Source organism: Lycium barbarum, chromosome 2 (genome assembly GCF_019175385.1).
Source record: "Lycium barbarum isolate Lr01 chromosome 2, ASM1917538v2, whole genome shotgun sequence".
NCBI classification, from domain to species: Eukaryota; Viridiplantae; Streptophyta; class Magnoliopsida; order Solanales; family Solanaceae; genus Lycium; species Lycium barbarum.
In genome coordinates this window covers 15925005-15997093 of record NC_083338.1, presented here as the reverse complement: position 1 = coordinate 15997093, position 72089 = coordinate 15925005, and the positions used below count along the sequence as shown (strand labels likewise).

General features: G+C 32.7%; 4 protein-coding genes, 2 long non-coding RNA genes and 1 other non-coding gene across 11 annotated transcripts; 3 read left to right on the top strand and 4 right to left on the bottom strand.

Moving 5' to 3' along the window:
* Positions 1-12596: 12596 nt before the first annotated feature.
* LOC132626263 (uncharacterized) lies at positions 12597-15987 on the top strand. 3 transcript variants are annotated; one of them, XR_009577222.1, is made up of 3 exons: positions 12597-12953; positions 14449-14627; positions 15257-15987. It is a non-coding gene; the product is annotated as an uncharacterized LOC132626263 (long non-coding RNA). The 3 variants fall into 3 exon arrangements; XR_009577221.1 differs by having other exon boundaries at positions 15239-15987; XR_009577220.1 differs by having other exon boundaries at positions 14449-15987.
* Positions 15988-16239: 252 nt separating this feature from the next.
* On the bottom strand, positions 16240-18870 carry LOC132628391 (receptor-like protein EIX2). Its single transcript, XM_060344174.1, has one exon. The coding sequence runs from the start codon at positions 18868-18870 to the stop codon at positions 16240-16242; it is 2631 nt and encodes an 876-aa protein (XP_060200157.1).
* Positions 18871-33522: 14652 nt separating this feature from the next.
* On the top strand, positions 33523-39323 carry LOC132626260 (UDP-D-apiose/UDP-D-xylose synthase 1-like). Of its 2 annotated transcripts, XM_060341068.1 has the most exons (9): positions 33525-33966; positions 35319-35411; positions 35593-35700; positions 37783-37897; positions 37979-38112; positions 38233-38334; positions 38418-38510; positions 38628-38763; positions 38849-39323. In XM_060341068.1, exons 1-9 carry the CDS (start codon positions 33694-33696, stop codon positions 38959-38961), a joined length of 1167 nt encoding a protein of 388 aa, XP_060197051.1. In that variant the 5' UTR covers positions 33525-33693; the 3' UTR covers positions 38962-39323. The 2 variants fall into 2 exon arrangements, with proteins under 2 accessions (XP_060197052.1, XP_060197051.1); XM_060341069.1 differs by lacking the exon at positions 35319-35411 and having other exon boundaries at positions 33523-33966.
* On the bottom strand, positions 38935-41469 carry LOC132626261 (uncharacterized). The gene is made up of 2 exons (XR_009577219.1): positions 41157-41469; positions 38935-40516 (listed from the first exon to the last, which is right to left on the bottom strand). It is a non-coding gene; the product is annotated as an uncharacterized LOC132626261 (long non-coding RNA).
* A 1580-nt stretch (positions 41470-43049) lies between these two features.
* Positions 43050-43132, bottom strand: TRNAL-UAA (transfer RNA leucine (anticodon UAA)). Its single transcript has one exon. It is a non-coding gene; the product is annotated as a tRNA-Leu (tRNA).
* A 1987-nt stretch (positions 43133-45119) lies between these two features.
* Positions 45120-45687, top strand: LOC132629358 (splicing factor U2af small subunit A). The gene has a single exon (XM_060345032.1). It carries the CDS (start codon positions 45243-45245, stop codon positions 45525-45527), a length of 285 nt encoding a protein of 94 aa, XP_060201015.1. The 5' UTR covers positions 45120-45242; the 3' UTR covers positions 45528-45687.
* A 2879-nt stretch (positions 45688-48566) lies between these two features.
* LOC132626259 (uncharacterized protein At4g22758-like) lies at positions 48567-51735 on the bottom strand. Of its 2 annotated transcripts, none has more exons than XM_060341066.1 (4): positions 51571-51735; positions 50605-50916; positions 49754-49895; positions 48567-49080 (listed from the first exon to the last, which is right to left on the bottom strand). In XM_060341066.1, the coding sequence occupies exons 2-4, from the start codon at positions 50875-50877 to the stop codon at positions 48917-48919; spliced, it is 579 nt and encodes a 192-aa protein (XP_060197049.1). In that variant the 5' UTR covers positions 50878-50916; positions 51571-51735; the 3' UTR covers positions 48567-48916. The 2 variants fall into 2 exon arrangements, with proteins under 2 accessions (XP_060197049.1, XP_060197050.1); XM_060341067.1 differs by lacking the exon at positions 51571-51735 and adding an exon at positions 51000-51153.
* Positions 51736-72089: the final 20354 nt, after the last annotated feature.

Sequence of the window (72089 nt, the reverse complement as noted above, 5' to 3'; positions counted from 1 at the left end):
ATAGATGGTTTGTGTGTTGGTTCGCCCACTAGGAGTTAGTGTGGGTGCCAGTCATGGCGAGTTGGGCCGTGACATCACGGCCACTTCATTTTTATAAATTTATTTTCTCTCACTAATTGCCTTCTTATACTTCATCATTCTCCACCTTGAGTTCGAACGAAATTTGTAATGGTGGTAATATTTGATGGTGGGTTTGGTGATGGGTGTTGAATTTGTGGTGATCCTTTGCAATTTTGGATGGTGGTGAATTTAGTTATGGGTGTTGAATGTATTGCTGGTTTGTGCTGCTTTTTTCGAAGGTGTGGCTACAAAAAATGCAGCAAACTGTTGCTGGTTTTTTTTTCCAGAATACCGACGGAGTTCGTCCGTTTTTTGAAATTATAGTTGTGGATGTTGAATTTATGGTGGTTGTTTGCAATTTTTTATGGCGGTAATGGTTGTGGTGTGATTCCAGGGGTGGATTTGGTTGTGGGTGGTGAAATCTATTGTTTTTTTTTAATGGTGGAGATGTGGGTTTGGTGATGATGGCGGCAAGGGTGGTGGTCTAATGGTGAGTTTAGTGGTGTATAGTGAAGTAGAAGCAATTGTGGTCACATGAACTTTTTTTTGAAATCTGACATAGTATTTAATGTGGAAATGACATGACAATAATATGACGCTAGTAAAACACCTCTCATCACGTGACCCGGGGGGGAGGTGGGGGGTTGGTTTTAGGGTAGTTGTCAGTTCAACTCAAAATAAAGACAAGGAATATTAGGTTGCCCGATTAGTTTGAGTGTATATTCAACTTATCCGGACAAATTTAGGGTGTATTTGATGTTTTCTCCCTTGAGAGGTCCTTTAATCAACTAATGGGTAAAATTATTTTGTGGTCTTGCACAAACAGTGATAGCTATTTTGTCAATTATCTCTTCGTTTTTTGTGTATGTGTTGGGTTTTGTGGGTGTGTGTGCGGGGGGGTGTTTAATTTGGTGCGGTAATCGCTTTGGACCTGATTAATTCAAATTCGTATCTCAATATCTCATTTTTTGGGGTACAATGCTCCTTACCAAATGCAAGTCTATTTTCAGGGCTCGAATACGAAACATTTTTTAAGGAAGATAGAGTACTTACCACCCCATCATAATCTTTTGTGACTATCTTGTCCATTATCAATTGGATTAATGTTCGTGCCAAAGCAATCTTACATTATCCCAAACATATAAAACACTTGTTATTGGAGAGATACCACGCAATTGTACAAAGCAATAGTTATATTTTATGCGTCGTGGATTCAAGGCAGAGCTCGACCACAAAAGGTTCAAGATGGTTTCTGATATTAGCCATTACATGTATTTTTCAAGTCATTAATTTTGGTTAAGATTTTACATTGTTTTATAAAATAGGTTCGTGACACCAATTTTATCAATAGACATGATCTGGAATAGAATATCTTAGAGCTAGTATCAAGCTGAACTTTTCTACTATATACAAACATGAGTTTCTATATAGTTTGGTCGTCAGTCACTCATTTAAAAAAATATATATTTTTTAACTATATAGAAGAGCCGGTTGGCTCACTTTTTTGTCGTCAGTCCATTAAAAAAAAGAGTGGGCCCCATATTGAACACAAACCAATATTAAAAAAAAAAGTGGAACCCACCATCTCCAAAGTCACGGGAAAAAAAAGTGGACTCCATATTAACAAAATCAAGCAATTTAAAAAAAAAAGTGAATCCCATATTAAAAAAACAAAAAATGTCAAAAAAAAAGTGCATCCCATATTAAAAAATCAAACAATATTCATGTAATTTAAAAGTATCTCATTAAATCAATAATGATGGATTCATTGCCACATGCGTATCAACCCAATAGTGGGAGCAAATGAAATTATTATACAGCAAAAAACATAGACCCCATATTATTGCTTTTCTTCAAAAGGTTAAGTAGCCAACCATACAATTTTCTTTCTTTTTTTATATTAGCCTGAGATTTAATATAGATATTGAACTGTTGTATTTGCTATTCCGCCATGTTATTTATTTGTTATGTTTACTAAAATAAATATACTTAAAATACTTATATTTTACTACTATATAGAAGAGCCGGTTTATAAGCAAGATCATCGTCCGTCCTTTGGCCCTACTTTTTTATTTAAGGGCAAAAACATTATTTGTGGTCCCACCCACTTTTTTATTTAAGGGCAAAAAAATCCTTTGTGGTCTACCCACTTTTTTATTTAAGGGCAAAAAAATGAAATTTTATACTTTATAGTACCAACTCTTCTAAAAAGTAGATAGAAATACTTTATTATATTTCTATTTTTCTACTATATAGAAGCATCGGTTTACCCATGCTTCGTCGTCAGTCACTCTTAAAAAAAATAAGGTGGAGCTCATACTAAAAACACCAAGCAATATTTAAAAAAAAAAAAAAAAAATGGACCCCACCCTCTCCAAACTCATAAAAAAAGTGGACCCCACCCTCTCCAAACTCATGAAAAAAAAAGTAAACCCCATATTAAAAAAAAGCAATGTCAAAAAAAAAAACGTGCATCCTGTATATTAAAAAATCAAACAATATTCATGTAATTCCCAAAGTATCCCCATTAAGTCAATAATAGTGGATTCGTTGTCACATGCGTATCAACCCATTAGTGGGAGCAAATGAAATTATTGCACAGCAAAAAATATGGACCCCATATTATTGTTTTTATTCAAAAGGTTAAGTAGCCAAATACATACAATTTCCTTTTTTTTTCTTATATTAGCCGGATATCTAATCTAGATATTTAACTGTTGTAATTGTTATTCCGCCATGTCATTTATTTTCTATGTTTACTAAAATAAATATACTTAAAATATTTATATTTTAAAATAAGATAGAATTTAATTACTTTTTCATTTTTATTCTTACTCTAATAAATGTGAAAAAAGATTAATATCAAATGAAGATCAAATAATGAATAAGATAAATTAATCAAATTATAATTTTAATTGACGTTTCCTTAAAAAAACCATGCAAAAGACAACATGACAAGTAAAATGAGAATTAAAAAACAGTATTTCTTCGTTTAAATAGAAAACCAATTTCTACTTTATTTAGTTTTAAACATGTAAAATTAATTTAATAATTAGAATTAGAATTATTCAAATCAAAATTTGATAAAAAAATAATAAGTATTTTACACCTTTAAATTAATCGAATTAAAATTTAAAGTATCAACTGATGCTTCAATATTGCTATTGTTTTATCTCAAAGAGAAAAAAATAGTTTCCTTTTAAACAAGTCTTCTCTTTTAAAAATTATTAATAAATTTTTTTCCGACTTTGTATTCATAGCAAACACGAATATAATAAATTTTTAGATACGAAGCACAAACTATAATGTTATATTAATCGTGTTTTAAACATAGTGTGTGTGTATATATATATATATATATATATATATATATATATCATTCAAACACAACTACATACACATAGATATACTATAATCCAAAGTGTTGGGCCCGAGACCATCTAGTACTATATAAAAACATGAGTTTCTATATAGTTTGGTCGTAAGTCACTCATTTAAAAAAAAAAAAAAGGTGGGCCTCACTCTTCTATAATAGTATAGTAGAAGAAAATTTAAAAAAAAAAACTTAAGGTGGGACCTAATCTTCTATAATAGTAGAAATGAAAAAAAAAAAAAAAACTAAATTTAAGGTGGGGCTAATAACGTCCAAATTTACTCCTCAAAGAGAAAGTGTACACGGTCGTATGCAATGTAATTTACCCAACTATGAGTCGGGGTCGATCCCACGGGAAACAATATACTAGGCAATTTAAACAAGTAAGGAATTATCACCAATTAAGCTAAGTCAAACACTTTTTCAATATTTGGTTTTTGATTAAAAAACTAACAAAGATAAAACTAACCTAGAAAGTGAGTAAAATGATCAATGACCACAAGTTTAGATACAGAGGAAATTACACTTAAGTAACGATCCAATGTATTTCACAATTTTACAACTAAGAACGGGTTTATGTTAATAGATAATGATTTCTAAAATCTCGTTGAAAGTCTTCCAACCAAATCAATGAATTTCACTCTAAGCTTTTCCAAGCCTTAGAGTGTAATATTAGGCACAATCAATTTAACCTCAAGTAGCTATCCTCTTCCGAGCTCAAGTTATTAGATGGGTTGAATGACCCAAATTCTTGCTATTAACTCTTTTCCTAACCTCTACTTTCTTTTCCAAGCAAAGTATGGGTATTTAGGCACAAATAATGTTGTACACCATTAAATGACATTAAAGCTTGAATAGTTAATAGAGAAACAATAAACCCACTTCATTAGAAATAACAATCATTCAATACATAAGCATAACAAGAGGTTTCATCCAACTTTGCAAATAAATATTTTCATAAACAAGATTAAAGTTATGGAATAAAATTCTACACACTTAGATATACAATACAAAACAAGGAATTGAAGAAATGAAGTAAAGATTTAAGAAATGCTCAATCAAATCTTCAAATCTTCAACCCCAATGTGTGGTATAGGAACCTAGTCTCCAAAACTTGTAAAAAACTGCCAAAGATGAGTTTTACAAACCCTAGCATTCTATTTATAGATGTGCCAAAACGGGAATAAAATCTGGACAAAAATACCCTACGTGCACAACATGCTACTCGCATCTTGTGTCGCATGTGCAACATGCCAGTCGCATGTTGCACCAAACTGTAGCATGTTGTGCAAATATCTCTGTCAGCACATGCTGCAGCGAGTGCTACTCACAGGCACAACATGCTGCAGCAAGTGCTACTCGCAGGTGCTGCATGCACAACATGCTGCAGCAAGTGCTGCTCGCATGCATAACATGCTGCAGCAAGTGCTGCTAGCATGTGCTACCAGAAAGTGCTGCTTGTTCTATTTTTGCTCTATTTTGCGCCATTTTGCTCCGTTTTTCTCCATTATGCTCTCCGGATATCTTATCCTACAAAACAATATAAATACACAAAAAGTAACACCAAAAGTGCTTGAAGAGTAACAAAAGCTTAAGAAATTAGCATCGAATATCCCGTAATTTCACGGCACATCAACACCCCCAACTTAAAGTCTTTGCTTGTCCTCAAGCAAATCAAAACCAAAATCTCAATGAGGATCCACTTTAAGCACAAAAACATGACTTTGATTGGTACAAATAATTAGGCTACAAGCATATGAAACTTCAATCAAATAACTCCCTCATTTCAAAATACAATTTCAAGAATGCAATGGAGTTTCAAAACAATCAAGCGACAACACTCAAGCCTCAATAAGTGACTCAAAACCACTAGCTTACTAGATATGCTCATTTGACTCAACTTTGAATTTTTCAACATCACCAATCTATCGTAATGCATATGCCCTCACAAGAAACAAAGTCCCAAAATCACTATATTCACAACAACAACAACAACAACAACAACAACAACACAAGGGACATATACACAAAGTCACTCACACTCAATAGAGAAATTCTAGTGCTAACAAATATCACACCATAAGCTTGCCCTTATTTTCAATCATCACTAACTCAAGAATATTCGGTTGGAGATCACATAGGGACTTTTTAAGCTTGTAATGTAGGATTAGGGAAGGGTAGGATAAGTATTTGGGATACAAGTGACTACGCGCTCCTTGAACACTACACAAAACCTTTTGTCCACTTTTCTCTTCATTTTAAAACACCACTCCTTCCTTTGCATACTAGTTTCCCCAATTATTCCAATTTCTTTTTGTGCAACCATTTTCTTGATTTCTAAATTTTTTTTTTCACAAAGAAACATTTTTTTGCACAAAAAGTTTGCAACCTTTTTGAATTTTTCAAAAAAAAAAATCATTTCTTTTGACTTTTCTACAACATCAATCTTCACCACTTCTCAAGCAACATTAACACCCCCAACTTAGGTTGTTGGCCTCAAATTCACAATTTCATGTTCATAGAGGGAAAGGTTCAAAAGATAGACTTTTCATCAAAAAGGTAAGGCTTGTAATGTGGAAATCAAAGAAAAGATCATAGGCTCAAATGAGTTACTAGTGATATTATTTATGCAATGGTAGGCTAGAGAGGCTTTTTCAAAAATCACAAAGATAACGCAAGGTCATCTCTCCAACCAACATAATAAAAATTAGCATTGAAAGACTAACCGGGCAAGTTTTAGATGATAAAAGTAAGCACAAGAATTATTCAACAAACACTCACCACACATGGCTTATGAACTAGTCAAGATGGATCAATTTTACTTCTTAAGCAAGAACAAATAGAGTAATATCTCATCATCCCAAGTAAAACTCATCTAGTAGGTAAAGAGTCACAAAATGAGCCAAAATATTGTCACAAAGATCATTCCTTCTATGCATCTTGCTTCTCTTTTCATTTAAAATTCTACTTGGAGAGGTATGCTCAATTAAACGCTTCACATGCAAGAGACTAACTCTATTAGTACCAAACAAGCCAAGGGTTTCTATAATTTTTCCTCAAAGGATCACCTACACCTAAACTACAAGACTACTTAAAGAACCTAAGAAAGAAAATAAACTAATAAAAGTGACTAATCCACAACATGTCAAAAGAACGAAATTTTAAAAATTTGAGCAAGTTTCAAAATATAATGTGCTACCATATGCCACCCCAAACTACAAACATTGCAGTGTCCTCGCTGCACATAGTCAAAACAGAATATAAAACAGTTTGAGGGCAAATAAGATTTCTTTTTTGGCACGACCTGCGAACAGTACTTGCAACTCGCAGGTATGACATGCGATTCGCAGGTGATGTCACCTAATTTATTTATTTTTTACTTACTGTCAGCACCTGCGACTCACAGGCATGACCTGCGAATCGCAGGTGATGTCACCTGATATTTTTTTGGGGCAACTGAAACTATATTTCAGCAGCACCTACTGGTTTGTGGCTGCTCTGAAAACCCGACCTGCTCAAAACAATTCCAAAAATTCTAAAACTTTGCAGATTAGTCAAAAACAATAAAATAAACTATTCAAAAAAAATAAAATTTCAAAAATGAGTTAAAATTTTGAAAACAATGGGTTGCCTCCCACCAATCGCTTAAGTTAACGTCGCGGCACGACGGTTACCTTTACCACTTTTCCTTCCATTTGGAGGATATGAATTTTCGCCCTAACTTTGAATCAAGATTATGATGACGCTCATGGGGCGGTGGTAGAAAAGCAAAGAGGTCAACTCTCGGATGTCGCATTTTGCACTTCTTAGCCCGTAAGTGAGGCATGCCATTTTGTCTTCTTGGCATAGCAAACTTCAAAATGAAAACGCTTTGATCTTCATCTCCAAAATTCTCCATAGGCTTGGTTGGTTCAACTTCCATATCATTCACCAAGCACAACATTGAAAAATGAACGCGCTCAAATTCCAAATTTGCATGAATTTTGACATCCTCACCCAAAAATGAACTAGAGTCTTCAAAAATTATTTTATGAACTTTTTTATGCAACTCTAGTATCATTTCTTCAACTTCGGCATCATTCACTAGGTCCAACGCGCTCAAATTCCAAATTTGCATAAATTTTGACATACTCACCCAAAAATGAACTAGAGTCTTCAAAAATTATTTTATGAACTTTTTTATGCAACTCTAGTATCATTTCTTCAACTTCGGCATCATTCACTATTTTTGGGTTGGTAGGCTGGCAATTTACCATTACCTCATGAAGATCAATCTTGACCTCTTCTTCATTGGAAATCAACTCAAAACTACAATCCATGGCCCTTTGATATTGAGCATCACATGTCTCAATCTTTGCATTCAATTCGGCCTCCAATTTTTGGATAGTAATTTCAAGTAACTCCACTTCTTGACTTTGCTCAACATGCATTTTTAGAAATTTTTCCATCATCCGTGAAATGCCTTCACGGTGATCCCCATAGGCTTCAAGTTGTTGAGCTTGATTCATTAGCCAATCTTGGCTCAAAATTTCCATCTTGTCAAGTTTTTCTTCATTGTGAGAGTCGTGCAACTCTTGTAAAAATCCATCCATGGTGAGATATACTTTTTGGATAGTTTCATCATCTCCATGTTGAACTTCTTCCCACAATTTGGTCAAGACTTGCCCATAGTTTTTATTCCTCCCCATTATGCTTTTCAAAATTTCTTCAACTTCTTATTTTTGAGAATTGGAGATTTCTTCATCAATATTTTGCTCTTCTTCAAGTTGAACCACTTCCTCACTTTCACAACTTTCGTTGTGGTCACAAGAATTGTCGGGCTCATCTTTCAAATATGAAATTTCTTCTTCAACTAATTCATTTTGAATAGTAGACACTTCCATGACAATTGAGGAATTGGCATCCTCAAATGAATCATTCATTCTTTTCATAGCTTCTCCATTTTCTAAAATGGATTGTTGGACGAGCTTTCGCTCTTCCTCCATTTTAGCTTCTCGATCTAAGTATGTTTGGAGCATTGCCATGATGCCTTCAAATCCGGCACTTTGTCCTTCACTTGCCATGTCATTGTCCTTGTCAAACTCAAAAGCACAACTAGCATTTTCGTTAGAACAACTTGGGGGAGGGGAAGCAAAATAATTGGGACAATCAGCCCAATGTCCACCTTGACCACCACATATATTACAAATATTCCCATCATAGGATTGAGACGGTGCACACATCTCTCTCTCGGGAGCATTTTGCCAAAAGTGAGGTCCTCCACAATATGGACATGGGTCATCAACATATGGATTGCAACCATCAAACCCATTTTCACAAACACATTTTCACAAATATTCACAAGTTTGGACCAAAGCAAGTAAACTAAAATCCCAAACTAACCCAAATACGCCAAATTGTTCCCCGGCAACGGCGCCAAAATTGATAATGTCCAAATTCACTCCTCAAAGAGAAAGTGTACACGGTCTTATGCAATATAATTTACCCAATTATGAGTCGGGGTCGATCCCACAGGAAACAATATACTAGGCGATTTAAACAAGTAAGGAATTATCACCAACTAAGCTAAGCCAAACACTTTTTCAATATTTGGTTTTTGATTAAAAAACTAACAAAGATAAAACTAACCTAGAAAGCTAGTAAAATGATCAATGGCCACAAGTTTGGATACAAAGGAAATTACACTCAAGTAACGATCCAATGTATTTCACGATTTTACAACTAAGAACGGGTTTACGTTAATAGATAATGATTTCTAGAATCTCATTGAAAGTCTCCCAACCAAATCAATGAATTTCACTCTAAGCTTTTCCAAGCCTTAGAGTGTGATATTAGGCACAATCAATTTAACCTCAAGTAGTTATCCTTTTCCGAGCTCAAGTTATTAGATGGGTTGAATGACCCAAATTCTTGCTATTAACTCTTTTCCTAACCTCTACTTTCTTTTCCAAGCAAAGTATGGGTATTTAGGCACAAATAATGTTGTACACCATTAAATGACATTAAATCTTGAAGAGTTAATAGAGAAACAATAAACCCACTTCATTAGAAATAACAATCATTCAATACATAAGCATAACAAGAGGTTTCATCCAACTTTGCAAATGAATATTTTCATAAACAAGATTAAAGTTATGGAATAAAATTCTACACACTTAGATATACAATACAAAGCAAGGAATTGAAGAAATGAAGTAAAGATTTATGAAATGCTCAACCAAATCTTCAAATCTTCAACCCCAATGTGTGGTATAGGAACCTAGTCTCCAAAACTTGTAAAAAACTGCCAAAGATGAGTTTTACAAACCTTAGCATTCTATTTATAGAAGTGCCAAAACGGGAACAAAATCTGGACAAAAATACCCTGCGTGCACAACATGCTACTCGCATCTTGTGTCACATGTGCAACATGCCAGTCGCATGTTGCACCAAACAGTAGCATGTGGTGCAAATATCTCTGTCAGCACATGCTGCAGCAAGTGCTACTCGCAGGTGTTGCATGCACAACATGCTGCAGCAAGTGTTGCTCGCATGGACAACATGCTGCAGCAAGTGTTGCTAGCATGTGCTACCAGAAAGTGCTGCTTGTTCCATTTTTGCTCTATCTTGCGCCATTTTGCTCTGTTTTGCTCCATTATGCTCTCCGGACATCTTATCCTACAAAACAACATAAATACATAAAAGGTAACACCAAAAGTGCTTGAAGAGTAACAAAAGCTTAAGAAATTAGCCTCGAATATCCCATAATTTCAAGGTACATCAGGGGCCCACTCTTCTATAATAGTAGAGATTAAAAATTTAATCTAAGGTGGGATCCGTGTAAAGAATTAGGAGACAATTGCCCAAAGAAAAAGTGGGGTCCACGTGAAGAATTAGGCGACAATTGCTGGGGAAAAAATTAAGGTTGGGTCCACGTGAAAAAAAAGGAGACAATTGTAACAAAAAAAAAAAGATATTTAAATAATGATAATAAGTTCAGAAAATGATAAAGGTACGCTTAGAGAAAATGTAAAGAATAGAAGTTCGGGAAAAAAGAAATAACGATTTAAATTGAACACAAAAACTGCTAAAGAAGTCGTAAAACTAAAAGGTTTAAAACTTATACTTTTGGATATAAGTTTAGACACATACGTCTCACACCAATATGAGGAATAACATCAAGAAGACAAAATATAAACTTTATAAGAAAAAAAAATTTAAAAATTAAGGTGGGGCCCAATCTTTTATAATAATAGAAATGAAAAAAAAACAATTTTAAGGTGGGGCCTACTCTTCTATAATTGTAGAGATTAAAAACAATTAAAGTGGCGTCCGCGTACAATTGAAAAAAAATTAAGGTGGGTCCACGTGAAGAATTAGGAGACAATTGCTAGAAAAAAAATTAAGGTGGGTTCCATGTGAAGAAGGAGGAGACAATTGCAACAAAAAAAAAAGATATTTAAATAATGATAATAAGTTCAGAAAATGGTAAAAGTGCACTTAGAGAATATGTAAAGAAGAGAAGTTTGAGAAAAAAGAAATAACGATTTAAATTGAACACAAAAACTGCTAAAGAAGTCATAAAACCAAAAGATTTAAAACTTGTACCTTTGGGTATAAGTTTAGACACATACGTCTCACACCAATAATGAGGAATAACATCAAGAAGACGAAATATAAACGGTCTTTATTTTTACTATATTAGAAGCATGAGTTGGGGGTGGTTTCGTCGTCCACCTCCAACTCATGTAAAAAAAAAAAAAGATTGGACCCCACCACCTCCAAACAAAAAAAAAGTGAATCCCATATTAAAAAAATAAGCAATATATATTAAAAAAAAAAGTAGACCCCATATTAAAACAACAAGCAATATAAAAAAAAAAACATGCAACCCATATTAAAAAATCAAACAGTATTCATGTAATTTCCAAAGTATCCTCATTAAGTCAATAATGGTGGATTCATTGCATGTGCATATCAACCCATTAGTGGGAGCAAATGAAATTATAGTATAGCAAAAAATGTGGACTCCATATTATTGCTTTTCTTCAAAAGGTTAAGTAGCTAGACCATACAATTTCTTTTCTTTTCTTATATTAGCCTCAGATATAATCTAGATATTTAACTGTTGCATTTGTTATTCTGTCATGTCATTTATTTGTTAGGTTTACTAAAATAAATATACTTAAAATATTTATATTTTAAAATAAGGTAGAATTTAATTACTAATTCATTTTTATTCCTACTCTATGAAAAGTGATTAATATCGTAAAAGAAAAAATAATATTAAATGGAGATCAAATAATAAATAAGGTAAATTAGTCAAATTCTAATTCTAATTGATGTTTTCTTAAAAAACGTGCAAAAGACAACATGACAAGTAAAATGAGCTAAACCAAGAATATTCACCAAAAATTAAAAAATAGTAGTTCTTCGTTTAAATAGAAAATTAAATTTCTATTATGTTTCATTTTAAACCTGTAAAATTAATTTAATAATTTGAATTAGAATTATCCAAATCAAAATTTGATAAAAAAAAATAACAAGTATTGAATCTACATACATTAACAATAGAATATTTTACACCTTTAAATTAATCTAATTAAAATTCAAAATATCAACTGATGCTTAAATATTGCTATTGTTTTGTCTCAAAGAGGGGAAAATAGTTTCCTTTTAAACAAGTCTTCTCTTTTAAAAAGTATTAATAAATTAACACTAATATAATAAAGTTTTGGATACGAAGCACAAATTATAATGTTATATTAATCGTGTATTAAACATAATGTGTGTGTGTGCGCGCAAAAAAACAGTGCAAACTTATATATATTGATAAAAACAATGCAAATTTATCTGTACATATATCTGTGCATAAAAACAATGCAAATTTATATATGTTTATTAACAATATAAAATATACTCCCTCTGTTTTAATTTATGTGAACCTATTTCCTTTTTAGTCGTTGCCAAAATGAATGACCTCTTTCATAATTTGGAAACAAATTCACTTTATTTACAACCACATAAATATTCAAGATTTATTTTGAACCACAAATTTTAAAAATCTTCATTTTTTCTTAAATATCGTGCCTAATTAAATAAATTCACATAAATTAAAATGAACGGAGTATATATTATCACTAGTCTTCTTCTCTGTAGAAGAAGCACGGGTGACGAGGCAGGATGGCTGTCTTAACGGCATCAAAGTAATTTCAACGTGTGCTGCTAGACAATAAATTAAAATTGATGGCAGTTTCGTCATTTTATAATAAATCTAGAATAGACTCAAACACTGACTGAAGAGACACAAACCCATCCCTTCCAATACTTCCGGCAAATGCTCAGTTGTTTTCATCCTTTCAAACAAGTTCAGTTATACTCCTCTTCTTTCATTTATTTGCTTTTTCAAGCTCTCTTCAGAAAATTTCCCAATTTGATGGGCGAATCTAATGGTTGTCGAAAAACATGCTCCCAAGCAGATGCCTCGATTTTCGTTTCGTTTGCAGAGAAACGATTTACCTCAGAAATTGAGCAAGTCTGGGTGAGTATTACGACTGTTTACCTGGTTTCTCTTTCATTTTGTTTCCCTATTTTTGTTTAACAGTTGTGGACGTCTTCTCTAACCCAATTCATAAAGCGCACGTTTATTTGAATGTAATATTAGCTTTGAGTGCTCATGTTTCTTATACTGCTGCGGCAACATAGCAAATTTGAAGGTCAAACATAATTACTTGTATTGCTGTTTATGCAACTTCAATGCACAAGTTGTTAAGGTTCACCTGACATGAATTTGGATCAAGGGATATTTAGTTATTGATTCGTTAAGAGGAAAAAACATAAAAAGTTTTTAGATAAAAGGAAAATAGTAGTACTCCTGTTGGTTTTCAGTGAGGTTTACTGATAAATGTATGTAGCTATACCCTGCGACGAGTTCGTATTCGAGGAGATCCTTTGGTTCGTCTCCCGATCTGGATCGGGTAACAGGAACTGTTTGTTTAACATTGTGGATTTTCAGAAATCTTGCCATGCAATTTACAGGAATAATGTAGAGAGTTTTGGTGAATCTCGGCCGTTACTTGGTGGATCTACTGAAAAATTAGTGTGTGAAAAGATTAGAAAATTTGTGATCTTGCAAAAGGAGATGGCGAAAAGAAGGACTTCGAGGACTTAGTCATCCCGAGTTGTTTTGGTGACGGACGCCAGATTGTGAAGAGTGTCTGTTATTCTTTTCTGAACTTCACATTGTATTCTCTTAAATTTTCAGAAAAAAGTTTGTAAAAATACTCAGTAATTAACATACTACTCCTCGTGAAATGAAAGATTTTTATTTCTTATCTTTTAGTGATGGAAACTAATAAATGAGATTTGGCTTTTGATTTGATGATCACGAGCTTCAGAGAGAAAAATGGAAAATAGCTTCAATATTCTTAAGTTTGCCATTTCTCTAGATGTAAATGTATCACACGTCCTACGCTAGCTAATACAAAGAATTTGAATGTCATTTTTGACTCACCTTATGTATATTGATTAAATCTCTGTAATGTATCCAAAGGGAGTCCTATTAAAACTCTGAATTTCTTACTTTATTCTTTAATGCATAGAGATTTGGAAGGTAAAAAGGTTGTGTTGTTTTCGACATTTGAAGATATTTTTTGGAAATGTTTTTGGAGAAAATTTCTGAAAAACCATTTTTGTTTGGATGATTGTTATTTCAAAAGTAATTCTGAAAAACTAACCGTGTTTGACTGGATGTTTATGAGAAAGCAGAAGAACAAAAATGCGACCTATCATTTTAATGAACTTCCAATCAAACCCTTCATATGAAGAGAAACTTTACTTGATCGTGTGATTATGCATAATCTCTCATTAGTTTTAGTCTCCCATGCCACACTGGTGCAATTTTTGGCATGGAACTTGAATTAGCATCCTTTACTTACCTACTGCATCAGATTTTCTTTAAGCATAATGTGTTCCAAATCGGTGTTCCCTTTCCGCTATTCCATTAAAATATTGTTGCCGCTGATATATTTATGTAGGAAAAGAGACAGCAAATCAAGCTGCAGATAATTTGAATGAAGTTCTCAATTATTTGGATCTAAGGAGAAAAGAGAGCTCCAATAGAGGCTAATAGGTTGAAGGCATTGCTAAGAGCTGTTTCTCTACTGCTTTAATCAAGTCTACTTGATTGTTTCTACATAAAGCCCGATAAAGATTGGTAAGTTGTTATTATAGCGTATCTTACTTTTCTGTAGCAGATTTTTCTGGATTTGCTTATGCATGAGACCATTTGAGCAATTTCTATGTAGATTGATGAAAATATTTTCATGCGAAAAACTCAACTTTTATATATATTGACCAATAGAAACATCTAATCGCATGAGTCTATCTTTGTATCTTTTTCAATTTTGTTGGAACAGTTGACTTCATTTCTTTGTAATAACTATTTTTGTATAATCTATTGAACAGTAACGAGAGGATGGTCATGTATCGTTTGTCAGATTAAGAATCTGTCCATTTTTGCCTACTTATGTTGCTTCTGTTGGAATAATACTTAACTGTCCTAATACTTGGTTGAATTTGAACTAAAAGTACAAATTGTCGAGTTCAAGTGCTCTTCATGATGCTTAGATTCGTAGTTCCAATGTATTTCTTAGGACTACTTAACAAGTAACATAAGAGGTGCAAACTTGAATTATCCGAAGCTAAATGTTGGTCTCCTTCAAGTTGTCATGTCCATCGATCTCATGTCATCCCCTCCATTCCTTTAATATATTATCTGCATTTCATGTTTATTTCATCTTGTAGTAGAAAAATTGGTAAATGCAGAGACACTTTTTTCGATAGGTGGACACTACTCTGGAATTAGTTGAAGCCTAGATGAACTGTCTACTAATTGTGAAATGAATTCTGAGCTCTGGTAAGTGCTCTGCAGTTGAGTTGATGTGGTGTCACTTTGTTTTGTTGATAATCTGCTAAAGTTAGATATTTACTAATGCCTTTTGCTTTTCAGACAAAGTGTCCTTATGCATTACTTTACTTTTTTCAGATTGTAAAATTCAATAGGAAACTCAAGAAGTGTTACTACAAAGTGAATCTACATCCTTTGTGTTAGTTTCAAGTATTGTATTGAACATTATACTTATCGCGGACTTTTTCAATGACAATGATTAGATTTTCTAAATATTTAAAGTATGTGGTATCATTGTTTGTATTATAGACGTTCTTACTTTTCAGATGTGACGTTTTTGTTTTGTTTTTCATTATGTTCAGATAAATATAGCCTGCTGAAGCTGGCGCTCTAGATCTTTCCTCCCTAGCCACTTCTGCATAGAGGAGGATAATATAATTCTTCACTCCAACCCTGGAAGGCAGGGAGCTCACCAAGTAAGTTAGGCTCAACCGTTAATCTGTACCAGGAATACTAGAACAAATGCTATTTGAATTTTATTGGCCTTATTTAATATTTTTTTTGTAGTTTAGTAACTAAACCGACTCATTTTTCGTGTTGCACGGGCTTGCCACCGTCTAGTAATCTTATCAACATTCATTATTTATAAAGTATGCATCCAATAGTATTTAACTTTTATCATCAATACATGTATCTCTATTTTGACCAATAGTTATATGTCTCGCAACAGTGTAATTGAAAGAAGAAAATTAGAACTAAGAAAGAAACAACTTCTTTTGATCATCTTAAGAAACATTAATGTGAGGAAGTTAAAGACATAGACGTGTACATCTTTAAATACAAAATGAAACAGCATAATTGTAAAAAAAAGTCGTCCATTATTTATTGAAGAGAAGTGTGAGAATACACACTCATTTTTTCAACATATCGGGGCCTTTGCAAGCAACATTTCCCAGCTACGGTCTAAGAAACGAAAATAAGCATGTCTCCATGATCTCTTGAAAAGCAATGAACCACATACACCCCAAAAGCTTAGTGCAAATCCTATTGCCATTGAAATGTAGAACCAATCCACTTCATCTTCATCACTCTCATCTTCATCATACTCAACATTAGGAACTGTACCACCTAAATTGCAGTTTACTAAGAGTGGAAGCCCACAGAGTTTGTTTCCTTGAAAACTCGTGGGATCAAAGCTTTGAAGTTGAGTGCTCAATGGTATCATACCTGATAAATTGTTATCACATAGATTCAAGTAGCTCAAAGTGAACAAACTCGAAAAGCTTTGTGGGATTTGACCATAAAGTTGGTTTTCTGAAAGATCAATAGATTCCAATACTTTCATGTCACCAATGTTATTTGGAATTCTACCAGTTAGATTATTTTTTGAAATATTAAATGATCTTAATCCTGCAAGACGTGTTAGACTTTCAGGAATATCTCCAGAAAGATTATTGCTAGACATATCCATACTTGTAAACAACCGCAAAATGGTGTCATACTGGTAAATGTTGCCTTTAGTCGTCACCCTTGCACTCTCTCTCAGAACTCTAAATTCTAAAGAATAATATAACTTGTAATCATCTAATATCGGTTTTTCTTTGATCATTGCACTGAAATTGCTAATACACCTTGGTATGATTCCAATAAATGTATTGTTTGCGAGGTCTAAGATCTGAAGATCTTTGAGGTGACAAAGTTCTTGAGGCAATTCACCATCGAATTTATTGGACCGAAGGATAAGGATTATCAATGCCGGAAACCTCATTCCCAACCAAGATGGTAATTCCCCAACAAACTCATTCTCAGCCAAATCTATTTTAAGCAATTTTGTGCAGTTTCCCAAGGATGAAGGAAATGGACCAGTAAGTCTATTTCTTCGTAAGTCCAGCGATTGCAAATTACTCAAAACCTCCATGGATCTTGGTATGCCTCCAATCAAGTTATTGTCCCTCAGAACTAAAACTTTCAACTCTGGCCAATTCATCCAACAATCAGGAATTTCTTCTGACAAATCATTCTCCCCAAGATTTAAATAATCCAAATTGTATGATCCATCCTTTGATTCACACAAAAAGTTAGATAAACCTTTTGAAAAAGAATTGTTCGAGAGTTCTAGCTCAGTTACACTGGTTGAAATCAGCGGTAGTGGTCCACTAAAATTGTTGGAACCCAAGTACAATTGCTCAACTGACCAAGAAGGTGTTGAGGTGATTGGAAGCTCACCAACAAATTGGTTGTGAGAAAGATTGAGAGATTGAGTTTGAGAAGACAAGTTCCAAAACCAAGTTGGAACCTCACCTTGTATTCCACCATCTGATATGTCAACTTGCGTTATCATCTTCTGAGTTCGGAGCCACATGGGAAATAGAGGGCCTATATTCCAGCCGCCTATTGCAATGTACGTGGCTTGAAAAGGTGGAATCCAATTTTCACTCACTTTTAAAGTTAGATTATTTCCATATGCAACGAAGTGCTTTAGTTGTGTTAGTTCAGAGAAATGACTTTCTGTTACAACACCTTCCAGCCTATTGTTATAGATGTAAAAGTGTACTAGCATTGAAAGTTGGCCAAGACTTTTAGGAAGAGTTCCGGTGAGTTTATTGTTTTTTAGTCTCAAAAAACCCAAAGAAGAAGTATTTCTCGTTTCCGCTGAAAAGAAATTACTCCTACCGTTGAATAATTCAGATACTTCTCCATCAAATAGATTATCTGAGAGTTCAACATATTCTAATTTCCATAACTTTCCAATTACATTTGGTAACTTTCCAAGAAGCATATTATCAGAAAGATCGAGAGATTTAAGGTTTGTTATGTTTCCGATCTTACTCGATATTGCACCTTTAATACTACTATTGGCTAGCGCAAGATATTCAAGATTACTTAGATCAAACAACCATCTGGGCAAAAGACAATTGAAAGAGTTGTGAGAAGCCCTGAAGGATGTGAGAGAAGTCAAGTTAACTGGACCGTCAGGAAACGGGCCAGTAAAATTACTACTACTCAAATCAAGAGAAACGAGACTGGCGAGGTTGAAAACCCATTTGGGAACAGGAGAACTAAAGTTGTTCCGGGAAAGATCGAGAGTTTCAAGTGAAGAAAAATTGTGATGAAGTAGAGGTGTTATATGATGAAGACCACAATTGACTAAACGAAGATCAACCAGAGAAGGAAGCATGTTAATAACCTGTAGCCATTGAGTAGCGTTGCTAAGATCCACACTGTCCATATCCAGGTTCTCAAGATTCAAAAGACTTGGCAGCCACTCAAGGCTATTGATCCTTAGATATCTCGATTCTTCCGAATCACCAATTATCTGTAGCTCAATCACATGACGAGTTAGATTGTTGCACACGACCCCTTCCCATTCGCAACAATCTATTCCAGCAACCCAAGAAGAGGGAAGATCCGAGGGATCATCTACTTCTTTCTTCAAGCTCTCCAATGCTAGTTGCTCAGTTTCTCTGCAAATGCCTACACAAACAACAAACTTGGTGTTTGTCAAAATAAAAAACAAGAGAACACATAGTGTTATTGCTAACACTTTCATGGTGTGCAATATTTTAGACTAGGAATTGAAAAGTATGTGTGTCAAGTAGCTGCTTGTCTTATATTTTTGCTAGGCCAGGCAATATGTATATATAGATATTAAGAACTGTATAATAGTTGAAGATTAATGCTTAATTTTAGAAAGATGATAAATGGAGATGTTGACTGCTTGACTCGAACACTTGTTAATTTTGAAGTTTTTCTTTTCTTTTTAATTAAATATATTACAATTGACGGACTTTTTCTTGATTGATGTACAATGTTTTAGACTAGGAATTGAAAAGATGTGTGTCAAGTAGCTGCTTGTCTTACATTGTTTCTAGGCCAGGCAATATTTATATATAGATATTAAGAACTGTATGAAGATTAATGCTTAGTTTTAGAAATATATGCATGTAGACGTTGACTGCTTTACTCGAAGACGTTGATTAAGTCGAGAGGACTTTGGCAAGTCTCCTCCACAACTTTATCTAGTGTCCACATTGATAAAGTTGTCCTCATAAACTTGGCACTGTAGAGATGGCAATGGGGCGGGGCGGGTGCGGTGCGGGTTTGGTCTAAAACCGCAAAGACTTCAACCCGCCCCGCGTAGCATTTTTTCTATTTTCAACCCGCTCCGCCCCGCCCCGCACAGCAAATATATATATATATATATAATATATATATTCATTTTATTGTTTAGCTTAAACAGACTAGCTTAACGTTTCAGTTTTTCTAAAAATGGAGAGTTTAGTAATTACTATTTCTTACTCAAGAAGTTTACAGTACTTTTCTCTCTCTGTTTTTTCAATTCTCTTTTTTATAATCACTACACGAGCATATCTAAAAGTATGAAAATAAAAAATAAAATAAAAATAAAAAGAAACAGGTGCACATATTTTATCTGTATCTGAAAATTTATATTTCATCTTCTGTTTTCATTTCCTATTAGATTAGCCACGTATCTTTTGAACTGATTCAAATATGAAAGAGTTGTGGGCATGTGGCGTTAAAATAAGTTTAAGAAGAAAAAAGAAAAACTGAAACAAAATAAAATGAGTTGCAACTGAAAAATAGGAGCAGAAAGATCACAAATAGAAAGAATAAGAGGAAGGATTGCTATGTACAATGAAATTTATAAAACTGGAGAGGAAACTCGCATGATTATTATAAAATTTGAAAGAGAACCTGCAACCCGCCCCGCATTAGATTTTCAAAAAGTTGTTTCAACCCGCCCCACACCCGCACCGCACCCACACAAAGCCAAACCCGCCCCGCCCCGCATAACGTCAAACCCGCCCCGCCCCGCAACTGTCCCCCCTGCCATCCCTACTTGGCCGTAGTTGAAACACGGTCCCAACAGAGGCGGATTCAGAATTTAAAGTTTATGAGTCTTTATGCAATTTTTAATTTAATATATACTCCCTCCGTCCCAAATTATACGAGGGTGTTACTATTTGAGAGTCAAATAACTATTTTTTTTACTACAATTTTCGCCCATTTTTTCATATATTGTGAGTTAGTACTAATTAAGCAGACTTAGTAGTACTTTTCATCTTGTTTTCAAAAATGTAAATTTAATAATTATATTACACGGGCAAATGTACCATGTAGTGTCTTTGGTTGGAGAGATAAGCAAAGTAGATTCTCTTCGTTTGTCTAAGTTTCCATGTCTTTGTAAGTTATCCGTTTTATTTATATACTAGACGGAGGGTTTCCATGTCTTTGTAAGTTATTTTACTTATATACTAGACAGAGGACGTGTGTGAAGTAATGTCTATTAGTCTCGGGAGAAGTGTATGCAGAATTAATTAATGTATTTATTAGTTGGTAGTCCAATATCTAAATTCTTCATGTACATATGAGAGTTTAGCCGGTTTCAGCTAATATCAAATCAGTAACATTGCTTGTATTATATACACACATCTGGATAAAAGTCTCTATTCATTGATATTGTGTAAGCAAGTGTTACATTCTTTACATCACACATTAGAAAATAATTTACAAGCTAGACTATTTACATAGTAGAAACGGCGGTGAGCCTCCTCCTGAGCAGCTTTTGACAAAGATACATGTACGATTAAGAAGTGATGATCGATTGTTGGTGCCTATGTCTCAAAAAATTAGAGTCAAACCTCTGACACGATAGATTCACAACCTAATGATGATGACTTAAAATAACAGAGAAGGAACCATTAGCTACATTTTAATTTGTAATAAATAAAATTTGGGCTAATGTTAAATAGCATTTTATGAGGTTGGTTAAGATTCATAAATTCTTTGCTTTAAGATGTCAAATTGATTAGTTTTCTCAAAAAGAAAAAAAGTGCTTAAAATGACAACTTTAGCTCTTATTTTCTTTATGATTATTAATCAGCAGAGGCTCGTTACCTCATTAATATTGATAAGGTAGGAACTAGCCCTTCTTGCTTGTATCTATCCGTTGGGGATTTTTTATTGTTAATAGCAAAAAAAAAAAAAAAAAACAGCCAAGGCGCAGTCTTTCTACGAAGTTTCTTTCCCATCCATCCCTCTCATAACTTCATTTAGCTGTCATACTCATCCTTCAATTCAATTTGGTCAAAGAACTTTAGTGCCCACGTGCAATTGGTTCGTTACAATCCACTTAAATTTTGACTATGAATAGTAGTTAGAATGAAAATTGTGTTCGTTATTTGACTAGTTATACCTTGGGGTGGGTATGATGCGGTATATTTAAAATTTCGGTACGGTAATTTCAGTTCTCGATTTCTAAAAATACTATATTATTACCGTGCCAAATTAATTTGGTATGATTCGATATTTTTTAGTCCGGATTTGGTATTTTATGGTACGGTAATCGGTATCATAGTTTGTCCGACTTCAACTTACTTATACTCATATCGTGAAGAATTATGACTTCTACTACTTAAGAAACGTCTCAATTATTATATACTAAACACTTTACACATGTAAAAATAATCAAAAAAAAACTACAAGCAATCCCCTTCGTAAATCAATTACACCAAAAAGACATTTAAATCAAGATAGAATAGTTAAGGTTCCAACAGTTAAACAATTAGTTTTCTAATAATGCTAGTTTATATATTTGTTAGTATTATAATACTAAGAAATATGAATTGTATATATAATTATATACTTCGGTGTGGTATTCGATATTTCGATATTTTCTTTATGAATACCGAAGACCGTACTGAATACCAAATTTTTTAAAAATGTATACCAAATACCATAATATTGAAACTGTGGTATAAAGAATTTCTATTTTGATATAATAATCGGTATCTACATATCATGCCCGCCCCTAATTTATCCGGTTCAAGTAAATGCTTTATTTTTTTCACTGTATACATCCACGGCAAGCACCGTATGCTGCGTTTCAGACATTAATTTCTTGCATAAATGGAACCCAATGAAACCAACGGCACCGATCATGCATATTGTTACTGGCTTTATTGTATTTCCGTCTAGATCTACCCTCCCTGCCATTTCCTACCCAAAAAAAAAAAAAAAAAAACTTTTTCTCTCTATATTTAGAGTGGGCAACTTAAATGACCACATTTGGGTCTTTGTAACAAAAGTAACCACGCAAAAAAAAAAAAAAAAACATTAGTTCCTTTTGCGCACGAATTTTGTGCGCAATAAGTTTATTTTCTTTACACTTTGTATAATTTTAAAATTTTGAAATTCACGTTTTTTTCATACTTTGACCAAAGATTAGTCATGTCTCAAAACTCCAGAATATCAATATTTTATATAGAACTTGGTATCTTTTTCTGCAAACAATAATGTAAATTCAATACATCAAGTATAACTAAACGTTTGGATCATCGTTTTAGAGGTTGTAAAGTGCCCCGAAGTAAGTTTTGTTTGGAAACCTGCTATCGTTAGGTTTAAGTGTTTTATTTTATAAGGTTTTGATTTAAGCGTTTTATTATTTAGTCAAGGCATTACTTTATTTCGAATATGTTGAGATTTTTTTCATAATTAATTTAGGACGTGGCACGAGTTATTAATAAACGATAATAAAGACTAATACAACTAATTATCATTAAGAAAATAATATCAAAAAATATAATATTAACCTAAAATGTACTCATACGGTGTTTGGTGTCTGTGTTAGGATTTTAACTAATTCGAATTCGCCTGTATAACACATTAATGCAGAAATCGTTCTCTCCTAAAAAACTTCAACCCAAATTCGAAATCTCTAAGTAAGAATGGAGAGATCCATCCATCCTTCCACGGCTTTAGTGGTACTTGTTGTGTTTACTTGAGAAAAGTATAGGGAAGTTAACAGATTTTAGGAAGCATTATTGCATAAACACTAAATGGGATGTATATATTTAGTAAATCAAAGAGGTCCTTATAATATAGGAATTTTCTAAATTCCATGGTAGATTATTATCTATATAGTTTTAAATTATTATTTTAATTCTAATTGTTTTTCACCTTTTACCTCTCGCTTGTGCAACTTTTATATTATATGACATGAAGGTTCGACTTTAGAAAAAGTTTAATGATTTTAAATTTTTTATATAAAATAAGTTAATGACGGAATAGTGATAGAATTATTATGTGACGAATATTATGATAATAGGGCAGTGCGCGGTACATTTTATATTAATATTATATTTTTTTAGTATTATTTTTTTAATAAGAATTAGTTATGTCAGTCTTTATTATCGCTTATTAATAACTCGTGCTACGTTCTAAATTAATTATGAAAAAAATCTCGATATATTCGAAATAAAGTAATGCCTTGAGTAAATAATAAAACGTTTAAATCAAAACCTTATAAAATAAAATACTTAAAGCTAACGATAACAAGTTTCCAAACAAAACTTACTTCGGGGCACTTTACAATCCCTAAAATGACGATCCAAACGTTTAGGTATACTTGATATATTGAGCCTTTTATTGTTCGCAGAAAAAGATATTAGGTTCTGTATAAAATATTGATATTCCGGAGTTTTGAGATATGACTAATCTTCAGTCAAAGTATGAAAAAAACGTGAATTTCAAAACATTGAAATTATACAAAGTGTGGGGAAAATAAAACTAACACCTATTGCGTATGAAATTAGTGTGCAATAGAACTTAACGGTGACCGTCACAGTTAAGTCCTATTGCGCACAAAATTTGTGCGCAAAAGGTACTAATGTTTTTTTTTTTTTTTTTGCGGTTACTTTTGTTACAAAGACCCAAATGTGGGTCATTTAAGTTGCCCACTCTCTATATTTATGTTGAATTTTGAGAGGCTTGTGAATATTGTTGTGAGGAATGGAAAAGAAGAGAGAAGAGCTGCTAACCATGAATCCACATAAAAAAATAAGGTTTTTTTTTATAGATTGGGTGTTTTAACTAAGTTGTGAAATTGAAGGCTACATTGTGGTTAGATTCTCGGGAAATTTAGGCTATGAACTATCTAGAATAGGGGTGTTCACGGTTTGGTTAAAAATCGATCTAAATCCAAAACCAAACCGACTAAATAAACCGATATTTACTTGGGTTAGGTTTGGTTTGATTTTGATTTTACTAAAGGCAAACCGAAGAAAAAATCGAACCAAAAACCGACAAATTTTTTACATAATTATATATATACAATATATTATTTTAAAAAATACTTTAAATAATTTATATACATTTTAAGCAAAATTTTATTTATCTCTAATAGGCTAATGAATTTTATACCTTTAGTCGATTTTAAAAAAGAAATCCATGAATTCAAACTCATGTATTCAAAGAAACAACTATATGAGATTTACCTAGATTTATTTTTTGTATCTCTTATAAACTTTATTCACTTAATTAAAATCATAAATCCTAAGACATTTTCCCCATAATGCAAGAAACTACAGCTACCGCAATAAAAGGGTAATAACTGATTATAAGTTGGAAAAGCGTAGAAAATTCTCTCCTAATTGTAGGAATAAGAGAAATACTCTTAATTTTCTTAAAAACCGAAAAATCGACCCAAACCGAATCAAATCGATGGATATATATTATATTGGATTTGGTTTGGTTTTAATAATTTTTAAAACCAACTAGATTGGTTTGGTTTTGATTTTAACCCAAAGCCGACCTATGAACACCCCTAATCTAGACTATGGGTAACATGATTTCACATTCAATTCGGGGTTGGTTATTTTGGGTTTGTTTTTGGGTTTCATTTCAAGTATAGCAATATGGGTATTGTTGGGTTCGTATGACTGTATAGGTTACTAATTTGATCATGTTGAGTTCAATTTCACAATAAATTACCTTTTATCCTTTTTGGCTTTCGGGGCTTGAATTTGGGCTTTTGGGTTAACTCTTTGGACCTGAATCCTTTTACGGTTTATTGAGTATCCTTACATCTGTATTTTGACATAGAATTTATGCTTGCTAGTCTTGGATTTTTTGGAAGCATTTCTGAAGGGAAAAGCTTTAGCGTGAGGGTTCACAACGTCCACTCGGTTTTGAGGTAGGTTACGGTTTATTCTTTAGACCCTGATTGGAGGGCTTATATAGTTTATAAATGTTGAAGGGGTATTGGGCATGATGAGAGTCCCACCTTAGTGATTACGATGCACACTTAAGTGGTTACCAGTGTATATTGTTGGGTAGTTAGAGTGACGAGGAAGCGTAATAGGCCTTCAGGCGTGGTTGTGGTGATAAATCCACTTGTTTGGTATGATTTCTGTTTATATGGGCTATGATAGTCATGATTTGACTTATACTTGTTTTTGGATTGTTTGCCTCATCGTTCCATATCTCATATAATTGTGAAAGAAAATTGCTTTAGAATTATGAGTTAGTACATGAATCTCATTTGTTACGCATATTCATACTTCGAGTCTATAATGTTGTTGGCATGAAATGTTACACTGTTGCATTCATTCTCCATTTATATGTACATATGGATAAAATGTGACGAAGGAAAGATACGAGATGATATTAGAATCAGAATGAGGTGAGCTTGTTATTCTCACAGTCCGACGGTAAAAGGCGGTATAGTGAGTGTCTCACAGTTCGGTGGTATAGTTGGGCGGTACAGTGAGTGGTCACAATCCGAAGGGAAATCCCGAGTCCCCCATAGGTCACGACTAGATGGAATGACCACTAGCATTTGTGTACCAGGTTTAATATTGGCCATTGCGTTGCATTCATGCTAGGGCCGGCTGATTGGTTAGACAAGTAAGGCAATGGCCTAAGACCCCACTTTTTGTGGGCTCCACTTTTTCTAATACCATATATATATATATATATATATATATATATATATATATATATATATATATATACTAGACGGCGTAAGCCCGTGCAACACTTTGGATTATAGTGTATCTATGTGTATGTAGTTGTGTTTGGGTAGTGATAATATATATATTTTATATTGCTAATAAACATACATAAGTTTGCACTGTTTTTATGCATATATATATATATACTATGTTCAAAACACGATTAATATAACATTATAGTTTGTGTTCCGTATCCAAAACTTTATTATATTAGTGTTTGCGACGAATACAAAATTGGCAAAAATTTATTAATACTTTTTAAAAGAGAAGACTTGTTTAAAAGGAATCTATTTTCCTCTCTTTGAGATAAAATAATAACAATATTTAAGCATCAATTAATACTTTGAATTTTAATTAATCAAAACACGATTAATATAACATTGTAGTTTGTGCTCCGTATCCAAAACTTTATTGTATTAGTGTTTGCGACGAATACAAAATTGGCAAAAATTTATTAATACTTTTTAAAAGAGAAGACTTGTTTAAAAGGAATCTATTTTCCTCTCTTTGAAATAAAATAATAACATTATTTAAGCATCAATTGATACTTTGAATTTTAATTCGATTAATTTAAAGGTGTAAAATATTCTATTGTTAACGTATGTACATTGGACCTAAACAATACTTATTATTTTTTTTATCAAATTTTGATTTGGATAATTCTAATTCAAATTATTAAATTAATTTTACATGTTTAAAACGAAACAAAGTAGAAATTTAGTTTTCTATTTAAACGAAGAACTACTGTTTTTTAATTTTTGGTAAATATTCTTGGTTTAGCTCATTTTACATTTGATTTTCTATTTAAAGGAAGAACTACTATTTTTTAATTTTTGATAAATATTCTTGGTTTAGCTCATTTTACTTGTCATGTTGTCTTTTGCCCTGTTTTTTAAGGAAATGTCAATTAGAATTAGAATTTGACTAATTTACCTTATTAATTATTTGATCTGTATTTAATGTTATTTTTTTCTTTTATGATATTAATCTCTTTTCACATTTATTAGAGTAAGAATAAAAATGAAAAAGTAATTAAATTCTATCTTATTTTAGAAATATAAATATTTTAAGTATATTTATTTTGTAAACATAACAAATAAATGACATGGCGGAATAGGAAATACAACAGTTATCTATCTAGATTAGATCTCAGGCTAATATAAGAAAAGAAAGGAAATTGTATGGTTTGGCTACTTAACCTTTTGAAGAAAAGCAATAATATGGAGTCCATGTTTTTTGCTGTACAATAATTTTATTTGCTCCCACTAATGGATTGATACGCATGTGGCAATGAATCCACCATTATTGACTTAATGAGGATACTTTAAGAATTACATGAATATTGCGTGATTTTTTAATATGGGGTGCACATTTTTTTTTTTACATTACTTGTTTTTTTTAATACGGGGTCCAATTTTTTTTTATTGCTTGATTATTTTAATATGAGATCCATTTTTTTATTTTTATTTTTACATGAGTTTGAAGATGATGGGATTCACTTTTTTTTTCTTTTTTTAAAAAATATTTTTTAGTATTTTTAATATGGGGTTTCACCTTATATATATATTTTTTTAAAAGAGGACTGATGACGAAGCATGGGAAACCCATGATTCTATATAATAGTAAAAGTAACTAGTTTTTTAAAAAAAGTATTGTACTTTTATACGTTAACATTATAGTTTTGAAGAGATAAATTCCGGTAAAAGCAAAAAGTAACTTCATCATTTTAAGGGGGAGTGGGGCCCGCATTAATTGGGAATATTTTTTGGGAGAAGTATAACTTCTTCTCTTTTAAGGGGAGTTGGTACGTTGGCATAGCACCAAAATTGGGGGAATGAAAAGTTTTTTTTTAGGTAATTATAGATTTGTAGTATCTTTATTTATTTGGGTAACCATTCTATAGCCTATATTTACTTATTCCTTCTTCTTTTCACTGTTCTTCTACTCTTAGTATTACTGATAATTCTCAATTCTCCTACACATTTAAACATTTTGTTGCAAAACATAGTGCTTACAAAAGATCAAGATTTACTTTTTGGCGTCTTCTTAATATTATCAAGCATTGTGACAAACAATCATTATATTGAAGCAGCACAACATTATTTCGATATCATTAGATCAACTTATCAAATTCTTGAAACAGGTTTTATTGTTCTAACTTTATCTTATATTTCATTAAAAATTTATCACTGTTGATATTCTTATTTCATAAGTCTATATTTTTGTTTTAGTTATTATTAGAATTTATTTAATTTAAATATGTCAATCGGAAAAGTGTTAAAAGAAATAAAACAAGTAGAAGATAATGATCTAATTGAAATACTCAATCAAATAAAAAGATTTGATTCTTTTCTAAATACATATATTGCTTATAGAATATTGTTAACAGTTCCTGTAACTGTTGCCTCAACCGAAAGAAGTTTTTCAAAACTAAAATTGATAAAATCTTATCTAAGATCAACAATGTCTTAAGAGAGATTGAATGAATTAGCTATATTATCAATTGAAAAAGAATTGTTAGAGCAAATAGATTATAAAATAGTAATTAATGAGTTCGCATCTAAAAAGGTTAGAAAAGTAAACTTTAAATAAAAATATATGTGATGATCTTTCCTTTTTTTTTTATCTCTTTATGAAGTTTGGCTTGAGGCCCCTAATCTTATTGAGGCGACCCTGATTCATGCTCTCATATATTCGTTGTCTCTTATCCTCCTTATATGTTTATGTGTTTGGCTCGCTTAGTGTGATTTGTGATTTAATTGGGCTTAGTGGTGAAGCTAAGTTGAACTGATGTGATAAGTGACTTCAATCTTTATATCATGTATTTGTTTTACGTTCGTTGTTGGCCAATGATACATTCGAGTACTAGTGGTTGTACTCATATCACACTTGCTGCATCTTTTCTGTGGGTGCAGATACTGATCCTTGTTCTAGCGTTCGGCATCATGACTAATCTCGAGGCGGTCCATTTTGAGATTACAGGGTGAGCCATCAGATAGTTCTACCTCCCTGGATCTCCTCCTATCTTTGATTCTGCTTATTTAGACTTTCAGACAGTTTCTATTTGTATTTCATATTGATACTATTTAGAAGCTCTTGTATGAATTAGACCATATTTTTGGGTTGTAAAGACTAGATTATCATTTCCACACTTAGTTATAGTATCAAGACTATTATATAACATTGTTGCACTTAATTCCGCATTCTCCTTTTTTATAACTGAGCAATAATTTGGGGGTGGTCAGCCTACTGGGGGATAGTGTAGGTGCCATCATAACTCGTAAATTGGGTCGTGAAACTAAGTGCTTCTAGAGAGTAAGAGAAGTTCTTTTTTAGATGCTAAAGACAATAGCTTTTCCCAAAAACACTTTTTTTGAAAATCTTGAGAAAACACACTTAGAAGTACTTTCTAAAAGCTTGGCCAAACACTAATTGCTACTCAAAAGCGTTTTTAAAATTAATTGATCAAACACAAACCACTTCTCACAAAAAAATACTTTTTCAAAAACACTTTTGAAAAAATCATTTTTAAAACTAAACTGATTTTAGAAGCCTGACCAAACGGATCGAATTTTTGTTGATTATAAGTATCGTTCCACCTTCCTCGCTAGTCTTTGATAAGTCAATCGAAACACCCTCTCCAGCCGTTAACACATGTATCCAACCGCACTTGTCACTGATAATCTAGCGTGTAAGAAATAGATATAACCACCCTGAAAGTTATGAAAATACAGTCGAGCCACAGACTCTGAAGCAACTCTCATCTCTTCTTTTCCATTCCTCACAACAACATTCACAAACCTCTCAAAATTCAACATAAATATAGAGAGCGAGCGACAACTTAAATGACCCACAGTTGGGTCTTTGTAACAAAAGTAACCGCCAAAAAAAAAACATTATTACCTTTTGCGTACAAATTTTGTGCGCAATAGGCGCACTAATTTTGTAAACAATAGGGGTTAGTTTTATTTTCCTCACACTTTGTATAATTTCAAAGTTTTGAAATTCACGTTTTTTTCATACTTTGACCAAAGATTAATCATGTCTCAAAACTCCGGAATATCAATATTTTATAGAGAACCTAATATCTTTTTCTGCGAATAATAATGTAGGCTCAATACATCAAGTATACCTAAACGTTTGGATCGTCATTTTAGGGGTTGTAAAGTGCCCCGAAGTAACTTTTGTTTGGAAATTTGTTATCGTTAGTTTTAAGTGTTTTATTTTATAAGGGTTTGATTTAAGCATTTTATTATTTAGTCAAGGCATTACTTTATTTCGAATATGTCAAGATTTTTTTCATAATTAATTTAGGACATCGCACGAGTTATTAATAAACGATAATAAAGACTAACAGAACTAATTATCATTAAGAAAATAATACAAAAAAATATAATATTAACATAAAATGTACCACACACAGCCCTACTAGCATAATACTCGTCACATAATAATTCTGTCACCATTCCTTCATTAACTTATTTTATATAAAAAAAATTAAATCTTTAAACTTTTCTGAAGTCAAACCTTCATGTCATATAATATAAAAGTTGCACAAAATGATTGGCAAAAATTTAATAATATAATCCATCATCCACAAGCAAGAGGGGTAAAAGGTGGAAAAAGATTAGAATTAAAATAATAATTTAAAACTATCGAGATAATAATCTACCATGGAATTTAGAAAAATTCCTATATTATAGGGACCTCTTTGATTTAGGGCCCGTTTGGCTTAACTTAAAAAAAGCAGCTTATAAGCTGAAAACAGCTTATGAGCTACACAACTTATTTTTTTACCCCAACTTTTTTTTGGGCTTATTTTAAGTACAAAATGGCTTATAAGTTGGCTAGCCAAACACTCAAAAAAGCTGAAAATAGCTTATAAGCTGTTTTCAGCAACTTATAAGCTAAGTCAAATGGGCTCTTACTAAATATATACATCCCATTTAGTGTTTATGCAATAATGCTTCCTAAAATTTGTTAACTTGCCTATACTGATTCTCAAGTAAACACAACAAGTACAACTAAGGCCGTGGAAGGATAGATGGATCTCTCCATTCTTAATTAGAGATTTCGGATTTGGATTGATTTTTTTTAGGAGAGAACGATTTCTGCATTAATGCGTTATAAGGCGAATTCGAATTAGTTGAAATCATAACGTAGACACCAAACACCGTATGAGTACATTTTATGTTAATATTATATTTGTTGGTATTATTTTCTTAATGATAATTAGTTGTGTTAGTCTTTATTATCGTTTATTAATAACTGGTGCGACGTCCTAAATTAATTATGAAAAAAATCTCGACATATTCGAAAAATATAATGCCTTGACTAAATAATAAGACGCTTAAATCAAAACCTTATAAAATAAAACACTTAAACCTAACGATAACAAGTTTTCAAACAAAACTTACTTAAACCTAACGATAACAAGTTTTCAAACAAAACTTATTTCGGGGCACTTTACAACCCCTAAAATGACGATCCAAATGTTTAGGTATACTTGATGTATTGAGCCTACATTATTATTCGCGGAAAAAGATATCAGGTTCTATATAAAATATAGATATTTCGGAGTTTTGAGATATGACTAATCTTTGATCAAAGTATGAAAAAAACGTGAATTTCAAAAATTTAAAATTATGCAAAGTTTGTGGAAAATAAAATTAATCTCTATTGCGCACAATATTAGTGCGCAATAGGACTTAACGGTTAGTTAAGTCTTATTGCACACAAAATTTGTGCACAAAAGGTTCCAATGTTCCTTTTCTTTTGTTGTTTTTTTTGTTTTTTGTTTTTTGGGGTTGGTTACTTTCGTTACAAACGTGGGTCATTTAAGTTGCCCACTCTAAATAAAGACACAGAAAGTTGTTGTTGTTCTTTTTTTTTTTTTTTTTTTTTTTTTAAGGAAATGGCAGGGAGGGTAGATCTAGACGGAAATACAATAAAGCCAATAACAATATGTATGATCGGTGCCGTTGGTTTCATTGGGTTCCACTTACGCGAGAAATTAATGTCTGAAACGCAGCGTACGGTGCTTGCCGTGGATGTATACAGTGAAAAAATAAAGCATTTACTTGAACCGGGTGAATTACAGGACCAGTCATATACAGTTCCATCGATTCAATGTTAAGAAAATACCTATTTCTATGCAAAAATATGTATTTTGACTAATTTGCTTTTAATAAAATGATACTTATTTTATATAGTTTCTTAGTTATATAAAAAATAATTTTTTTTTGGGAAATTTTCAATAATATACAACGCAATATAAAATATTACGCTACGTACCTCAATATATAATATTATACAACATTATGCGACATTATACGTAGAAAAAAGCATTATATATAATGTATCAACCTTGTATGAAAAGTATTCACACAAAATGAGCTAAATCAGATAAAAGTTCAAATTATTTATATGAAACCAAATGGCCGAGTCTTTATTATTAATTTGGGCCCTGAACTCAATGAGAGTGGGGATTCACTCCTCTTCGAGGAACTCGTCCATGTCTACAAGATACCTGACGACGTCTATTAGTTTTTCTAGCGTGAGCTTCTATAGGCTACATGACGTAAATATTTTCTCCCAGTAAACATAGAGCGTAATTTTTCCTTTTTTTTTAATTATTACAGTCAAATCTCTCTATAATGATAGCGTTTGTCCGAAAATTCATGGCTGCTATAGTGGGCTGCTGTTATGTATATATACCGGCATTTGATGTTTAGATCTCATTTAGTTGTTACAAAAATATGCAAACAATTATTTTGTATTTTTTATATTATAAACGAAAACAATATACTTGTTAATTTTAAAATCTCAATTGATTAAAAATTGAAAAGATTAATAAATTTCTAATAAATTCATTACTAGTTGTATCCTACCAATAAAGAATTAAAATTTAAGGAACGTATGTATAGGAAACTAATTGAGAATTTAAATAATTTAAGTTTGACATAAGAATTTTATAATTGTAGGTTGTTTTGTAAATTTCAATTTCTTAGTGATAAACGCTTGAATTGACGATGAATTATGTCTAAATTTTTAGCAAAAGATAATTTAATAGCTTTCACTTGATGGTTGTCTAAGAGTTTAACAGTTACTCTTCTATTTCACCCCAAAATATTACATAATATTTGAGTATAATTGTTAAAGAGAGATAATTTTATAAAGAGTGTACCGCCATAATGAATGTCACTGCTTTTACAGGTAAAATGTTATTATAGAAAAATAAAATATAACATAATAAATTAATTACTGAGTGATTTAGTTGTACACGTAAAAGACACAAAAATCCAGCGGTTAACACCTGTATCTAATCGCAGTTGTCACTAATTAAACACAGAATAGAATATATATATATATATATATATATATATAAGAAAAAAAAAACACCCTGAATGCTATGAAAACACAGTGGAGCAACTGAAGCAACTCTCCTCCCTTCTTCCAAAAATATCCACAAATCTCTCTCAAAATCGAACATAAAATAACGAGAGAAATTTGAAATTTCATTTTTATTTTTGAAAATTTAATTATTTTGGTTGTGGAAAATGGCAGAAGGGAGAGTAGTAGATCTAGACGGAAATCCAATAAAGGCGATAACAATATGTATGATCGGTGCCGGTGGTTTCATTGGGTCCCACTTATGCGAGAAACTAATGTCTGAAACGCAGCACACAGTGCTTGCCGTGGATGTATACAGTGATAAAATAAAGCATTTACTTGAACCTGGTGAATTTCCTTGGACAGGTCGTATACAGTTTCATCGAATTAATATTAAGAATGATTCACGTCTTGAAGGACTCATCAAAATGGCAGATCTGGTAATTTTACTGCTTTTTAAACACTATTTTGCAATTAACAATACTTGATGGCGTTATTTTGAAATTAAGGTTCTGGTCCGAAAGATAGCTAGCAGTTTCCCTATTTATAATAGTATGGAAACTATTTTAAAATACAAAATCATAACTAATTTTTAGTTTCCTACAGCTTTGAATTATTAATGTTGCTTTTGGTTGATTTATTACTGTTATTTTATTACATTTTCCTTGCTACTTATTTTATAGAAAATTTTAAGAATCCAATCATAAAGAGCTGAATCTCAATGGATCTGATAGCAAAGCTACGAAACTATTTTGCTTCTTCATTGATTAGCTCGGAATTTTTCATAGGCTACTCTACCATTTATGCTGGATCTTTTAATTCCTTTATCACTTTATTCGGTGCATTTTGTCTATAGATCTTCGAGTGGTTTGCGTTAATTTGGACATTAGGTTTGGGATTTTTTTTAACCCTCAGGGGTTGGCCTGGTGGTAATTGGCTTGAGCCTTGGGGTTTGCTCCCTTTCAAGGTCTCAAGTTCGAAACCCACGGTGCAAACAATTTCTGAGTGCCATCGGACTGGGGTAAAACCCTGAATTACCCGTGGTGCACTTGCGGGAAACTCCTTGCCGAGGGCCTGTGCACCCCCGGGATTAGTCGGGGCTCAAAGAGACCCGGACACCCGGTGCTTAATCAAAAAAAAAAAGGCTTTGGATTTTTTTTCTTGCAAAATACTTCACTTAGTAGAAGTTTATTCATCTTCTCTTAGCTTGTTGTTTCTTAAGGGCCCGTTTGGCCATAAGAATTATTCACTTTTTTCCTGAATCAGCGTTTGGCTATGAAAATTTCAAATAAAACTTGAAGTTGTACTCCGGAATTTGAAAAACTTGCTTTTCAAGTTTTTCACTTTTTTTCACAACCAAAACAACTACATTTCAACAAAAAATACAATTTCAAAAACTATGGCCAAACACAACTCCAACTCCAACTCCAAAATTCCAAAAAAAGTGTTTTTTTTTTTTTTTTTGGTTTCTATGGCCAAACGCCTACTTAGGTTTGTCTATATTAGTTTTCTTTTAGTTGTAGCTCTTTTCAAGATGAGCTTGATATTCTGGTAAAAATTATACTTTACTTTCTGAATATTGGAACTAGCAATTCTTTTGGGATATATATGTGAATTTGAGATCTATGTACGATCTGAACTTGATTCAAGAAAGAATTTCCAAAATTTAGTTAAGCTTCCTTGTAATTATGGACTAGTTTAAACTTCTGCATACTTTGGGACGCCTTTCTCGAGAACGCTGTAGGAAGGAAGTCCTTGACTATTGGTAATTTTTGTTTTTCTTTTGATTTAGGTTGTAAATCTTGCTGCGATCTGCACTCCAGCTGATTATAATACACGTCCACTTGACACAATCTATAGCAACTTCATTGATGCTCTACCAGTGGTATGCATATCGGATTTCTAACTTCTCATAGTTATAAAAAAAATAAACGTGTTAAAGAGAGATTTTTATTTGTACCTCATAAAGCACAATTGGTGCTGCTGGGATGACACTTGTCAGAAAGATTTCATATTTTCTGTTGGTAGATTTTGAGGTATGAAGTTGATGTTGATTGATGATTCAGGTTAAGTACTGCTCGGAAAATGGAAAGCGTCTCATTCACTTCTCCACTTGTGAAGTTTATGGGAAAACCATAGGTGCCTTTTTACCCCAAGACAGCCCATTGAAGCAGGTAAGGGTTCACTTTCTACATGTTAATACTCTAGCTAAATGCCAGCAAAACTTATGCAAAATATTGAACTGCTATTTCCTTTGTGTCTCATGTTTCATAACATGGAAGTTCTTGAACTATGCTCTAATTGTGATATAAATCCTCTTCTCTCACCAAAAAAAAAAAGAAAAAGAGTGGTTATATGGTATGATGATGCGAACGATATTGTATTTTAGTGTAAAATCATATTGATAACAATAAATATGCCTTAATCCCAATTGGGTTGGGGTCAGCTACACGGATTCTCTATGTCTATTTTGTGCCATTTAGGCCTGTTATATTCCAATACTTAACAATTTGTCTTTTAGGACAAATTAGGATTCTCTAGAACTAGGGAGGTTTTAAATCTCTACATGTATCCCTGCACTGGATACAGTCCCTATCCAACCTAATAAATGAAATTAACGTGTTAGTTAATGTGGAACATTCTTTATTGTATATTAGTCTATTAGAAAAGACTCGTAACCAAGGTTTTTTAATCAAAAGGATATTTGAGACGGAGTTATTTTATTTTCTCAATTTTCTCTTGCCCGTTGTTTTCTTTAATGCTTCCTGGTGTTTAGGTCTCATTGATTGACAACCTGTGGAAATCCAATTGTATTCTTAACTTGTCCATCCATTTTTGGTTTCTCTTATCCTTTTGCGTGAGTATAATAATTTATGCCCATCTTGGTAGCAAATGATATCCGGCAAAGCACCCTATTATGTGGTAATGAGTCTTGGGTATTAAATGTCAATGAAACATGAAACACAAGGCTTATTCAGTGTATTGTTCATGTCTACAGGGACTGCACGAAGTTGTTGTAGGTAGGTTTAGGAGGCATTCAGGAATTAGTAGGAAAATATTATTCGGGCATGTATTACATTTTATGCATCTCTAAGTTCAGAAAGCAAGTTGTCTTTGTCTATAATAGTTTCTGAACAGCTAGTTGTTCAATGAAGTCGGTTGGGTATCATGAGGTGTTAGGTTCAAATTGCAGCGGTGGCAAAAACACTACGTGATTTCTTCTGGTAGACTGAGTTACCCGCTATCAATTTTGGTAGGAATTGGTCGTGGTGTGCGCAAATTGGTCGGAACACCACTTTTATTAAAAAAAAAAAGAATAGTTTCTGAATAGCTAGCTGACACACTCTGTAGTTCTAGAGAACGAATGTGCTTTAAAGTTAGAGACTAATGTTTCAAAACGAGTGCTAGTGTTGCTTTGACGTAGTCAAATAACTGAATAATGAATTTGTGAATAAGCGTCTTTGGCGCACTTACAACAAGATTTTGGGTTTGTACATGTGGGGAACATTGGCAGCTCCCACCAGGTTTACTTTCTACATACACACAAATGATTATCATCGTCAATGATATCTGTCTCATTGAAATATAATGGTAAGCCTGTAACAAAATTGACCATTGTACAACAACAATTAGGTTCTAGCTCAAGTACAGTTTCGAGCACTAAAGTTTACCGATCGTTTACGGGTACAATGTGTAAATTTTTTTAATTCCACTGGTTTATTATTGTGAGTGACATTGTTCAAAGTTATATTCCTGGATCTTTTTGGTTCTATCTACTACTTCAGCTTCTGCAACTTTCTCGCCATCTGTTTCCCAACCTACAACAATCTCCTTCCTCTGAATTGCATGGTAAGAACTCAAGTGAATATTAAGTCTGAGATTCGTGTGCTTGTAAACCCAGAATCATCTTCCCACTCAGACCCATGTACCATAGAAGTTCGTAACTGGACGGGGAGTTTTGCATATTTGTAAAATTATTTTACCTAATAAAATAGGTTGTTAACTAGCAAGAGTTTTAATGAATTGATGCCATTTTCTAGAAGTACAGGGTTTACTACTCTAAAGGCTATGTTCTTTGAAGTTGCTTGTTTACTGTTTAACTTGAAGCTTAATTAGCAATAAGGAAAGAGGATTTAACACGATCTCGAGTAGTAGACTGTATGTTTAGATGTTGGTGTGGAATCTTTGGCCACATAATGTTTTCTAATACCTTTCACTCTCGTGGGATGTTCTGATCTGTACATGATTATTTCTAGGATCCTGCTTATTATCTTCTTTCGGAAGATGCATCTCCTTGCATTTTTGGACCTATTGAGAAGCAAAGGTGGTCCTATGCCTGTGCGAAACAATTGATTGAGAGATTGATCTATGGTATGTGAAATTATGCCTTCATCTGGCTTTTCTAAAGTTGAATCTCTTATCATATATTTCTCACTTATTATGTTTTTGCAGCTGAGGGTGCTGAGAATGGTTTAGAGTTCACCATTGTTAGGCCCTTCAATTGGATTGGTCCCAGAATGGATTTTATACCTGGGATTGATGGTCCTAGTGAAGGTGTTCCAAGAGTGTTGGCCTGCTTTAGTAATGTACGTATGGTTTGTTTTTTGTTTTGTTTTGTTTTTTGGGTTGAGTTTGAAGTCATCTGGTGTTTACTAGAGTGTTCAAGCATGTGTTTTAATTTCATCATCTCATTATTTCTTTTGCAGAACCTTTTAAGACATGAACCACTAAAACTAGTGGACGGTGGACACTCGCAGAGAACCTTCATATATATCAAGGATGCTATTGAAGCTGTTCTTCTGATGATAGTGAGTTTGACCTATTCAACCCTCTATTCTTGTTCTGTAAAATGCATTATCTTCTATTGTGATTCATGCGATTTTTCTCTCAGGAAAATCCTGCACGGGCCAATGGCCACATCTTTAATGTGGGCAATCCTAATAATGAAGTTACTGTCCGGCAGCTAGCTGAAATGATGACTCAGGTAATTAAGTGACCACTTTGTCATTTTTCCTTCTACCTCTGGCCGGGTATTGCTTCAGTTCTATAGTTCACATGGATATGTTCCACATTCTCAGCTTGTTCTCTTGCGTTAAAACAGGTGTACTCAAAGGTGAGTGGAGAATCTTCTCTTGAAACACCCACCGTTGATGTAAGTTCTAAAGAATTTTATGGCGAGGGGTATGATGACAGTGACAAGCGAATTCCAGACATGACCATAATTAACAGACAGCTTGGTAATAATCTGTTTCCTTATCTATTGAGAAATGACAACTCTTGAAACCCGAAAATAATTTGATTTCTTGTTTAACTGATGACCAGGTTGGAATCCCAAGACATCCCTATGGGACTTGCTTGAATCGACACTCACATACCAACATAGGACATACGCTGAGGCTGTCAAGCAGGCGATGTCAAAGACAACTGCAAACTGAATGGAAGTCGGAGCAGTGATTTAGCGTGTGCTTCATGTTGCCAGGCTTTCGTATTCTTTTGAGGAATCTTCGTCTACTCGGTTCGACTTCATACACGTTATTCTTTTTGTCATCCTATAATCTTTCACAGCCATAAGCATATGTTATTCACTAGGAAATTATGTCATATGTTGGTGTAATGTCATTAGAGCCTTAGCTACAACAGTTATCGGCACATTAGTCAAAAGGAAGCTTACAGTCTGCTCATAAAGTTTTGTTGTCGTTATATTATCACTCTTCGGTATGGAAGCATGTTGTATCATTCCACTGAGATTTTCCTAAATTATTATAATCTATTCATCTGATTAAGTTGTTCTTTTTCATCAATGTCTATGTTTGAGAAACATTACTGGTAGGTTCCAAGTGTTTGCTTTTATCATATATGACTTTCCCAATTTGCTGTATTGTGTGTTCTTTTCTGTTATTGCATTTTAGGTGTTTGCTTCTAGACAAACGATGAGATTCTTAAAACAAAACAAATTAATCTAAGACAGTTTTATTTGATCTCAGAGCTGATTATTTCAAGCTCCATTTGCAAATTTACATGCAATCAGAAAGTTCTTATATTTTTCAACCAAACAATGGATAGTAATGATACTTTGTAAATTCCGGCGAGTATGTGTTTATTTTTTCGATTGACATTTGGGTCAAAGGGAGTTTTCTTTCCCATTCAAAAAAAGAGGGAGATTTTATTTTTCTACATTAAAAGGTTAAGAGGAAAAAGTGAAATTTACTACTCTCTAAAAAAGATTGAAAAATAGAATAAAAATTATATATTAAGGTATTTTCGTAGAAAAAAAAAATTAAGGCCTCTTCCTGGAGATTGGCCTTAGGCCCCCAAATCTGTTGAATCGCCCCAATTTATCCCTGGGTAACTGATGTATAACGTTATTTTCTCCTGTCTCTTATTTTATTTATCTCTATATATATTTCTTATTTTCTTTCTACTCCAATCCACCAGTGTACAACCCAAAATTCTAACTTTGTCCCTGAAATCATAAATTGAATATCTCATTTCACATTACAGATGTCCTCTGTTCCATTGCTGCACCCCGCCAACACCCCCCCCCCCCCCCCCACACACACACACAAATAGTTTAATTTTGATTCTCTTTCTTCAAATTCATTTCATGTATACAAATTTAGGATGAAAAATTGCTGAAAATAAATGTTGTGAGAGAACATGGTTTACATTAATCGTACATAACCAGAAGCATTCATAAATCATTCTCTATTTCTTACATACAAAATTCATAAATAGAAGGATAGAATATAATTTGTTCCCTATTTAGAAAAATAAGGAAGCTAATAAGGGGAATCGAAAACTAAAAGGGGGGTAAATTTGGATTGTCATCTATATTTGTAGTACTAAGATCTTCATTGACAAATTGACCACATTCACAGACTTCTTCGTTACAAAAAGGATTGCAATTATATATAGCACGCAAGTACTCACAATCTCCATGATGATAGCATTCCATTAGATCATTAGCTTCCACTTTAAAACATAGAAGATCTGTAAAATTAAAAAAAAAAAAAAACATTTTTAGAGTTGTTCGGATTAGCTGATCGTAAATAGCTGATAAATACTATGTGTTGATAATTACTTCTAAGTGCTAAATTTTTTATACTCAATAGTTATGTATTTGGATAAAAGTGTTGAAACTGATAATAAATACTTGATGTGTTTGGTAAAAAGGTGATGTTAAGATGTTCTTTTGATAAAATGACAGAAAATACATAAGTTTAAAAGTATCTCTGTAAGAAAAAAGATGAACGACGGCTATGAAATGGAAACGAAGTTAGAGGTTTTGTTTTAGAAAAAATATTTTGAGGATTTTAAAAAATCCATAAAATTTGTATTTGAAAAGATATTTTGAGGATTAAAAAAATATTAAGGATTAAATAGTAAAATTTTGGTCAAACTAAAAGTGTTTGTAAGATGAAAAATTATAAGTTGGAGGTGATCAACTTATAACTTTTTGCTGATTTGATTTATAAGCACTTGCCTTATATGCACTTTGTGTGTAAACCTAGCACGTAAATAAGTCAAAATTTACTTATAAGCCAATTTGATCGACTTATAACTTTAGCCAAACACCTTCGTTTTGTGTCATTATATACAAGGAAAATTAGAGAGAGACAGAGTTGCAAACCTATTGCAACAATAAAAAATGCCACACTAAGAACCAGCTTTATGGATGACGTCTTCATATTTAGAATGCTTTGCCTTTTTCATCATCAATGTAAATGTTTAAACACCTTTATAGTCTGGAAATAGCCTCATTTATGAGAAACCGATGTTACATTTTAATAAATGTCTTCCTTAATGCTCTTTTTACTACTATTCAAATTAATATAACTTCCTTTTTAATCCGGATTTCATTTAATGGATTACCGTTTTATCTCAATTTTTTTTTTTTTTTTAAGTTTCTCATCTAGTAATCGGTATCCGGTACCCGCATAAGAGTTCAACTATATCTGAATTGCGCCGCGTAGGGTTCCATGCGGGGGGAAGCGCTCCCTACTCATGATGTTTCCATACCCAAGGCTCGAACCCGAAATCTCTAGTTAAGGAAGGAGCAGCCTCATCCGTTGCACCACATCGTTCGATGGTCTTTTTCGGAAATTAACATATCATGAATTGTCTTCTGTGAATATTTTCTTTTACTTATTTGTTGTAACTCAGCAAGGAACAATTATTGTACGGATGAAATTCAATAATAGGTTAGAATTTTAATTAATTCTCTCATCAGAACACATGAATTTTAATTTATTCTCTCATTAGAACACATTGAACAAAAGGTTAAAGATACCGAAAAAAAAGAAAGATTAAAGATGAAAACAGAGAAATGCATTTCTTAGCCTATGAAAAGAGACGTCACATCACATCTAGCAATTCAACTGATAATTGTTAAGAGTAATTCTTTTCTTTAATATAGCAAGAAAATAAAAGGAAAGGGTATTACATTTTTCTACATCCGACCAAACAACTAATGTCTTTTTTTTTTTTTTGCTTAATTTCATACTATTGAGCTTGAGTTTGTAATCAATTCATCACCGAGTTAATAATAAAATTTGCCGACTTAACATGACTAGTAGGGTATATATCACAAAATACTAGTTCCTAGCTATATAGTAGGATAATAAAAGGAATTTAAAATAATATTAAAATTTGATTTTATGAAGGCTCTAATATTTTATAATGTAGCAAATGAAAACTCTGTCAATTATGTAGAGAATGTAGTTAAGAAAAATGACTACACACACTTATCATATAAGACATAAGAGATCTATACGGCACTACTAAATTGGGAACCTTGATGGAGTAGTTAATAATTATCTGTACTTTAAAATATTAGTACAAGAAAATGAAGTATAAAAAGAATTATCCTATATAAAGAGAGATCACACATTTTTCTGCTAGAAAAATAAAAAATTACTCTCTTGGAGGAAAAATAAAGAAATAAAAGAAGGGAGGAAAAAGAAAACAAAAGAATGGTGGCTGTGGGGTATTACATTTTTCTACATCCGACCAAACAACTAATGTCTTTTTTTTTTTTTTGCTTAATTTCATACTATTGAGCTTGAGTTTGTAATCAATTCATCACCGAGTTAATAATAAAATTTGCCGACTTAACATGACTAGTAGGGTATATATCACAAAATACTAGTTCCTAGCTATATAGTAGGATAATAAAAGGAATTTAAAATAATATTAAAATTTGATTTTATGAAGGCTCTAATATTTTATAATGTAGCAAATGAAAACTCTGTCAATTATGTAGAGAATGTAGTTAAGAAAAATGACTACACACACTTATCATATAAGACATAAGAGATCTATACGGCACTACTAAATTGGGAACCTTGATGGAGTAGTTAATAATTATCTGTACTTTAAAATATTAGTACAAGAAAATGAAGTATAAAAAGAATTATCCTATATAAAGAGAGATCACACATTTTTCTGCTAGAAAAATAAAAAATTACTCTCTTGGAGGAAAAATAAAGAAATAAAAGAAGGGAGGAAAAAGAAAACAAAAGAATGGTGGCTGTGGGGTTCGAACCCACGCGCACTTATGTGCAGAAGATCTTAAGTCTTCCCCCTTAACCACTCGGGCAAACCACCTCCATGCTTGATGTAGTGAAACTATAAGATCAATTACCTTGTTTTTGTTACTTTTTTTTCCCCTTCGCATTGCAACTCTGAGCGTTCACGCAGAAATCATGAGGTTCTGAGTTCGAACCCCTGCTCAAGCATAAATTAAAAATTAATAATTGCAAGGCAAGGTTTGGGTCACGTGTATGCCGGACCGGCATACACTTGTTAAGGAATTATCAAATTTATGCCGGACTCGGCATACTCATGCCTTATGGGCAGACTTGGCATAAGTATGCTAAGTCCGGCATAACTTTGATAATTCCTTCACAAGTTTATGCCTGTGGGGGCATACTTATGGGCAAACTTTATGCGGACCCGACATAAACTTGTGAAGGAATTACCAAAGTTATGTCGGACCCGACATACTTATGCCAAGTTTTCTCATAAGGCATAAGTATGGCGGGTTCAACATAACTTTGGTAATCCTTCACAATGTATGCTGGTGGAGGCATAGCGAAATTTAAACTCTGCCTTGCGATTTTTTTTTTTAAATTTTGACTGTGTTGGGGTTTGAACCTGGAACCCATGGATTTTAGCCGAAGGGCAAAATTTAAAGACCACCCCAAAAGAAGGGCAATTCCCAAAGTTCACGTAGCCTACCAACTGAGCTACTAAGATTTTCCTAAATACTTTTTTAGTCTAGCAGGTAGATTAACTTTTTTCTTTTCTTTTTGAAATTAAGAAATTTCATATTTTGATAAAGTAACACTTAAATTTTTTGATAAATACATAAAAAAAATCTGAAATCAATTGATAATTTGGTGGAATTTCTGTCATAATGCTAGATTTTGCTCTTCGAGTGTTTGTGAAGGCTTCCAAATAACCTTCCTATAAATCTCCTTTTATCATTAAATTTAATAAGCCCTGCTACCTAAAGTTTTCAGATAATTTTGAAATTGAAATTTTATAGCAATAGCAGAACTTGAATTAGTTTTACATTAGGCTTGTTAATTTTCAAGTAAAGATTAACTTTATCTCAGACTCACAATTTATTTCGCTTTTCGAGATTCAAATTACATTAACTTTGACCAATATTTTAAAGGGAAAAGGGTAAAAAATGTCCCTCTACTTTAGGAAAAAGGTTAAAAATATCTTTCATTACGAATTTGGGTAAAAAATACTCCTCCATTCATTGAAGTTTTCAAATATACCATTGTTTTAACAGAAATACCCAAAATAAGTCGATTTCAATTTTAAACCCGACCCAACCACATAAAAAACCCATATGCGACCAATTTGTTCCCGAGTCCTACATCTGGAGCCACTCGACACAGGAGCGGGTGACCATATGAGTTTTTTTATTTAGTGTCGGATTTAAATGAAGCCGGTTTAAAATTGAAGTTGAGTTATTTTGGAAATTTCCGTTAAGATAGGGGTATATTTGAAAACTTTAATAACAAATTAGTCTAATCCAATTTAGCTTAAAAATTAGTCAAACAAATTCTCGAAAAATAAAAAGTGCCAAATTGGATGGAAGTAGTAAATGTATCAAAAGAATTGTTTCAAAAAGTTTAAAGCAAGATAAACGCAATATCACTACTAGAGTAATTAGTATTATGTTCCGAAATGTGGAAGAAAATCTCTGAAATTATCTCAAATTACTATTACTATTACTTCCTTTTTCTCAATTTATGTGGTACAGTTTGAATTTCAAGAGTCAAATAATTTAACTTTAACTGTGAATTTAGGCATGAAATTTTTAAGCTTTTCGAAACAAAATTTACATATTTGAAAACTCCATAAAAAGTATTATAAATCACAATAATTAACAATTCAAATATTTTTTTAAAAAATGATTAAAAAAAGAATTATTTGAATTTCAAAATCCGAAAATTGCCAATACAGTATTATTTTATTTTTCAAACGGATTAAAATAATGCTACTGACAACACGTACCCCCCCCAAAAAAACCAACTCAACACTTTAGAACTCTCCAGAAGGAGCAAATATCAAAGTTCCTTTATAAATATACACTCTCCCTCATTTTTCTTCCATTTTATACCCAAAAAAAAAAAAAAAAAACTAGAAATCAATCAGCACAAAATTTGAACCAAAATCTGCAAGAAGCTGAAGTGTAATGGCTGAACATTTAGCATCAATTTTTGGTACAGAGAAAGACAGAGTGAATTGTCCATTTTATTTCAAAATTGGTGCATGTAGACATGGTGATCGTTGTTCTAGACTTCATACGAAACCTAGTATTAGCCCAACACTTTTACTTTCTAATATGTATCAAAGGCCTGATATGATTACACCTGGTATTGATGTACATGGTCAGCCCATTGATCCTCGCAAAATGCAGCAACATTTTGAGGTACAAACAATTTTTTCTTTTTGGATTTTGAGTTATTTTGTGGTTTAGTGAAATGGATGCCCAGTTAATCAGTTGTTATTTAGGGGTTGTTGGTTTGAAGATAAGTTATGTTGGCATTAGTTATGCAGATTGGTATTACAGTCACAACTCTCTATATCGGCACCAGCTTATAATAACAACTCTCTATAACTGTCAAGCTTTTTTGGAATCAATTTTTTATGTTATATTTTATTTCTCTATAATAGCATTTCACTTATAACAACAACAACCAACTTTATAACAGTACGTTCTTTATAAAAATACTCATATAACAGCTATCTTCTTCTTCTGGTAGTATATGATAATTAACCATCTTTATAAAAATAGAATATCTATGATTATCAATAATAAGGGTAAAGATTTTGACCAAATATTTGATCATTTAATACACTAGTTATGATAAAAAATATCATATATATATATATATATATTCATCATTAAATGATTTTCCTTCGTTAAACAAAATGTGATTAAGCTTAAAATTTGACAATTAAAAATAAAAATTAGATTTTAAGCATTTTTTTTGCTTATAACAGCGAGATATTATTTAAATGTCAATGCTGTTATAGGTTTATAACAGTCATTCTCTATAACAGCTGAAAAATTTCAGACCCAACGATGCTGTTATAGAGAGGTTTGACTGTATTTCTTATTGACTGGTTGGTTTGTTGTATTAAAAATAACATGCAGTGTATAATTTCTACGAACAAGTTGTTTGTTTACAAAATTAAACCTCCACCTTATTAGTAGAAAAAGAGTTTGAGGGACCTTAGGAGTATTTTGGTCATGTTTTATCTATCCCTGGTACTATTATTCCACCATCTGGCAGGGATAACATACTCTTTTAAACCTGTATAACTTATCCCAAGATTAGTAACCAATAAAAGAGTAAGATGGTACTAAATTTTTATCCCAGGACTATTTATGCTAGTCGAGCATACCGAACGACACCTTAGTGATCCTAATGTTTCTAACATTTTGACGTAAAAAATCAATTATCAACAATTATCCAAATTATTACGAATATATGTATTCTCTCATCCCCTTTCTCTCAGTTTTGCTTCTCATACCCTTCTATTTGTGTTCTTTCCCTTCTATGTTTGTTCTTAGCAATTTCCCCTTCGATTCATAATCCTCTTTTGTAATTCCAATTTACAAGTTAGTGAAATACATCTATTGCTTATTTGGATTTGGATCGCATTGGTCTGATTATCAGTTCTAACCGAATTGAAATCGGCTTAACTCATTTTTCAATTGTTAAAAAAATGCTTAAGTAAAATAAGTTGGGGTAGGCTAAATACAAATTTCAAGTTTCTAAAAAATGCATAGTGATATCTCTGAGGTTTATGAGTGAAACAAGTTTAGCTTCATCACATGCCAACGCTTGAGCAATTGAGCTTATCCTAGTGAGAATCTCCAGAAAAATTAACCCCTGAGTTTTGTGATGTTTACAACTAAACAATAGTGTTACTAGTTAAATTTTACATGGTGAATATGTCAGAACACGTAATGAAAATTTTCAACTTTTTAAAAATTTAACATAAAAATGGTATACAATCAAATAATTTATAAAAGACACTAGTAGTAGTTAGTGTCAATGTACATAACTGAACTTCTTGACAATATATATAAATGGATGCATTTAGATATCAACTAGTGTATTCTTAGTCATAAAATCTTTTTTGAACTTTATCACTCTACTTTCTTGACAACTTAGCTTTTAGGTATTTTCTACGTTTCTTGTTGAAAACGATTGTAAAGGAAAAGATTGTTAATTTCCTTTATTGAGATAAATATTATAATAATAGCGAAATAGTTCACACGTGACACGACAACAACAACAACAAGTCCAATATAATCCCATCATGTGGGGTCTGGGGAGGGTAAAGTGTACGCAGACCTAACCCTCACCTTGAAAGGTAGGGCGGCTGTTTCCGAAAGACCCTCGGCTACACGCCTAAAAGAAAAAAAAAATCATTTGCTTAAGCACCACACAATTTGATACTTTCTTAATAGCCTTTGATTAACTCAAATTGACTAGTGGAAGATGACGCAGAATAATAACTTCTATTACACCCCCAAAATAATAATAATAATTAGAATAATAACTTTACCTACACTCTTTTCGTTTCAAATAAACGTGATACGCCAAACGTGATATCCCTCTCAGCCCAAGACGAAGACCTTCAAGAGAAAAATTGGATCGGGAAGAAAAAGGTTGAAAACGTAAAGTCTAAGCGCATATATATGACACGAAAAGAAAATCCTATTTTGGTAAGATATGATTTGAATCGTAGTTCAGATTCATGTTGAATTAGTGAGAGCGACCGCGAAGTCACCGAATGGTCAGTCTTTTAGTCCTCTCAAATTAGAATATAACCTATAATTATTTTTGCTAAAAAAATTCCATACAAATAATTTTAATGAAATCTTTCGCGCTTGGAAACTAATAGTTCCAACGAAGTGGTTTCGATCTAGAGTAACAGATAAAATGAACTAAAGGTGGTACACTTCTTAGAACTAAAAAGAGATACAATAATGACCACATGTATATACTTCTGTAAATACCATACATATATATTCACAATTATTAATGCCACTATAGAAACAGGAATAGTCTTTTATTTGGAGTTTGTGGACTAGATATATATGTACATAAATGATCCACACCAACTTCAAACATTTAGAGGACATATCTTCAATGTTTTTCTAGAAGGTCATGATATAGTTTTGACAATAAGAGGCTTAATACATGTAGTACAAGTCATCTCCTTTAACGGATCCTAGGAAAGGGTCTCTTGGGCCATTTACAAATTTTTAATTAAGAAAAGGAAATGATTTTTTTTAGATTTTTTGTGTGTTCTATTATATATATTCAAATCCCTCATGTGAAAAGAATGAAGACCTCTTATACAAAAGATATAAAATTAAAACTTGATTTATAAATAATCACACAATCAAGTCACGATCGTATGGTGGCCAGAGTTATTTCGTTGATAAGAAACATCATACTTTCCCTAGTGCTGTTGACAGTGATGAGAGACGTAATACTAAACAATTTCATGAAAACATATACAAAAAGTAAAAAATATCAATAGTAGTATATTACATTTCAAATCTAGCACTTGAAAACTATGTTACATAATGTTGAGATTATCTAAATACATCTTTCTCAACTTTCGACTAACTGCAACATATATAATAAAAATAATACAATCTCAGATATTTAGCATCAACCTATAACGAGACAATTTTTTTTTTTTTAAATACTAGTACTAATAAACAATGGCTCTGTGACCGTCAACAGCCTATAATTAACCTGAGAAACAGTCGAGCGAAACTTAGAATATCATTAAAATAAAATATTACTAAGTAGCAAAGCTGTAAATTAATTTTTTTCACAGCAAGAAATCCATGAATTTGAGCCATGGCAAAGGTATCTTGGTAGATGTATCAGCTTGTTTTCCACAGCTTGAAGACGATGTCGTTGGGCCACCATTTCTTGGACACATAAAAAAGTTTCTTGACCCCAAAGCATTGAGCTTCTCTTCCCTCTTCAAACCTGAAACCACCATTCAAAAATAATATTAATAATAGATCAATTTCTCGTAATTTGATTTTTTACATAATTTTCAAACTCTCATTTTATAACGAACAAAATGGAAATTATTCCAATTTATGTGACATTATTTGATTGAATACGAAGTTTAGGAGTTTTTTTTTTTTTTTTTTTTGAAAAAAAAACAATTTCGGCTAAAACAAGCCATAATTTTTTTTGTGGCTATAATCAATTCATTAAGATAAAATAGAAAGTTTAAAATTAAATTTCAACTAAAATATAGAAAGATATCTTTTTATTTTTAATTTTTTTTATGAATGTGATTAAAAAGAAAAGAATATCACATAAAATAATATAAGCAACTGTTTATAAAAAATCAAGAACGTCAGCACATATATAACCCAATTTTGTTAAGGTTTCATCATAATTTAAATTTGTTTAATAAATTACTGCAAATAATTGCTTCGAAAAATTAAACTTGTCATCTAGAAAAAGAAACATAATTGCCTCTGCTATCGGTATTACTATAACGTAAATCCACTTAAAATTAAATCGAATACGTAACTTATCATAATTTTTTTCTATTTAATAAATTCACTATTTACTATAAAAAAGCATATTTTGTAACTTAGAAAAGGAAAGTAAACATATGTACAAAAATTTAATTGGCTCTTACTTTCTAAGCTGAATTGCGAGTAATGAAGATCATAATCAGCAGTATCAATAGATGAAAGCACTGGCCTTCTTCCTTCCTTCGAATATTGCCCTAAAGCAGCAGCAATTAAATCCACCACAGTTGATTCCAACGATATTAATACCTGTACAGGCCAAACACTCCTTTGAATCCTCACATTCACCACCAACTTCATAATTGTCTATGTTATCGGTATTGCTACTATAACTTAAATCCACAAAGCTTAATTAAATTATCTTGAAATTATAGATCAAGAAAAGAATACTCCTCATGTTTCAAATTTTTTGTTTTATTTTTCTTTTAAGTCCGTTTAGAAAAAGGATAATTCCAATTTTCCTGGCGTGTTTAAAACCATAAGTTTTAAAGACTTTTTGATATATTTTACATATTTTTAATTTAAGAAAATCTTCTTCATTAGATTTCGTGTCAAGTCAAAATCAGATAAACAAATTGAAACGGAAGGAGTATTATATACTACTATCATGTGTACTAAGTAGGCATTTGACCATGAAAGTCAAATATTTTTCACTTTATATTTTAAAGTTGGAGTTGAGTTTGGTTATAATTTTTTCAAAAAATATTTAATTGTTTGAATGTTCTAAAAGTGAAAATAGAATTTTAGATATTTTTTAAATACGGCTCCTAGTTGAATTGGAATTTTTATAACCAAACGCTCATTTTCAAGTAAAGTGAAAATATTTTCCGAAAAAAAGTGAAAAATTCTCATGACTATCATAATTTATTTTATACTTAATAAATAAACTATTTATAAAAAATAAAAAAAACATTAATTTGTAACTTAGAAAAGGAAAGTAGTAAAATATTACTAGTACCTGTACAGGTCCAACACTTCTTTGAATCGTTACATTCACCAGCAACTTCATGAATTTCTCCATCGGCCTGATGTTCACTGCCGTCGACTCAGTTCTACGTCCGGCAAGCAAGTCCGGCACCGTCTTCGGCCTTCGCAACAACTCAGGCTTACTGCTGCTGCTACCTGAGGTCTGTCCGTGAAACGACTTGGATTTCTCCGATAACCTAATTTTCGTTGGATTCTTGTCGTCTTTACTACCTCTCCGGTGGTGAGTTCTTGGAGATGGCATCATAGTTTAATAACAGTAATTGCTTACAAATAGCTTTGTTACCTGAAAAACACCGATCAAAAAAAATCAACATTAGTCTTAATTCTACCAGAAAAAAAAAAAAGTATATCAATCAATCAACTCACCAACACCCTCAACCCATTCTCGGAGATGACATCATAGTTAAACAACAGTAATTACTTGCCAAATAGCTTTGTTACATGAAGTACATCGACAAATCAACAATAAGCTTAAGTCTACCGTGCTAGAAATAAAAGTTTTTCTCATTAACATTCACCGGAAATTTATGCTATAATTAACATTTAGTGGAAAATTTATTTTATAAAATATGATTTTTTTCCACTTCATTCTCACTGAATCAGTTTAATGGAAAAACGCAGGATGGCAAAAAAAATTTCTATTGAAACGCTGGAAAACTTTCTAGTTTTTTCTGTGAAAGCACTACTATTTAGGTTATTCTCACTGACATTCGATGAGAAACTACTATTTAGGTTATTCTCACTGACGTTCGATGAGAAATAGCCGCTAAAATTTTTTTTTTTAGTAGTGTACCCCAAACAAGCTACATGGAAAAGGCGAAAAGGCTTAATTCTACCCAAAAAGTAATCAATCAACTCACCAACACCCTCACCAATACCCCATTTCTCAGTGGCATCATAGTTAAACAGCATGGTTGATCGCAAATAAATTTGTTACCTGAAGTAGTGAAGGAATAGGAGATGGAGGCTAGTCTTGATTTTCCGGTGACCAACAGGGATCATATAAGCAAAATGGTAGAATCGTAATTAAGAGTTAAAGCAAAGGGCAAACTGAAAACTTAACGTCCAAAGAGGAATGAAGAAATTGGCGGCCACGTTTATGTGCTTTTATAATAGTGTACCCCTGATTCCTCAGGGATATAAAAGGAAATAAATATGAGGAGATCCACTTGTGAAAGCTCACTGATATTTTCATTAAATCTATAACCGATTATGCCAGTCACATGTAGGGAAAAAGATATATTTAATATTTTTTCCGTTTCTATTTATGTGACATCATTTAATTAGATATAAAATTAAAAAAAAACTTTTAAAATTTGTGATCAATAATGTTTGTGTGACTATAAATTATCTCATAAAGTTAAATTTTTTAAAATATAAAAAGATGACATTATTTTTTGACACACTAAAATTATAAGTGTATCACATAAATTAGCAGAAAGATTATCTGCGGTAGACCTGCTTGGGTGATTGCCGGTTGCCTGTCGGTATAACTGTCATCTTAAAGACACATTTTATTTTTATTTTTATTTTTGAACCCTTAATAATAATTGCATACGTAATTTACGCGGAGAAGTTGCAAGAGCAATGCAAATGATAGAGTATCGTCATGCAAAATAACTATGTCGATGAAAATAAATTATGTTTACTTCATTCATCCAATTTATCTGATAATATTTGTATTTCTGCATACGAGAATGTATTCGTCTAGAAATGATCGATTTCGTGTCAATTTGAAAGCGTTTATTTGTATCGATATCTACGTTAAATTAATAAATACAAGATGTATGTAATATACCTACATTTATCACCTAATCATAGTTACTTTGATTGGACATATAATTTAAGGAAAAAAAAGAATGCTTTTAATTTTTAAGATCTTAAACTAAAGATTTATGCAGTATACTAAAAAACCTTTAAATTTTAAGATCTTAAACACGTAAACTGAGATATAATTGAAACGAACGAGTAACAAAATAACACCATTCTTAAACAAATTTTAAAAAATACATATATTAAAATAAATTAAGCAATACATATTCTTACTTTTTACTTTTAATGTATAATTATTTTTAAAGCTAAATGGCATAATTTGGGTAAAGCAATTTCCATCCCAATTTAGTGTTGTACATGTATCATTAGTGGAAGTCTTTTACACGGTAAGTGGAAGTCTTTTACACGGTAAGTTTATGTTAAGTTCTCACGGTTCATATATTGTCCCTCTATTTACTAATCCCCTATGTAAAAACATTTCTTTTTGTGATAATGAAAAGCTAAACCGAACATATTGACGCGCTATGTGACTATGTGAGAGATGTCTAAATAGGTTAGGCAAATGTTTATTTCAGCTATGGGACAAAAAAGGAAATGGAGACTTTTCCTCAGCATTGGTGGCTTTGTTGTTGGTCCGCAATGTTTTAGTGACAAGTTGGCAGTAGAAGTCGCTTGCGAGCTTCATGACATTTAACCCCTTGATTATGTCACTACTTCCGTAGCTTATAGTTAACAAAATTAGGTAAGAGAGTGTAAAAAATTATATGAACACCCGATGGTTATATAGATACATATTAATTTAAGTATAAAAGAAGTCAATATTTTCCAAAAAAAAAGTCAATATTCAAATACATAATATGCATTATATTAGGTTGGAGTAAATACTTGAAGCGGGTAAATTTTTAACCCGTGGGACTTCTTATCTTTTTGGGAAAATAGCACCAAATACCTTTAAAATATAAAATATTTACCCACCTCATGCCCCTCCTAAAGTAATTTTGCTTCTACCCCAGCCGGCCAGAAATATTTATCAGGCGTACCCTCTCTCCCAAACCCCTCCCTCCGTGATATCATCGCAGTATATTTATATATCATGATGGTATCATGGAGGACTAAGAGAAGACTGAAGCAACCCTCCATGATACCATCTCAGTGTATTTATATACCACGATGGTACTATGGTCCTGAGGAGTGTCTCACTAAAGGACTGAAGCAGTCCTTCATGATACCATCATAGTATATGTATATAAAACGATGGTATCATAGAGGATTTTTTTCGAGAAAAGTGTGTCTTTTTGAATAAATAAACATCATCATCCATAATACCATCTCAGTATATTTATATACCATGATGGTATCATGGGTGACTAAGAGGAGGACTGAAGCATTCTTCTATGATATTATCTCAGTATATTTATAGACCATGTAAGTATTATAATTGGGGGACATCTCGAGTAAAGACTTTTTTTTTTAGCATATAAAAGTAATGGAAGTATGAGCGGGTAATTATTTTGGTTTAAGAGTGCACACTCGTTCTTTTTCCATGAAATGTCATTATTAACTCGTTTGTTAATGAATGATTATAATTTAGATGAATTCCATTGAATGGTTTGTGATTCCATGTCTCAAATTCGGAATCCCTTAATTAGTGAAAGTTCAGTCTAAAGTTGATTGCCTGAATAGTCACACAACTTGTAGTTATAGAGCCTGTTTGGATAAGCTAAAAAAAATAAGTTGGGGTAGTCTAACTTATTTTTTTTGGCTTATAAGCTGTTTTCAGCTTATAAGCTGTTTTAGATAAACTAAGTCAAATGGGCCCAATTATTTTTTTGAGCTTATTTGAAGCACAAAATGACTTGAAGCTGACCAGTCAAACACTCAAAAAAGCTGAAAACAGCTTATAAGCAACTTATAAGCCAATCCAACCGGGCTCATAGTAATTTTCCACATATCAAAGTTACTTATTTTTATTTTGCCTTCCAAAAATCATTTAATTTGGCCTAGTTAATGACATGGGAGTTGTAAATTTCAGAAATTAAAATTAGTACTTAGATTTATTTAGAATTCAACCCACTTTAAACTCTTCATTCTTACATTTCAAAAAATTGATAGATAACAAAAGTTGACTTCAGGTGAAGCAAAATACACAGCTTCTGTAAACTCTTATTGGCCAACACAACTTGACTTCAAGTAAAGCAACGATAGTACACAAATTAGATTCTGTAAATTCAAACCACATTTTTTTAATAATGAGCTAAGTTTAATTTTCTTTAAGCTAAGTGGAAAGAATTTGTAACAAACGTTTGACATGATATACAGAAAATCAAAAAGTTTATTTTTTAGGTCCTAGCATAGACATAAAACAAAATAAAATAAACATACATGTACGCTTGAGGGATTGGGTCGGCTTTAGGGTGGGTTTGATCCTAATTAAACCCAAGTACTGATTTTAATTTTTTAAATAATTTTTCCTAAATACTCACAACTGTCACATCATTAAATAGGTACATAAGTTGTATTTTCAACTAAAATGATCATGAAGGCTAACTAGGCAAAGTTAGATAACTTTTGAAAAAGATAAAATAAAAATTACTTTAATGGCCAATTTTATTATAAGTTTTGTGACAATTCAGATCCATTAACTCATTCGGTACTTTATGAATCTAAAAATTATTTTCACAAAAAAGCTTTCCAAATTGATTTAGTTCGTCACGCTAATTGGGGGTGGCGGGAATGGGGTGGGTGTAGGGGCTGGTGTGGTATGGGGTGGTGGTGTTGGTGGGGGGCATGGGTGGTATTTTCAAAAAAATGTTTTCTACCAACCAATCGAACATGAGAAAATAAGTAAGAAATTCACTTATTTTCCTCTACCCAACCGAACATAAGAAAATAAGAAGAAATTCACTTATTTTCTGAGAACACATTTTTCAGGAAAATATTTTCCTTCATACCGAACACACCCTATGTTTTGTGTCACCTGTCATCCTTTCCTTGCTTTGTTGAGAACGTAGAGAAGTTCTTTTTTCATTACTCAACTCATATCAAGTAGCAAAAGAATAATTGTTAGCACTAGTATCATTGACTGGGTTGATTTCTCATATGATTATTCAACAAATAGTTATTATTTCAAAAAATTACCTTTTTTTTCTTAAATTTCAATTTCTTTCAACCAAGAAAGTGACTTTATGAGATAATAAATATAATATGAGTGACCATCTCAGAAATCAACTCATCATTGACTCTATCGACCAACCATGTCAACACTTCCCCGCCCCAAATTCATTGTCTCCTTATTGCACTGTCCTACAGTATTGAGAGTATATAATAGTTTATTTATGGTACAATTGTAATCATAATAATATGGGAATTATAGTTCTATTAGAATAGGTTTACCTTGTTAGACTAGGAGAAAGAAGACATTACTTTTATATAAGGAGGTCATTATGATGAAAACAAAGCAGAAAGAATTCTCTTATTAGTCTTGTCTCTCTAAATTCTCGTCTCTATCTTGATTTTAACATGGTATCAGAGCCACATTGAAAGCAACACAAAAACCCTAAAACCATGGCAGGTGACGATAAAGAAACCGATAATACCAACAACAGAATCGCCGATGAAGAAAACAAAACCCAAAGAAAAACAATCTCTCCTTATGACATTACGTCAAATGATAACCCTGGAATTGTGGTGATGAATAATGGGCTAGATCTATGAGGACATCTCTAAGAGCAAGGAAGAAATTTGTCTTCGTTGACGGTACGATCAAGAAACCGGATGAAGAGTCGCCAGACTTGGAAGATTGGTGGACTATAAACTCACTGTAGGTGTTGTGGATTCGCAACACCATAGAACCGATGCTTCGCTCAACGATTACACATAAAGATGAAATGGAAGAATTATGGACAAGCATCCGAGAACGGTTTAACGGCCATCGGTTGCAATAAATAAAGGCGGAACTAGCGGAGCGCAAACAAAAAGGAAGGACCATAGTAGATTACTATGGAAAACTCACTAAGTTGTGGGAGGAATTGGCGAATTATGAACAGATCCCAACTTGTAGGTGCGGAAAATGCATGTGCAATCTAGAAACGGTCCTAGAAGCCAAAAAAGAAGAAGAAAAAGTGCATCTTTTCCTCATGGGATTGGATGAGGGAACATATGGAATGGTGAGGTCAAACATACTGGTCCAGGAACCGTTGCCATCATTAAACAAGGTCTATTTGAAGGTGGTGCAAGAAGAGAGTGTGAAAGGAATCACACGAAAAACAGAGGACCGGAGTGAAACCATGGCTTTTGCCGTACAAGGAAGAAACCCTGCACACATTGCAAGGGATCCGAACACATTATGAATGGATGTTTTTGACTCGTTGGTTATCTGGAATGGTGGCCAGGAAATAAAAAAGGAGACGAGAAAATCAGAGGAAGAAGACGAGGATAGCAACAACAACAAAGTGGTGGACCAGGAACCGATCGTGGAAGAGGCAATTATCGGGCTAACACCATGTTGTCAAAGAAGGAACTCAGGAGAAGATAGGAACGTTGAACACATGTGACACAAGACTTTACAATTTGAGCGATGAGATCCGGAAGACTGTGATTCACACGTTGAATTCCTAGAGAATAAACTCGAATTGGAAGATAGATAGTAAGATCGAAAACTCATCTTGGATCATAGACTCTGGAGCTACCAACCATGTGACAGGTAATCCGGAGGAACTGAGCAGTAAGTGAGAAATTCCTAAGTGTCCGATTGGTCTTCCAGACGGAAGTAGCTCTGTGGCTACAAAAGAAAGAACAACGAGGTCAAATGACAGGATATGGTTAAAGAATGTCTTTTATATTCCCGATTTGACATGCAATTTAATTTCTGAATCACAACTAGTTGATTATTTAGATTATGATGTGACATTTAATAGAATTATGTGTTCTATGATAGACTCCACCACAAGGAAGCTAATTGAAAAGGGTGAGCGTCGAGGTGGGCTTTAGTATTTTCAGAATGTGCCGCTGTTACAGGCTATGAAGGTAGAGGCAGTTGATTGGTTCGATCTTTGGAATAAACGGTTGGGTCATCCTTCAGCACAAGTAACAAAGTCTATTATGGCATTAGGCTTAAAGGAGAGTGGTAATAGATTGGATAGAGAATGTGATGTATGCCAACGGGCAAGGCAAACGAGAAGTGTTTTTCTTTTAAGTGATAATATTGCTTCGGATACTTTTGAGATGATTCATTGCGATTTATAGGGGACATATAGAACCCCTTCCTCTTGTGGTGCTTCATATTTTTTTTTTTACTATTGTGGATGACTGTTCACGAGCCGTGTGGATTTTTGTCTTAGTTAATAAGAAAGAAGTGTCCCAAACCTTGAGGAATTTCTTAGCTTTTGTGGAGAGGCAGTTCGAAAAAAGGTGAAGATAGTTAGAAGTGACAACGGAACTGAGTTCACGTGTATGAAGATTTACTTCTTCAAGCATGAAATTCTGTTTCAAACATCTTGCATAGGGAAACTGCAACAGAATGGAAGAGTTGAAAGAAAACACCGTCACATTCTTAATGTGGTATAAGCATTGAGATTTCAGGGTCATCTTCAGATCAAATTTTGGGGAGAATGTGTTTTGACTGCAGGGTATTTGATCAATAGAACGCCGTCTTCGGTTTTGAATGGAAAAATCCCTTATGAAATTTTGTACGGGAATGCACCCCAGTATGATCACTTAAGGGTGATAGGGTCACTCTGCTACACAGACACAAAGGGAAGAACGAGGGACAAATTTGAGAGTCGGAGTCATAGGTGTTTCTTCTTGGAATACCTCTACGGACAGAAGGGTTGGAGATTGTATGACTTAGACAATGATGAATAATTAGTCTCAAGAGATGTGGACTTCTATGAGACTAAGTTCCCCTTTGCCGAAGGATCAAGTAACTTGGTCGACAACATAGAAGTGATCCCGGTGAAATTGAGGAAGAAAGAAACCAACATGATTTCGAAGAAGACCAGATTGATTATGTAAGCAGGAACGAAACTCCAATGGAAGACGTACGGACACCGAATATCGAACCTACGGATCAGCTAGACAGCTGTCAGTCCAAATCGATTCACGCTTCTAACATTTACTCGGACTCAATTATTCCTCCTGTGGCATTTCGCTGGCCCATATATGTGGATGACTTGATTATACCGGAAATGACCATAGTGCCATTGAATGATTCACAGACTATCTCCGCACTTGTTTTCACATGAAGGATTTGGGCCTTCTTAAGTATTTTTTCGGAGTTGAAGTTGCATGCGAACCGAGTTATTTCTCTGTCAACAAAAATATGCCTTGGATATAATTCTGAGTCTAGTTTACTGGGAGTTAAACTAATCAATACTCCTATGGAGCAAAATCACGGTTTGGCGTTGGCCAAAGGAGCCCCTTTGAGAGATCCGAAACCATACCAATATCTGTTCAGTAGACATATACCTCAGTTTTACGAGATATGAGTTGTCATATTGCGTGCATGTTCTGTCCCAATTCATGCAACAGTCGAAGGAAGCACACTGGAATGCGGCTCTCTGTGTGGTGCTCTACTTGAAGAACGCTAGACAAGGTATTGTGATGAGAAAAGATTATGATCTCCAGTTGTACGGATGGTGTGATTCGGACTGGGCTGGATATCTGTTTGACTCGAAAATCACTTACCGGCTGGTTTATCTCCCTCAGGAATTCACCTATATCATGGAAAATCAAGAAGCAACACATTGTCACTCGCTCGTCAGCGGAGGCGAAATACAGGTCAATGGCAATGACAATATGTGAATTGAAATGGCTGAAGGGAATCTTGAATAGTTTGGATGTTGACCATAAATCTTTGGTGAAAACGTATTGTTATAGTCAAGCGACATTATACATTGCACGCAATCCGGTGTTTCATGAACGAACTAAACACATTGAAATTGATTGTCACTACTTCTGAAACGCACTCCAATGCGGTATAATACTTGCTAGTCACGTCTCCACCAGTGAGCAATTGGCCGATGTGTTTACAAAGGCTTTGGGCAAATCACACCATCAATATTTTTTGGCAAGTTGGGCATTCGAAATCCTCATGCTCCAACTTGAGAGGGGGGGGGGGGGGGGATGGTTTGAGAGTATATAATAGTTTATTTATGGTACAATTGTACAACAACAACCCAGTGAAATCCCACATCGTGGGGTCTGGGGAGGGTAGAGTGTACACAGACCTTACTCCTACCAAGGTAGGACGGCTGTTTCCGAAAGACCCTCGGCTCAATAAAAGCATAAAAAGAAGTCAGATAAGGTAATTATGATAATATAAGAATTATAGTTCTATTAGAATAGGGTTACCCTGTTAGACTAGGAGAAAGAAGGCCTTACTTCTATATAAGGAGGTCATTATGATGAATACAAAGCGGAAAGAATTCTCTCATTAATCTTGTCTCCCTAAATTCTCTTCCCTGTCTTGATTTTATTGTACAATGATTATGAATCATTTTATATTTAGAGATGCCTCTTTCTTAGGCTTAATGCATAGGGGGCCGCATATGCATTAGGCCTTTTTCTCCGGACGTTATATTATTCCAATATAAATTGTATTTTCTGACTGAAAGGAAAATACAATAGCTAAAGATAGAATGACTTCATATACACCACAAGACACGGTAAAAAGATGTTGATAAAGCACACAGCTCCACAACTTATTATAAGTTATTATCAGTTTCAAAAATTTATATTCAAACACGTAAATATTTATTTATAAAATAATTTTAACACTTAAAAAGTATTATTCAACATCTAAGGCTTATCAACCAACTAATATTCGGGGCTTGTTCACTCTACAGATTATGGCATTTGTGAATTCATGGTCTTTCTGCCAAATTAGGTATATTATGTACATTATTTTTTATGATTAATCTAATATTATCTGCTGGCCCTTATGGTCCAAAAGAGCTAAACAGTGCATTTGATTTAATACTGAGTTATTTATCTTGAGGGACATGGTTCATTCACACCTAAATATACCTTATTTTTTCTTCCTTTCTTAATTTAACGGTTCACTCATATTTTAGAAATCTTAGATCCGTCTCTACTAGTATAATTAGCTAACCCAAATGGGCTCTAAGTTCAAACTATTGCTAGCTAGAAAACAGATCCCTTAAAATTTAATTTGTATGTCATTCATCCCTTAAAATTTAATTTGTATGTCATTCTTTTTCCTTTTATTTTGTCGAAAAAGACTGACACTATTATATTAAGATGTCATGGTTTTTATGTTTAACTTTGTAAAGACTTGGTTTTGAAACTTTGTATCTTGTCAAATATTTAAGTAATAGATGTATAATGCTACTTTATTTCTGTTTTGGATCGTCCTCTATCCCAATCTCTCCTCGTCTACTATTGAAGATAGTGTAGTGTGTGGCTAAGAGAAGGGGACAACGACTTCGAAGTAATAAATTTACAATATCTCTTACAGAAATAATATATTTGGATCGAGCATGTCATATATCTTGTACATTGTTGGCTATTGTATGGTTTTGGATATATAATAATGATGTTCAAAATTACTTCTGTATAGTTTTTATTATGTTAATCTACACACATGCATTGGTGAATGGTGACAATTATAGGATAATGCTCTGTGTTTGATTCATTGTTTAAGGTTGAAATATATACAAAGTACAGTAGAAATCTCAGCCTAAGATTAAGCCTAAGATTAAGGGATTGACTAGCGATAATTATGGACAAGATATACACTTAACAAACAAGGAAATATACACAAAAACATAATATGATTTACATAATCTATCACACCCCCGCAGTCGAAGCTGGAGGTTTCCGAACACTGAGACTGTCCCGAAAATCGTCAAATAAAACCTTAGGCAGACCCTTGGTGAAGATATCTGCAATTTGATAACGGGATGGAACATGAAGAACACGAACTTCACCACGTTGGACTTTCTCACGAACGAAGTGAATATCCATCTCAATGTGTTTGGTTCGTTGATGATGAACTGGATTGCCGGAAAGATAGATGGCGCTGACATTGTCACAGTAAACCAAAGTAGCTTTTGAAATCGGACAATGTAGCTCAAGGAGTAAATTTCGAACCCAACACGATTCAGATACAACATTTGCAACCCCTCTGTATTCGGCTTCGGCACTTGATTTGGATAAAGTGGGTTGACGTTTAGATGACCATGAAATTAAGTTATCCCCGAGAAAAACGCAGTAACCGGATGTGGATCGACGAGTATCTGGATACCCACCCCAGTCTGCATCTGTATAAGACAAGATAGATTGAATCAAAGACTTGTAAAAATGCATACCAAAGTCAATTGTACCTTGAATATAACGGAGAATCCGTTTAAGAGCCTCCATATGTTCTGTCATGGGAGCATGCATGAATAGACAGACTTGCTGAACGACATAGGAAATGTCAGGTCTAGTGAATGTCAAGTACTGCAAAGCGCCACACAAGCGCCTATAAGTAGTCGGATCATCGAAGGGGGTGTTGGACTTTGAGCTCAATTTCCCTTTGAGTAGGACATGATTTACAATGCGACATTCCTGCATTTTCCAGAATATCCTGTGCATACTTTCTTTGAGACAAAAATAAGCCATTTTTAATAGGAGTGTCGGCAATTCCCAAAAAATAGCTCAATGTACCCAAGTCTTTCATAGCAAATTCGGAATTATATCTTGTCCATAATTATCGCTAGTCAATCCCTTAATCTTAGGCTGAGATTTCTACTGTACTTTGTATATATTTCAACGTTAAGCAATGAATCAAACACAGAGCATTATCCTATATGGTATCAGATTGCCTAGGTTGTCGATCCTAAGCAAACTCCTTCTTTTTTTCCCTTTCCCCTTTTCTGTTTTCATTTTCATATTCTCTCTATATCTCAATTATAGCGTTTCTTTAATGGACTCATCCTTACCGGTGGAGGAACTTACCTCCGGCGCAAGTAACCGGATAATCCCCTTATTCAAAAATCTCCACCGTTCCGTTTTCTCATACGAAACATCCAAACGACTACTCATATTCATACAATCCATTTTCCTATGGGTAATTCTCCTTTCTCGTCGCCGGTTTGCCACGTCACCGTCACCGTCTTCTCCTCCTTCTTTGCCGTCTGCAGCGGTGACGGTAGCCTCCGCGAAGAGGAGGAAATTTGCTCTAAGGAGAGATGAAGAGGATACACAGAGAAGGAGAGCACTTGCTGAGGCCTTGGAAATGGTTGTTGAAAATGAAACCGCTGATTGCCGGTGGAACACGTCTTTGTTCTTTGGGATACGGAGAAATGCTTTGTTTTGCCGGTCCTGGTTCCCCGTTTCCGACGAATTAAGGGGCATAATTATCATCATCCATGAACATGAAGAACACGAATTCATTGCTTAACGTTGAAATATATACAAAGTACAGTAGAAATCTCAGCCTAAGATTAAGCCTAAGATTAAGGGATTGACTAGCGATAATTATGGACAACATATACACTTAACAAACAAGGAAATATACACAAAAACATAATATGATTTACATAATCTATCAACAATAAAATAGAATAGTAATTCATATATGGAAAATATATCAAAGGCAAACCGTAAGGTGACAACTTTTTTGTGTGACTATATTAATGAATCAAAGGGTTTGATGAGAAAGTCTGATACTCATATCTTATTATTAATGCATTAAACGCTTTCAATGATTTTAAGAAGCTTTGAATGAGAACATATGTTTATGCACAATTGTGGGTCAACAGTGAGGATAGACTGTAAATTAAAATGATTTAGGCAACTAATTAACGACTCTTCGAACGTTTGTTATACCACGTTGAATCAAGTTTTAATTTAGTATAATAGTAATAAATAAACTAATAAATCATACTTCAATCACACAGCATTCGTCATGGCAGAAATATCTTCAGCAATCATGTAGTAGAATAATAATTTGATTAATTGAGCTGCTGATTCCCAATATTAACCATAAAAAAATAATTTTACAATATAAATGCAATTTCGACCTGTCTTTTCCTTCATTGTTGAAAACATGAAGTCATATGAGGTAGATCCAGTACAATTCCACATCCACCACGCAACTTTACGTAATAATTTAAGTTACTGGCCTCAAAATTATTGCGTCTTTTCCTTAGATATTTTAATGTACAGTAACTTTGAAGTACTATAATTAGAGGATATACTAATGAGTAATGGCTGTCTTTTCTTCTCTTCGTTATGGCTTTGATTTCCGTTATATTCCATGGATCCTAATTGGTGATCCATCTCCAAGTTTAAATACTACCATTGTTATTTGATGAAGCAAACACTTCTTTATTTGACGAAGATTATTCATATATTTATAAACACTACTAGACGGCCTATGCTCGTGCTGCGCACGGGCTCAATACTTTAGATTATAGTGCATTTATGTGTATATATATATATATATATATATATATATATATATATATATATATATATAGAGAGAGAGAGAGAGAGAGAGAGAGAGAGAGAGAGAGAGAATATATATTATGTTCAAAACACGATTAATATAACATTGTAGTTTGTGCTCCGTATCTAAAATTTTATTATATTAATGTTTGCTACGAATACAAAATCGGCAAATACATTAATATTTTTTAAAATAGAAGACTTGTTTAAAAGGAAACTATTTTCCTTTTTACCAAATTTTGATTTGGATAATTCTAATTCAAATTATTAAATTAATTTTACATGTTTAAAACGAAACAAAGTAGAAATTGATTTTCTATTTAAACGAAGAAATACTATTTTTTAATTTTTGGTAAATATTCTCGGTTTAGCTCATTTTACTTGTCATGTTGTCTTTTACATGGTTTTTTAAGAAAACGTCGATTAGAATTGTAATTTGACTAATTTACCTTATTCATTATTTGATCTCCATTTGATAATTTGTTTTACCACATTAATCTCTTTTCACATTTATTAGAGTAAGAATAAAAATAAAGAAGTAATTAAATTCTATCTTATTTTAAAATATAAACATTTTAAGTATATTTATTTTAGTGAACATAACAAATAAATGACATGGCGGAATAGCAAATACAACAGTTTAATATCTAGATTAGATCTCAGGCTAATATATAAAAAAAAAGAAAACTGTATGGTTTGACTACTTAACTTTTTGAAGAAAAAAGCAATTTCATTTGCTCCCACTAATGGATTGATACGCACGTGACAATGAATCCATCATTATTGACTTAATGAGATACTTTGAAAATTACATGAATATTATTTAATTTTTTAATATGGAGCGCACTTTATTTTTGACATTATATATATATATATATATATACTATGTTCAAAACACGATTAATATAACATTATAGTTTGTACTCCGTATCTAAAACTTTAGTATATTAGTGTTTACTACGAATACAAAGTCTGCCCTTTTTTTTACATTAATTTTTTTAATATGAGATTCACTTTTTTTTTTGATATTGCTTGATTTTGTTAATATGGGGTCCACTTTTTTTTTTTATGTGAGTTTGGAGATGGTGGGTTTTTTTTTTTTTTATTTATTATATTGGTTGATGTTGTTTAGTATGAGGTCCACCCTTTATGGGATGCACTTTTTTTTTTTTGGACATTATTAGTTTGTACTATTTTTATGCATATAATATATATACATATACTATGTTCAAAACACGATTAATATAACATTGTAGTTTGTGCTCCGTATCTAAAACTTTATTATATTAGTGTTTGCTACGAATACAAAGCCAACACTTTTTTTTTAACATTATAATTTTTTTAATATGGGGTTCACTTTTTTTTTTTTTTTTTGATATTGCTTGATTTTGATAATATAGGGTCCACTTTTTTTTTCCCATGAGTTTGGAGACGGTGAGTTCCATTTTTTTTCTTCCTTTTTTTTTATTGCTCGGTGTTATTTAGTATGGGGCCCACCTTTTTTTTAAGGGACAACGGATGACGAAGCATGGGTCTAAACCCATGCTTTATATAGTTTCTTATTTTATTTTATTTTTATTTTTTATATTGCTTGGTGTTGTTTAGTATGGGGCCCACCCTTTTGGACATTATTAGTTTGCACTATTTTTATGCATATCATATATATATATATATATATATATATATATATACACGATGTTCAAAACACGATTGATATAACATTGTAATTTGTGTGTTCCGTATCTAAAACTTTATTATATTAGTTTTGCTACGAATACAAAGTTTGCACTTTTTTTTTTTTTTTGACATTGTTTATTTTTTTAATATGGGATTCACTTTTTTTTTTCTTTTGTATATTGCTTGATTTTGTCAATATGGGATACTATGTTTAAAACGCGATTAATATAATATTGTAGTTTGTGCTCCGTATTTAAAACTTTATTATATTAGTGTTTGCTACGAATACGCACGTGGCAATGAATCCATCATTATTGACTTAATGAGATACTTTGGAAATTACATGAATATTGTTTGATTTTTTAATACGGGGTGCACTTTTTTTTTGACATTATTAATTTGCACTATTTTTAGAATTATGGGGCCCACGATTTTTTTTTGCACTTTTGTTTTTGACATTGTTTGTTTTTTTTAATATGAGATTCACTTTTTTTTATATATATATATATATATATATATATATTGCTTGATTTTGTCAATATGGGATACTATGTTCAAAACACGATTAATATAAAATTGTAGTTTGTGCTCCGTATTTAAAACTTTATTATATTAGTGTTTGCTACGAATATGCGTGACAATGAATCCATCATTATTGACTTAATGAGACACTTTGGAAATTACATGAATATTGTTTGATTTTTTAATATGGGGTGCACTTTTTTTTTTTTGACATTATTAATTTGCACTATTTTTTTTAATATTAGTTGTTGTTTAATATATATGGGGCCCACAATTTTTTTTTTTTTGGACATTGTTAATTTGCACTAGTTTTTTAATATTAGTTGTTGTTTAATATATATGGGGCCCACAATTTTTTTTAATTAAATTGGAACGGATATATATATTAGAATTATGGGGCGCACATTTTTTTTTATATTAGTTATTGTTTTACTACTATATAGATGGGGCCTAATTTTTTTTTTATATATTAGTTGTTGTTTTACTATTATATAGAAATGGGGCTCACAATTTTTTTATTTTTTTAATTAAGAACGGACGACGAGAAAGTGCCCTACCCACATTTCTATATAGTAGTAAAGTAATATAAGTTTCAATGTTTATAATTCATTCCTTTGAAGAGTTGCATAGGGTTGCATTTCATGTAAAGTATGTGAAGGATAAAATAATTAAAATTGGCCTTTGCTCGGTGCAACTCAAACTATCGGATACAAGTCAGGATTTGCTTAAAAAATGGACACAATATTTTTCATATATCATTTTCCTAAGCCATTTTATTAAATGTAGCTACTTTAGACAGTAGTTGCGTTATAGATATCTCTTTATCAGACACAGCTCTCTTGTAATGACGTTATCTATTACTAATTGACATGCCTTCTATCATATATATGTAATGTCCATGGAACGGTGCATTAATTCATTTGACTATTACAAAAATTGAGTGAGGAAAAAACATGTGCAATAGTTGACAATAGTTATACATGGTACAAGGCAAGAAAACTATCTATCTCCGACTCTGGTGAAAGCAAATCATTTCCTGGGTATCTTATGTAGCAAGCTAGTTCTTAAAATAAATGGTGAATAGTTACAACTGCCTCTTGAGTTGACTAGTTCAGAATATAATTTAGATATGTAGTTATCAATTAATCACGATTTCAAAAGAAACTATCGAGAATCGAGATCGATCAGTTAATAATCATCCTGATTATTGACGTTTATTAAGAGCTATTAATATTAATGAAAAACCTTCCTCTAATTGGATATATTGTTTGCATTACGTCTTTTCAAAATAGCAACTACCTTTTCAAAATTGACATTGATTCTATCCAAGAATATTCAATATTAATATTGTCTGTTTAATATTCCCCTTTCACTGGATTCTGCAGTTTATCCATTAACTCTTCAATTATTGAATTGAAAATCATATATTAGTTACGGTGGATGTAGTTATAAGTTAATGATGGTAAATATTTACCCGGTATTTAATTATACCAAGTCAATAAATACATAATATGTTGCATACACACTTCTATCACTTAATCATTGTTTATTAGTTCATATTTTTACTTCATTAAATCATCTAATTGTAGTAAATCGAATCTGTTTACAACGGCTATGGTACAAAATTAATCACTGATTATTTCACAAACATTATAATTGTTTCTTCTCTAACTCTCCAAGAAAACAAGCATACGACTCGTGGGACTTCTACCTCCACGTGACGTTGCTCCACTAGGCATTCATCCAATTGCGAAATTTATTCGTGCGAATTTCTTCTCTTCGGTCTTGTCTTCTAACTAAGTAGTTGCACACCAAGGTCTGCGTCGTGTCTCAATCTCAGTGTGATTAATCATCGTTTGGGACCCACTACTACAAAGTATTAGAAGTCGTCATCTTTGGCTGCTTATTTTGCATGTTGTTGAATACTTTAGGAATTAGCTAAACGGTATTGGCTAGTGAAGGTAGATCTTAATTTAGAATGCGTCCAAGCAATGTGCTAAGGCTTTGCCAGCTTTTGCTGAATAGTATTATTTGGAGTTCTTTGACTCCATACTATGATCCTAACGTTCAATTATTTGGCCACCAGTAGCAGTGCTAGAGTTCAAAAGCCCTTTCTTTTATCACAAAAATCAGTTTTCTTATAATATCTTGGGTAGAAGAAGACAAGTGAATCGTAGAACATTGCACTTTTTCAATTAGAGTAGAGTCCAAAACTCCAAATGCAGCCACCAGATCCTCCAACTTATAGTCTTTACAAATTATTGCCTAAGCCTTGTTCAAAGTGAGACCAGAAATCAAGGTTCAATTGATTTTGAATTTCTTTAAATCTTTTGTTAGCCTAAAATTGGTTTATTAGGTCAATCAGTTACATTGTTAATAGTCACAAGCAACGTAATTAACCAAAATTATGCTAATCCTTTGACAAGGTAAATATAACGAAAATGACGTAATATGAATACAACGCAGATAATCAAAGCGAGATAATTGAGAAAGTAAAAGAAAGTGGAATTCTTATTGATTCTTCTAGTTCAGATGATGAAGATCTCTGATGAATAGTGATGGACAACAAGATTGACAGGAAGTAAGTAGATATAATCGTGTGTAATCATGTGAAATTAGATACAATGATGGAGGTTAGTGGTCACTGCTTCTGTGATTCTTGCTAGTTTCAACCTTTACATCACTGAAATCATGGGGACTAAGTAAGATTAAATACAATCCTGAAAAACTTGTAATCTAGTCTTTGTTTGAGTTAGCTCTTGCTTGGACACTTTGAACCTCCCTTGATGCATCGTTCCTAGCTTCTACAATTTGGTGCGAATGAGGCGGGTGCGGAAGCTGATTCACGTCTGATCAAATAGTTTTAGTTTCCGGTATATTTTCACCAATACAATATTATTTCAGAATAACGATTAATATTCATTATCCAGAACTATATTTTTTGTTTCTGTTTTCTTCTGCTATCCGAGACTTATTGACCTGCTAATTCGTAACCACATTTTCTATTGCAGAATCAAGATTGAGTTGTCATTTCTTTAATGTCTTGGATATGTTGTTCGATAATTTACTCATATTACCCGTCTACATTATCCTCGTCGACCATGTACATCATCAACCTTGTCATCTTTGCCAGCACGTCATTTCCTTTATTTTTTATTCGGTATTTGTTATCCGTTTTAAGATTAGACTAATTCAAATTTACACAGAAATATTTTATTTTAAAAGTAAAGAATTCCTATCAAAAGTAACTCAATATACACGGCTCTCAAGTACAAAATTTCTTAGTAAAGATAATAAAGTTATACTTATCACCGCACCGCAACCCTTTGAACTAACAAGTCATATTGTCGTATCTTATTATTCTTGTCGCTATAAAGAAACACTCACATACATTTAAAGAGCCCCCACATGCAAATTGCAATGAAATGTGAGTAAGTGGTCTCATCATTAATTAGTACTATAGTTCATATAACTATGAGTAAAGGGGGACGTATATAGAGGCTCTATCAATGTAGACTAGACTACAACTTCACCTTCAACATTGAGCCACTTGCATTTTAACTTCTTGCCTTTCTTCATTTTCATTTGTTTTTTCTAGGATTTAAGTTCTAAACACTTATAACAAAGAGAGTTTTTACAATATTAATACAATTTGATTAATTATAGCAAATTATTTTTTCACTTTAATTTTTAGGTTACTACGTGACAATATATTTATCTGTCGTTACAGGTCAATTTAATGTAATAGTATAATTAAGAAAATTATATACTATCATTGAACTAACTGATTTTTCTTCTTGCAGTTTGGTGGGGTGGGTTATAGATATAGAGGATTTTTAAAAAGTGCACGTGGACCATTATAAAGAAAACAATGAAGTTGTCCACGTAAATCTTGTGGACCTTTTCATTTAGGTCATCCAAATTAATGAGTTGCTTGCTGTGTGACTGTCTCATTTTTGGCGTTGGTCTTCTTGACTTGTTTTAGTCTGGCCTCCTTTACTGGCACTTGTCAAGTGGAGCATTTTTTTGGCATTTAACAAATGATGTTCTTCATGTGGCTTCTTCCCGAAATCCCACATTAACTAAGGTAAACAATGTAGAAAAAGCACCTATTTCTATATCATTTCTGGAAGAGCGAAGAAAAAGAAATGTTTTGTTAATAAGAACAAAAAAGGGATGAATTTACTGTCCAAATTAAGGCGTACGTGAACCCATAATCTCTATGAAAACTTAGGCATTTTAGATCTATAGGCAATGTAATACAAAATCTTGCAACTTACTCTCGATTGCCTTCCATGCTTCCACCATAACGTTGGTTGGTGTCAAAAATGAAAAGGAAGCATGATTGTTGTAGCATGATTAAGAACAATACGATGATTCTTATAGCAATATTAAGAAGAATAGCTTCCATTATTTGGTGATACAATTTTTTCCCTTCATTGATTACATGACTTTGACAGAGCCACAGAAATGATGTTATAATTTTTTTTTTTTTTTTATAATCTCACTAGTTCGAACTTCTGATCCTAGATCAATAAATAAAATCCTCATGAAAGTACCATAATCTATAAATAGTGTAGTAACTCGATTGCCCATTTTGCATATTTGATTCCCCATTTTGCATATTTGCATCCCAGATTGAGTTTTGAGCATGTTTATATGTTGGTATAGTTTTTTATGACTTGTGTGCATCGTTTGGGTTGAGATCCGAGAGGTTCGAAGGAAAATATTTTATTTATGAACTCTATGAATCTCTACAATATCTCTTATTCTCTATTGTTTTCACTTGTTATGAAAATAGCTAGTAACATTCCTATTTATAATACGGAAAACGGCCAAAATTACCCCTGAACTTTGGGAAATAGTTCATTCATACCCTTCGTTATACTTTAGGGCCAATTATACCCTTACCGTTATACTATGGGGTCAATTATACCCTTATGTCTAACAGCTGCCACGTGGCATCATCCCAGACCTTCAAAATTATTTTCCCCTCAAATAATTTTTTACTCACTAAAATAACCCAACCGGACCCAAAAAAATCCAGCCAAGGGGTAATGGGTTGGGTCCGTATCACTTTGACTGGAAACAAAAATCGGGTCGGGTTGGGTTATTTTAGTGGGTAAAAAATTATTTGAGGGGAAAATAATTTTGAAGGGTTGGGATGATGCCACGTGGCAGCGGTTAGACATAAGAGTATAATTGACCCCATAGTATAACGGTAAGGGTATAATTAATCCTAAAGTATAACGAAGGTTATGAATGAACTATTTTTCACAGTTCAGGGATAATTTTGCCCCTTTTCCGTTTATAATAATAAGAAACTTACTTTAACTCAAAATAGAAAAACTTATTCCTATACTAACTTGATTATAAATCCTAACTAGACGTGAATTAAAATATTAAATTCTAATCAAATTTGATTTCCTACAATTTTGAATTATTATTTCCAACATTCTCCTGTAATTCAAAATTATATATCTAATTTTTGATCCACTTGTCAGCATCTTCAAATTGTTGAGATGCTTGTTTCTAACCTATCAATTGTTGAAGCACTTTCTTTTCAACCTTCAATTGTTGAAGCACTTTCTCTTCAATCTTCAATTTGTTGAATCGCTTTCTCTTCGATCTTCACAATCGTTGGAGCACTTTCTCTCCAATATTTCAATTTTGTTGATGCACTTTCTCATCAACCTTCAACTGTTGAAGCACTTTTTCTTCACAATAGTTGGAGCACTTTCTCTCCAACGTTCCAATTTTGTTGATGCACTTCTTCATCAACCCTCAATTGTTGAAGCACTTTCTCTTCAACCTTCACAATTGTTGGAGTACTTTCTCTCCAACATTCCAATTTTGTTGTTGCACCTTCTCTTCAACTTTCACAGTCATTGGAGCACTTTCTCTCCAACATTCCAATTTTGTTGATGCACTTTCTCATCAACCTTCAATTTTTGTTGAAGCACTTTCTCTTCAACTCTCAATTGTTGGAGCACTTTCTCTTCAACCTTCCAATTGTTGATGCACTTTCTC

Excerpts from the sequence above, each read along its gene's own strand:
- LOC132628391 (XM_060344174.1), bottom strand. The coding sequence starts at position 18,870 with ATGAAAGTGTTAGCAATAACACTATGTGTTCTCTTGTTTTTTATTTTG.
- LOC132626260 (XM_060341068.1), top strand. The coding sequence starts at position 33,694 with ATGGCAGAAGGGAGAGTAGTAGATCTAGACGGAAATCCAATAAAGGCG. Across the intron at positions 35,412-35,592 it reads TCATTGATGCTCTACCAGTG|GTTAAGTACTGCTCGGAAAA; the intron begins GTATGCATATCG and ends TTGATGATTCAG. Across the intron at positions 37,898-37,978 it reads GATTGAGAGATTGATCTATG|CTGAGGGTGCTGAGAATGGT; the intron begins GTATGTGAAATT and ends ATGTTTTTGCAG.
- LOC132629358 (XM_060345032.1), top strand. The coding sequence starts at position 45,243 with ATGGCTGAACATTTAGCATCAATTTTTGGTACAGAGAAAGACAGAGTG.
- LOC132626259 (XM_060341066.1), bottom strand. The coding sequence starts at position 50,877 with ATGATGCCATCTCCAAGAACTCACCACCGGAGAGGTAGTAAAGACGAC. Across the intron at positions 49,896-50,604 it reads GAAGTGTTGGACCTGTACAG|GTATTAATATCGTTGGAATC; the intron begins GTACTAGTAATA and ends TGGCCTGTACAG. Across the intron at positions 49,081-49,753 it reads CTCGCAATTCAGCTTAGAAA|GTTTGAAGAGGGAAGAGAAG; the intron begins GTAAGAGCCAAT and ends TGGTGGTTTCAG.